At 52.4% G+C, this 68,038-nt stretch overlaps 18 protein-coding genes across 18 annotated transcripts; 10 read left to right on the top strand and 8 right to left on the bottom strand.

The window, feature by feature from the left end:
- Positions 1–4,104: 4,104 nt before the first annotated feature.
- On the bottom strand, positions 4,105–4,980 carry PHYSODRAFT_529890 (hypothetical protein; the record flags this gene model as incomplete). Its single annotated transcript, XM_009539294.1, has 1 exon — positions 4,105–4,980. A coding segment is annotated over one exon (876 nt), but the record flags the coding sequence as incomplete, so codon positions are not given.
- Positions 4,981–6,298: 1,318 nt separating this feature from the next.
- On the top strand, positions 6,299–7,186 carry PHYSODRAFT_530757 (hypothetical protein; the record flags this gene model as incomplete). The annotated part of the gene is made up of 1 exon (XM_009539293.1): positions 6,299–7,186. A coding segment is annotated over one exon (888 nt), but the record flags the coding sequence as incomplete, so codon positions are not given.
- A 9,499-nt stretch (positions 7,187–16,685) lies between these two features.
- Positions 16,686–18,371, bottom strand: PHYSODRAFT_530256 (hypothetical protein; the record flags this gene model as incomplete). The annotated part of the gene is made up of 1 exon (XM_009539292.1): positions 16,686–18,371. The coding sequence occupies one exon, from the start codon at positions 18,369–18,371 to the stop codon at positions 16,686–16,688; it is 1,686 nt and encodes a 561-aa protein (XP_009537587.1).
- A 1,265-nt stretch (positions 18,372–19,636) lies between these two features.
- Positions 19,637–20,782, bottom strand: PHYSODRAFT_258237 (hypothetical protein; the record flags this gene model as incomplete). Its single annotated transcript, XM_009539291.1, has 3 exons — positions 19,637–20,110; positions 20,170–20,668; positions 20,724–20,782. The coding sequence occupies 3 exons, from the start codon at positions 20,780–20,782 to the stop codon at positions 19,637–19,639; spliced, it is 1,032 nt and encodes a 343-aa protein (XP_009537586.1).
- A 1,000-nt stretch (positions 20,783–21,782) lies between these two features.
- Positions 21,783–22,502, bottom strand: PHYSODRAFT_530947 (hypothetical protein; the record flags this gene model as incomplete). Its single annotated transcript, XM_009539290.1, has 1 exon — positions 21,783–22,502. A coding segment is annotated over one exon (720 nt), but the record flags the coding sequence as incomplete, so codon positions are not given.
- Positions 22,503–22,686: 184 nt separating this feature from the next.
- On the bottom strand, positions 22,687–23,073 carry PHYSODRAFT_530522 (hypothetical protein; the record flags this gene model as incomplete). The annotated part of the gene is made up of 1 exon (XM_009539289.1): positions 22,687–23,073. One exon carries the CDS (start codon positions 23,071–23,073, stop codon positions 22,687–22,689), a length of 387 nt encoding a protein of 128 aa, XP_009537584.1.
- Positions 23,074–27,658: 4,585 nt separating this feature from the next.
- On the top strand, positions 27,659–29,968 carry PHYSODRAFT_341000 (hypothetical protein; the record flags this gene model as incomplete). Its single annotated transcript, XM_009539288.1, has 5 exons — positions 27,659–27,768; positions 28,487–28,682; positions 28,771–28,827; positions 28,904–29,588; positions 29,658–29,968. The coding sequence occupies 5 exons, from the start codon at positions 27,659–27,661 to the stop codon at positions 29,966–29,968; spliced, it is 1,359 nt and encodes a 452-aa protein (XP_009537583.1).
- A 529-nt stretch (positions 29,969–30,497) lies between these two features.
- On the top strand, positions 30,498–30,917 carry PHYSODRAFT_375161 (hypothetical protein; the record flags this gene model as incomplete). The annotated part of the gene is made up of 1 exon (XM_009539287.1): positions 30,498–30,917. A coding segment is annotated over one exon (420 nt), but the record flags the coding sequence as incomplete, so codon positions are not given.
- Positions 30,918–31,145: 228 nt separating this feature from the next.
- PHYSODRAFT_530333 (hypothetical protein) lies at positions 31,146–31,619 on the top strand (the record flags this gene model as incomplete). The annotated part of the gene is made up of 1 exon (XM_009539286.1): positions 31,146–31,619. The coding sequence occupies one exon, from the start codon at positions 31,146–31,148 to the stop codon at positions 31,617–31,619; it is 474 nt and encodes a 157-aa protein (XP_009537581.1).
- A 3,468-nt stretch (positions 31,620–35,087) lies between these two features.
- Positions 35,088–35,503, top strand: PHYSODRAFT_435890 (hypothetical protein; the record flags this gene model as incomplete). Its single annotated transcript, XM_009539285.1, has 2 exons — positions 35,088–35,277; positions 35,424–35,503. Coding segments are annotated over 2 exons (270 nt in total), but the record flags the coding sequence as incomplete, so codon positions are not given.
- Positions 35,504–35,965: 462 nt separating this feature from the next.
- Positions 35,966–36,949, top strand: PHYSODRAFT_529669 (hypothetical protein; the record flags this gene model as incomplete). Its single annotated transcript, XM_009539284.1, has 2 exons — positions 35,966–36,503; positions 36,768–36,949. 2 exons carry the CDS (start codon positions 35,966–35,968, stop codon positions 36,947–36,949), a joined length of 720 nt encoding a protein of 239 aa, XP_009537579.1.
- A 148-nt stretch (positions 36,950–37,097) lies between these two features.
- On the bottom strand, positions 37,098–39,534 carry PHYSODRAFT_319546 (hypothetical protein; the record flags this gene model as incomplete). Its single annotated transcript, XM_009539283.1, has 8 exons — positions 37,098–37,267; positions 37,298–37,559; positions 37,726–37,890; positions 37,911–38,229; positions 38,281–38,349; positions 38,389–38,615; positions 38,645–38,792; positions 39,467–39,534. 8 exons carry the CDS (start codon positions 39,532–39,534, stop codon positions 37,098–37,100), a joined length of 1,428 nt encoding a protein of 475 aa, XP_009537578.1.
- A 3,049-nt stretch (positions 39,535–42,583) lies between these two features.
- On the top strand, positions 42,584–42,973 carry PHYSODRAFT_529903 (hypothetical protein; the record flags this gene model as incomplete). The annotated part of the gene is made up of 2 exons (XM_009539282.1): positions 42,584–42,781; positions 42,857–42,973. 2 exons carry the CDS (start codon positions 42,584–42,586, stop codon positions 42,971–42,973), a joined length of 315 nt encoding a protein of 104 aa, XP_009537577.1.
- Positions 42,974–48,270: 5,297 nt separating this feature from the next.
- Positions 48,271–48,911, top strand: PHYSODRAFT_288987 (hypothetical protein). Its single transcript, XM_009539281.1, has one exon. It carries the CDS (start codon positions 48,497–48,499, stop codon positions 48,863–48,865), a length of 369 nt encoding a protein of 122 aa, XP_009537576.1. The 5' UTR covers positions 48,271–48,496; the 3' UTR covers positions 48,866–48,911.
- A 3,851-nt stretch (positions 48,912–52,762) lies between these two features.
- PHYSODRAFT_306954 (hypothetical protein) lies at positions 52,763–55,702 on the top strand (the record flags this gene model as incomplete). The annotated part of the gene is made up of 1 exon (XM_009539280.1): positions 52,763–55,702. One exon carries the CDS (start codon positions 52,763–52,765, stop codon positions 55,700–55,702), a length of 2,940 nt encoding a protein of 979 aa, XP_009537575.1.
- A 358-nt stretch (positions 55,703–56,060) lies between these two features.
- On the top strand, positions 56,061–58,934 carry PHYSODRAFT_529762 (hypothetical protein; the record flags this gene model as incomplete). Its single annotated transcript, XM_009539279.1, has 1 exon — positions 56,061–58,934. The coding sequence occupies one exon, from the start codon at positions 56,061–56,063 to the stop codon at positions 58,932–58,934; it is 2,874 nt and encodes a 957-aa protein (XP_009537574.1).
- A 172-nt stretch (positions 58,935–59,106) lies between these two features.
- Positions 59,107–60,934, bottom strand: PHYSODRAFT_529741 (hypothetical protein; the record flags this gene model as incomplete). Its single annotated transcript, XM_009539278.1, is given in 4 exon segments — positions 59,107–59,465; positions 60,309–60,403; positions 60,415–60,595; positions 60,631–60,934. 4 exon segments carry the CDS (start codon positions 60,932–60,934, stop codon positions 59,107–59,109), a joined length of 939 nt encoding a protein of 312 aa, XP_009537573.1.
- Positions 60,935–62,303: 1,369 nt separating this feature from the next.
- On the bottom strand, positions 62,304–62,711 carry PHYSODRAFT_288986 (hypothetical protein; the record flags this gene model as incomplete). The annotated part of the gene is made up of 1 exon (XM_009539277.1): positions 62,304–62,711. One exon carries the CDS (start codon positions 62,709–62,711, stop codon positions 62,304–62,306), a length of 408 nt encoding a protein of 135 aa, XP_009537572.1.
- Positions 62,712–68,038: the final 5,327 nt, after the last annotated feature.

Below are 68,038 nucleotides of genomic sequence, written 5' to 3'. Positions count from 1 at the left end.
ATCCATCGAGACAATTTGTAGCGGACGCTCGGCCAGAATGTTGCCTGGGGAGTACCCACGTAGCTGCGGGCGACTCTTGCTTCAGCTACAGTCTGGACACGAGCGTACGTGTTTCTCCACATCGGCGAATAAGCCAATCCAATAGTAGTCAGCCTTGACTCGGTGGTAGGTTCGGACGATACCTTGGTGACCGCCCTCCAACGAGTCGTGGCAGTTCTGTAGGATCTCCTGAACCATCGTTGTTGGCACGACTAGGCGTAGTGTCGTCTCCTCGGCCCGGTCGCGACCCCACCGACGATTCGCACCAAGGAAATACAGCAAGCCATCTTCGCTTAAGACGAACTTGTCAGCCATCTTCCAGGCTTCGCGTGCAGCTTTGTAGGTAAGCTTCGCTTCGTCTCCCTTTAGCAGCGTTATGAGGTTTGACCACCGGAACTCCTCATCCTGGGCTGTGCCAATGCGCCTGCGCCGTTCTTCCTGCACAACTAGCGGGTCGATGTCGTCAGCACTCGGTTCATGGACCACCGTTGCGTCAGGTCTCGGTTGGTCCGGAAGTTCGTTAGACTCTTCGTTGCTGGCGTCGTTAGCTTCGTCTCCTTCTGTTCTCTCTTCTGGTTCATCACCCGAAGTTTCATCGGCAAAGCGTACTTGTTTCGCACGCGCGCGGGCTTGTTGCCTCGTTACCGCGGCTACATGTCCAGTATCCCGTACAAAATCGAAAAATTCTTACTACGGTCACTGTCACGCGTATACATCACGCGTATCGAGTTCACGTGACACGTTGCAACTTCTCCAGAAGCTTCGGAGGCTTCGGCTGACGGTTCATAGAGCACTTCTCGGATCCGATTCAATTCCATCAACTCTCGTTTTCGGTCTTCGCTGTTCACCGTCGTCGACACCTTCTTCTCCAACGTTTCGCTCGCTAAAGAGTCTGCAGCTGCATTGAACTCTCGGATAGCATGTAGGTACTTCACGGACCGAAATCTCGCGGTCAGTTCCTTGTGCTTATTCAGTTGTGCCATCAGCGACTCCTTACGGCAAGCGATCACCCCTAGGGATGGCTGGATTGCGAGTCTCGAGTCCCCGACGATGACTAAGTCCTCGGCCCCATGTTCCAGGGCGGCAGAGACCCCGTTGTTCATTCCGGTGTACTCAGCGAGGTTTACAGTCGTGGTCTCGAGATACGCACTCGCAGCGACCACTACACTCCATTCAGGAAGTCGCCATAGTATCCAGGCGCAACTGCCGTATCCACCATGCTTCTCGGTCTTCGCCGAGCCATCAAACGAAATTTACGTAGCCACTGTATGTACGTGGCAACCGTGCATAAATCAAATGCCGATCCATCCGAACACTCGGCGATCCTTTGGCTCGAGGGGTCACTGGTGCCAACGAGGCTTCGAGGTCAACGAAGCTTGTGATCGTCGACTGTAAGAGCTGCGCGAAGGCGCAATCCTTTTCCTTGACTCGTTGCACCACTAGACTCCACGGAGACAGTAAGACGGCAAATTGCGTTGCGCGTCCGAAGAGTGTATTCGACTTGTGGACCCAGTCGAGCGTCGAGAACCGCGTGTAGCCATGTATGGTCCGACCGGTCAGCTGGGTGTAACACACCTTCAACAGCTGCAGCAAAGCCAGTACCTCCTTTTCCGCCGGGTGGGAGTTCATCTCGGCGTCCTTGAGCACTCGGCCGCAGAAACGCACCGGGTGCATCAGGCCATCGTGCTCCTAAATGAGCGTGGTGCTCACTGCCCATTTATTTGCAAACAGCGTCACATGGACCTCCCGGTCACGGTCGAAGTGTCGGAGGACAGGTGCCTCACCGACCTTTCGTTGCAATGCTGCGAAGCTTCGCTTGGCTGCAGAGAGGTCGCCCCCTGGTGCGAAGTCTTCGTCTCGCAGCTGGTCGAGCGCGGCACCATAGACAGCAGAGTCCTGTATGAAGCGACTGTAGTAGTTCAGAGCGCCAAGGAAAGCTTGCACTCCCTTCTTGGACCTGGCGAAGGACAGCTCGGTGATAGCCTTCAACTTCTTAGGGTCTGCTCTAATACCACTCCGGGACACTTCGTGAGACAGGAAGTCCACCTTGGGCTGCACGAAAATGCTCTTGGTGAAACCCACGCTGATCCGACATTCCTCGAACCGAGCGAGGAGTCGATCGAGCGTCGCTAGACATGCATCGAAAGACTCGCCGCCAAAGCAAATATCGTCAACAAATGAACGCCGTTCGAAAACCGGCACCAACGAAGACTCGTCGGGCTCTCCATTCGCAAACATGTCCGCAATAGGACTGTTGATTAATTCCGAGACCGAGCTTTCACTCGATCAGATACCAAGTCCCGCTTCAAACTTCGTAGGCGACTGGTCCGGGTCGGACGACTCTTCATGTGACTGTTCGGTCGAGGCGTCGGCGAGTTCACGGTCGCGTGCTTCAGCTTCTGTCATCAGACGCGCATAATGCTTCCAGCCACCCTTCGGCTGAACAAAGCCCCACAGAGCGTTGTCGAGCATTCGTTGGTAGATGATAGGTGCATTTTTAAGCCCAAAGGGCATTCTGAGCCACTCGAAATGACCCAGTGCACACACAAAAGCAGAGATCTGATGAGCCCTCTGTGTCATCATGATCGCCCAGAACCCACTCGCCGCATCAAGCGAGCTGTACCGCAGATACTTCTCCAGGTCCGTGAGCAGATCATCCACAAAGGGCATTGCATACTCCATGATAGCGGTGACTGCGTTCACAATCTCGTAATCAATGCATAGTCTGATATCTACGCCATTCTTCTTCAGCACAATCACGATCGGTGACGACCATGGGCTGTTGGAGAACGCGATCAGACCGGCCTTGAGCAAACCTCGCAAAAGCTCGTACAGCTTCTTGACGTGTCGGAGGGGAATCCTCCGTGCTCGTTGCTTGATAGGCGCATGGCCCTGTACATCGATGTCGCACACTACACCGTACGCAGGTGGTGGTAGAGCATTGCCACTAGAGATCATGATCTTCTCATGTTTCTTCAGAACCTTCACTAAGCGATCCTGCCGTCCTCTACTCAGTTACGGGTGCCGGCCATTCTCAGCCGAGTAGTCCAGTTCCGTGACCGAGGCTTCTGTAAGGTCGGGCAGGAAAGCTAGTTCATGAGCGTAATCTTCCAAGTTGATCTCATTGGGCAAGTGTTCGGCTCGGGCATTGCCTGCTTCGACGCCAGCTTCTCCATCTTCAACGTCGACAGCGGCGGCGGCCGACAGATAATTGCGTGTCAGCACTGCTACCGAGTCTTCATCTTGGACTGAGTCTTCGGAACCCGGTGACTGTTCACTGTCACCCCAGTTTGAACGGTCTTCCTTACGTCAGAGGGTTCGGCTGGCACTTGGCTCGCTATCACCCCTAGGTCCGAGGCGTCCTCATCGGTGCTGGCATCCGAAGCTCGTTCACTCTCAGACTCGAATGAACCTTCGGTACTAGTGTCATCGGCTTCCACGTGCACGGGAGGGAGCGCCACCGGATCATCACCCACTGGTGATCCGTCGGTGGCGAGTTGCTCCTGCTCCTCACGCTTAGCGATTTCACGTTCCCACTGCTCGGCACAACTCAGCTGGCGGCCGTGCGTCTGGGAGGCTTCGGGTGGCCGGGGTAACACTCCGGCCGGCACTGGATACTCCGGTCGCTCCACAGCCGAAGGCTGAGAGGCCAGCCAATCCGCATATGCATCACACTCACGCTTGAACACTGTTTCATCCCGACTTCGGTCACACGCCAACTTCTGCCAGTCCTCGTATCGTTCCGAACTGAGTCGAACATAACCTTCAGACTTCGGGAGACCTCCGATCGGTACCCACATTAGCATAGGTGAGTGAGCACGGCAAACCGTAAACCGTTTGGACACGTTCGTCAATCGCACTCTCTCGACCTTGCCTCGCCAAAATTTCGTTACCGTAGGCAACAGAGACTTCGTGCTACGTACCCACACCTCGTGTGTATCCCGAGGTGGTTGACGCCTCGGTACTCTGTACTCTGCGAACTCTCGGCTCTCAATGATTAGGTCCTCGGACGGACCACCGTTGACGTGCGGGCCTTCCCCTTGGTCATTCAGCATGTCCACCGTCTTAATGAGTGGAATACTCACCTCGTCCGGCAACCTCGCGGTCGCGTGGAACAAGTCCAAGCGCACTCCTGCAGGAATCATGAAGTCGGTACCGAGGACTACATCCACACCAGCACCATGATCCATAATCCACAATTCGAATTCGTACACTCTGCTCCAACCGAGGGTTACTTTCACGAGAGTTCGTCTCTCGGTTCATGGTTCCTTTCGTAAAAGCGACCAAATCTGACAGCGACGCTTCAGCTAGCGAAATGCGCGGAACATGGCGCGAGTCATCGCGGCGGCGAGAGTCTTCGCGGCGACGTTCGTAACCACGGTCGCGGTCGCGACGGTAACTGTCACGTGAAGCTTCGTGGCGACGGTCATCACGACGACGCGGTTGGTCTCGACTGCGCGAGTGGTGATACGACGTCTCACGCGACTGCCCACGCTCTTCAGACTTCAAGATGCCGTTGATCATGTCCTCGATCTCGTGAATGTCCTTCACCCGGACGTGGCAAAGCTGGCGTTCGAGGCTTCGGTCACCGCACGTCTCGAGGAACCGCTGCGCATGGTCCTTCGCATCGCGACCACCATTCTCGAACTGAAGGCCAGCATTACGAGCGTAACCATTCAGTCGGTTGAGGTAGTCACAAAGGTGTTCCGAGGACTCGCGCTTCGCAGAGTAGTAGCGAGCTTTCGCAGACTGGCTAAACTGCGAGCAGTAATACTTGATAAACGCATCGCTCAGTCGCTTCCACTGACGCTTAGTCCTCTTCGGGAGTTGACGGTACCAGTGAAGGGCACCGTCCCGAAGGCTCAGCTCGAAAGCCATGCACCACTCGTTTGGCGGAGTGTGCGTTCCTTTCATCTCATTGACGAAAGCTCGGAGCCACTGTGTGGTATAGCAGTACACACAAAATCGTCAGTTGTGGTAACTTGGCTACAAACACAACAATAGCCGAGCTGGTCGGCTTTGTTGGCCTACGCCGGGTTGCCCCCGAGCGGTTCGGCCCAACCGGGACAGCGGGTGTCTCGCCTTTCGTCGAGACCTGCCAACCAAGATCACCCCTCCGGAGAGCCGCCGAGTTCGACGGCCTCCGTTCACTTAACCCTGTGCCCTCCACCAAAGGATGGACGACGGCGCACGGAGCGCTTTTACAGGTCACCGAGAGCAAAGGCTTCTCGACTCAGCAATCAGTGCCCGGGACGTACGTGAACACCGGCTCGCAGCGGTGGCGAGACTTTTCCTTCGCGCTTGGCGAGACACGCACCCAACCCGGGCCGACCTTAATCTCTTGGCGCTGCCAGCCGAGTACCCTACAAGCTATGCCTCTCGGGTACCGGCAGCAGACATAATCCAGCCCCGTGCAGGGACTTACCGGAACGTGTACACGTGTTGTGGACCTAGAAAATTCTGCTCTGTTGTTTGTTATCTCTGTCGGGCACCCTGAAGGGGCACCTCCACTATTCCTAAGCTCCTATTCAAATACCAAATGAAAGTGGGCGGTTTTGGATCTCGGCCGACTCTTCGCTGAGCTCGGCGACGCTTGAGCTCGGCTGGTCCGGATGAGCTATCCGGATAATTCTTCGAACTCGGCTGAGCCGGATAAGGTGTCCGGATAAGCTGGTGAACTCGGCTGAGCTCGGCTACCGGTACAGTGTACCACTCCAGCCGAGTTGGTCGCGCGAAATATGGTGTTCTCTACACCACAACTGCCCCGGTCATGTTCCGAGCCGAGTTGGTGAGGGACCTGATCATCACTCCTTGAGTCGAGTCCAATCTCGGCCAAAACTCCAACGGCAGCGAACAAGTCTCCGCGCCATGTCGTCGTCCGGCGCTCCTGCCGCTCCTCCGTACGTTCCTCGCCTCCGACGGCTCCATCCATTCTGCTGCTGACCCTTCTTCTACTGATCTTCACAGACTTCAGTTGCGTCGTCTTTGCAGTCTTCACATCCTCCTGCGCGAGATGAGGGGAAGTTCGCTGAGTTGGTCGACTCGGCGTCCCGGGATCGCGGGGTCAGCGATGGGCAGGAGCACCCTGTCATCGATCTGACAACTTCCCGTGGGTTCGACCGGGAGTCTGAGCCGGCATCTCGCACTTCTCCTCGCCGCTCGCCGAGTCCGCGTGGCGACACCACTTCGGACGCCGCCGATCTTGGTCGGTCGGCCTCGGCTGCGCCGATGAGTCTCGACTCTCTCGCTGCGCTGATCCATGCGCAGTCCGAGCAACGCCGCATCGAGAACGCGGACTTGGTTCGGCTGTTGTCTAGGGTTCGTGATCACTCGTCCCGCACCGGCGGCTGATAGAGAGGTCCGCCCAGCTGCCCTCGAGGCGACGTCCGTCAGCGAACTCGTGAGCCTCCTTCGCGGTCAGCGCCAACCGTCAAGTCAAGCTAGTGACGTCGCTGCACTGAGGGTCGAGCTGGAGTCTGCTCGGTCTATTAACGCTGACTTGACTTGGCGGCTGGATTCACAGGCGGCTGGGAAGGCCGACCTCGAGGAACGGTTGAAGACTGTCGAGGAGGAGCGTGACCGATGGAAAGCCGAGTCGAAGAAGTCGTCCCCTCTCCTGACCAGCTTCGGGAAGGCGATGACCGAGTCTGAAGCTTCCTTGAAGTCGGCCCGCAAGTCTCAGGATGATAAAGTGAAGTCGGCTCTCGCTCACGCTAAGGATCTCGGCAGGCAGCTCAGGGAACGCGCCTCGGAGATTGAGCGTTTGACTCAGCTTCTTTCGGCTCGTGACGCCGAGTACGCTGTGCTCCAGGGGATCTCGACCAAGCACTTCGAGCAACTGCAGGAGTCGGCTCGGCTACTCATTTCTGGAGTCGCCCAGCCTCTCCGTGATCCCAAGGCTACCATCAAACACCAGCGTGAGGTCATCCTCCGACAGAAGCGTGTCATTTCTCGCATGGGTCTTTTACCCATGCATGATCCTCACATGGCTGCTGCAGCTGCAGCCGGGTTGGACGTGCCTGGGTCGAGCCCTGCTGACTTGCAGCTCAATGCTCCGTTATGCCGGATCTTGGCTCAACGTTTCCCGGAGGTGATGGACATCCCGGCTGGAGAGACTCGTCGAGTCGAGTTGACCATCCACCCGCGAGCGGACGGCGCTGCCACTACTCTGCCAGCGCCCGTGAGCTCGGCTGGTTCTTTCCTTGGACAATCAACCCGACTGACTGGGTCTGAGGCTCCGGCCCCTCCAAGCGAGTCTCCCGCATCATCTGCCGCCAATCCTGTGTCGGCTGGTGCGGTTTCTACGCCCGTGTCCACTTCTGCTTCGCGCCGTCACCGCAGCAAGTCGGTCGACCAGGTTCACCGAGCTCGGCTGGATACTCTGACACCCGCCGAAAAATTACTTCGCTACTCAAACCCGACGTCAGCGACGGCGGCTGGTTCTCAGCGCAAGCCCAACACGCCACTCGAGCAGCCGTGCGCGTGTCCACTTGCTGGTGAGGTCGGCCATGAGGACGCGTTGGCCCAGCTTGAAAAGGCTGCCCAAGAGACTGACGCCGCATGCGACCTATCGTTCCGGTCGAGCTTGAACTTTGCCGGGTTGATTGTCGACGATGTGAATGTGGTGGCCGGCGATGAGGTTCACTCGCTGGAAGAGGACCTCTCGTTCGAGTTCACCGAAGTGCCTGGTTCCGCCGAGCTTCCGAGGGGGCCCGCCGGCCCGACCGTGAGTTTGCCGCCCGTGCAACTCGTGCCTTACTCTTCCTCCCCGGTGCAGACGCCTTCAAGCGGAGTGGCTGTTGTATCGTTGCCTGGATCTGCTGACCATGCTGCAACTCCGTCCGCTTTTTCTCTTCCTGCCTCGGTTCCGTTCCCGACTCGTGTCCGATGGGTTCCTCCCTCGACCAGCGTGCCGAGCGCGGCTGTGGTGACATCGACTGTCGGCGCCGCAGGACAACCGGGTCCCTCTGCTCCCGATCCGGCGCTTGCTACAACGCATGCTGTGATTGCGCCGAGATCGACGGCTGGAGTCTCGGCTGCGGGTACAATTAACAGCTCCGCTGCGATTCCGCCTCGGGTTTCGCAGTCTTCTCCGGGTTCGGCCGCTCACCGGCTCTTGGCATGTACTCGTTCCCGGTTTGCCAATCAAGCCCAGAGTCATCGTGGCCCGTCAGGGGTGGCGTCGACTATAGTCACCCCAATGACGAGCACTCCGTCGGTGGCCTCGACCCGGCCAGCGGTTCCTCCTAGCTCAGCTGGGATGACTTCTCCATCGGGTCGCCCTTTACGCTCCACTGCGGCTACTGCCCGAGTGTTGAACGCTCACTGCTTGGATCTGTTAGAGACTCCTGACTATCTCGTCCTGCGGTCCGCTCGGCGTAGCTCTTCCTCTGGTTCGTCGGGCTCGGCTCTTGGATTGAATGCTCCTGGAACCTCAGCACATCCGTTGCCTGTGTACGAGAGCTCTGAATCTGAGGCTGACGACCCTGGATCTGCTGACGACCCTGGATCTGCTGACGAGCTCAGTTCGGCCGACCCTGACGCATCTCGCCGGGCTTCGTTAGCTTCTGCGCTCCCACCTCCGCACGGGAAGATTCAGAGCTACATGGCTGCTCGTCAATCGCCTCTCGTTCCGTCCAGCGAGTCAGGTGACTCAGACTCACAGCCGAGTTCCAAGAAGCAGAGCGGTAAGGGCAAGCGCAAGCGGAGGCGCAAGCACAAGCTCAATCACGAGCACAAGCACAAGCACAAGCACAAACACTAGTCGAAGTCGAAGTCGGCAGGGTCAAAGAAGTCGAAGAGGTCTGCGTCTCCGGACTCGGCTAAGGACCCCCGCCCGTCCAAGCGTCAGCGAGGTTCGACTGGGGACTCGGCCGTCGGTCCGGGTGAGATTTCTGCCGCTTCCAGCTCGACTAACAACTCGGCTGGGAGCTCTGGCATCCCATCGAGCTCGGCTGTTTCGCTGTCGCCTCTTTATGCTGGTCCAGCTTCAACCCTGTCGGTGCCTATCGTGACCGCTCATGACGCTGGCGCCCACGTTCTCCCTCAGTTGCCTGCAGCTTTACGCTATTCGCTCGCTCAGCTGCGCACTCGAGCTCGCCAGGCGGTCGGCCGAGATGCCCGGATCACTCCCCAGCTAGCTCAGCTGCGTGACATCCGCTTCGTTCATTACGGGTCTCGGCGGTGCTGGGAGGCTATCCTCAGCCATCAACGGCCAAGGTCACTGTGGATGACGCGTTGGGGAAGGGTAGTGTGCCGGTTACGCTCTGTTCCCTCGCTGGGATTAAAGCGTTCGCGGACGTCTACCATCCGGATCACCCGGCTCAGCGGCTCCTTCGTCTGCTTCCCAAGACTTTTATGTTCTTCTCCCCTCAAGTCCTCGACGATGCCAAGCGCCGGTTGACGAACTCGGTGAAGTCGGTGACCTTGATGGAGCGTCTCGCAGAAGTGTTCGTGAAAATCCGCGGAGAGGCTCCGGACTCGGTTTGTGACAAAGAGGGTCCTACCAAGTTCTTCGTAGCACTGTTCGAGCGGTGTCACTGGATGGTCGAGTCGAGTGTGCTGATGGGGCTACATCCGGCTTTTCACACGGGGCTCCCGTATCACGTGATAGCCGAGATGTATGACACGTGGGTGTTGTACAAGTTGGCTCGCAAGCGTCGAGGCGATGCCCACCGAATTCTCATGACTATCCTGCCGGACGACCTGTTCACTGCAGTGATGAAGCTTGTCGGCGGGCTTGCTGCCCCGGAAATCGACGCGGAGCTCTTCTTCGAGCCGTTGGTCCCGTTGTATCCGCTGGTCAATCTTGCTTGGATTCCTGCGGGCAGAGACTGGTGTGCTGAAGCCGAGTCTATAGACGACTCCGAGCCTTGGCGAGCTTGGTGGTTGACCGACCCAGCGACGCACCCGTACAACACCTGCTTCCGAACGCGTAACTTGGAATTCATGGTTTTCGCTCACGCTGTTGTGGATCCGCGCCTAGTCGGGGATGCTGTCGATGAAGATGTGGACCTCGACGAGCCTGCGCCTCCCCAGATTTCGTCAAGTGCTCCGACTCCGGTCAACCGTGCAGGAATCCACATCTTCCAAGGTTGTGAAGCTGGTGAGCTCGGCTGGGCCGCTGGCGATGCGGATCCGGCGTCTCCGTTGATCGGGTCGCCTAACGTGTGCGGCCCTTCTCCCACGGCTTCCCTCTTTGGTCCGGCGTCACCTGGGTCTCCAGCTGAGTCGAGCGCAGGATCGAGTGTCCCTCTGGCTAACAACTCGGTTCAAGCTCAGCGGACTCGGCTGTGCAGACTGCGGGAGTAGCGGATAGCTCGGCCGGCTCAGCTACGAACACTGGAGGTTCGATTGGTCTCCTCGCAGTGGCTGCTGCTACCGTCGTCTCCTCGGTCGCGCATTCACAGGGCCCTTCGTCTCCGTAACGTGCGGCTCAGCCGCCGAGCTCTTCTCCCTTTCCCATTATTCTTCGGTGTAATTCATGTAATGTATGTAATTTGACGCAGTAGCTTCCTTCGCCTCAACTCAGCCTGCTGTCTTCACTGAGTTGGCGGGTTCATCATTTTGGTGCAATAGCTTTATTCCTCGTCTGCAACTTGCACCATTTGCAGACGGTTTTCAAGCATCTTCTGCCGTAAGTAATCGAACAATAATCCCCCACACGACAAATTCGACAGCGGCTCCCAGGTTGGCTCATCATAGCCGACCCACTTGACCTTGAACTTCCGCTGAGTTCTGGAGGTGCTCGTAGAGAGCGGCAACTCGTCGTCCAGGATGGCTTCGACTTCTTATTCATTCATTGCTTCGTCGGGCTCCCAGCTATCTTCAGGAAGGAGTTCCTCGTCAACGTCGAGACGATCCGACTCGGCTAAGTCGGCTACTAGCCTAGTTGTCGGCCGCTCGCCGAGTCCCGTGACCGCTTTCAGACGTGACACATGTATCACAGGGTAGAAACGGTATCCGCTCTTGTCCGGGAGTTCGAGCTCGTAGGCAAAATCCTCCACCTTCTTCTTCACTCGGAATGGCCCATGCCATCGATGTGGTAACTTCTTGGTCAAGCCAGGTCTGACTCGTTCCATGAACAACCAAACTTGGTCACCTTCCTTGAATAGTGACTTCCTCGACTCGGCTAACTCGTCACCTTCCTCAGTCGACTCGACTGCTCTCTCGGGCGAGTTCGCTGGGGTATCCGTCCCTTCCTCCCCGGCTGGGACAGCTCCCTGCTCGACTCGGCTGAGTCCGTCATTGTGTTTCTTCGCTCTCCGTTTCTTCTCCTTCAACTGGAACTCGGCCGCAAGCTTCAAAGCCACCTCTCTCTGTCGGTTTGCTTCCCTGCGTCATTCGGCTGCCCCCGTTGAGTCACCTGAGTTGCCCCTGCCGAGCCTGACTGACTCGGTCATCGCCTTGAGTGTAGACCGAGCGTCCCATCCGTGTACCAGGTAGAACGGGGTCTCCCGCCGAGTCGAGTCTCTCGAATTGTTGATGGCATGGACGAGCTTCTCGGCTACATCATCCCAGTCGGCTTGGAGAGGGTCTTCCACGTACACACGCACAGTCTGGATCATGGTCTTCACTGAGCGTTCTTGCTGACCGTTGGCTTGTGGTCGGTAACTCAGCGTCGCTCTCGACTTGGACTGCATCATCTCCGAGAACTTCTGGAACACTTCACTCATGAACCGGGGATCTCTGTCGTGGCGTACCAGTGATGGAGCTCCAAACCTCCGGAACACCTTCTCTTCGAAGGCCTTCGCTTCCTCAAGTGCCCCAGTCTCACTCATTGCCTTAGCAATCACGAAACCGGTGAAGTGGTCTTGAAACAACAGCAGTGCAGTGTTGCCCCGCCGAGTCTTCGGCAGTGGTATGACAAAGTCCATCGATACCACGTGGAACGGTCGCTCAGACACTACGTTGCCAGGTGAATAGCCCTTCAGGTGTGGTTTGCTCTTACTGGTACTGCAGTCTTCGCACGCTTGGACATGTTTGACCACGTCTGCGTACAACCCAATCCAGTAGTAGTCGGCTCTGACCCTGTGGTATGTCCGCACAATCCCTTGGTGGCCTCCCTCGATGGAGTTGTGGCAGTTCTGCAGGACCTCGTCTATCATGGTCGTCGGAACCACCAGTCGAAGGGATAAGCCTAGTTCGCCGAGTTCGCCAGGTGGTCGGGCCTTGCCTTGTCGGTACAATAGCCCGAATTCGCTGAGGACAAACTCGTCGGTAACTTTCCCAGCGTTGTGAGCTCGGCGATGTGTGAGGTGCGCATAATCCCCTCTCAGGTAGGTGTTCAAGTCGGCCCATCGTTGTTCCTCGTCTTGAGCTCTTGGTATTCGCAGGCGGCGCTCAGCTTGGACCACTACCGGATCGATGTCCATGGCGTTGGGCTCCCGGGCTTCTCCGAGCTCGGCTACCAGCTCAGCTCGGTTAGCTCGTGGTGCTACGCTACCGAACTCGGCTTCTCCCGTCACCCGCTGTCTAGCAGGCGGAGGTCGGCTATCCCGTTCAAAGTCATTACGTTCGGCTTCCTCATCCGTAGCTGGGTCCGGGACTGGGTGTTCTGCCGCTTCGTCTTCGAAACAGACTCGGCGGACCTGACTCCTTGTCACGGCAGCCATCTCAACACCCTCGGCCGGGGCTGCAGCCGAGTCCGTGTCCACGTACAGGACCTCAGAGATCCTGTTTAGGGTCTTCAACTCGGCTTTCCGTCCGGCGCTTAGCACGACCTTTCCTGCTTTGGTTTCCAGTGCTTCGGTCGCTAAAGAGTCAGCAGCCGAGTTGTAGAGACGCACTACGTGGAGGTAGCGAACTGAATTCAGCTTGCTGACCAATTTCTTGTGGCGTGCTAACTCGACTTGCAATGCCTCCTTCTTACACGCGATCACCCCCATGGATTGCTGGATCGCAAGCCGAGAGTCGCCCACGATGATCAAATCCGTCACCCCGCGCTCAATGGCCGAGGTCACCCCATTGTTCATGCCGCTGTACTCGGCTATATTCACCGTGGTCGATGGGAGGTGCGCGCTCGCAGCGATCTCAATGTTCCAGTCTGGCAAACGCCACAGGATCCAAGAACAACTCCCGAACCCGCCGTGTTTAGCAGTCTTCGCCGATCCGTCAAACGATAGGACGTGTCCCTTGAAGTCTCGGGGCACATGCGCATACAGCAATTCTGGGTCCATGCGGACCACAGCCGAGTTGATGGAGTGACATGCGTTAGTAGCTCGTCCAATCCCACTGCCGGCGTGATGGACGCTTGGAGCAACTGGGCGAAATCCGTGTCCCGTTCGCGGACCCGCTTGACCTTTAGGTGGAACGGTGATAGCAGTACCGCAAAGCTGACTGCTCTGCCGTAGAGAGACTTCGACTGGAACACCCATTCGAGAGTCGAGTAGCGGGTGTAAACATGGATGGTCTTCCCGGCGAGCAACGTGTGGCACACCTTGATGAGCTGTAGAAAGGCGAGAACTTCTTTCTCGGCGGGATGGTAGCCGAGCTCATTATCCTTGAGGACTCGGCTGCAGAACCGCACTGGATGGAGCTTCCCGTCGTGGAGCTGCATCAGCGTGCTACTCAGAGCCCACTCATTGACGAATAGCATAACGTGGACGTCCTCAGCCGAGTTGAAGTGGCGGAGTATGGGTGCATCGACCACCTGCTGTTTTAACTCGGCGAACGCCGCTTTTGCGGCCGTCAGATCACCGCCAGGTCCGAAATCATCATCCTTCAGCTGATAGAGGACCGCCCCATATACAGCCAGGTTCTGGATGAACCGGCCGTAGTAGTTCAGCGCTCCTAAGAATGCTTACATCCCCTTCTTCGTCGTCGGGAACGGTAGCCCGGCTATCGCCAGCATCTTTTTCTGGTCGGCTTGGATTCCAGCCGAGGTAACCCCATGTGACAGGAAGTCGACTTTAGGTTGGACGAAGATGCTTTTCGGGAAGCTGATGCGGCATTCAGTGAAGCGTTGAAGCAATCGGTCAAGCGTCCCCAAGCAATCGTCGAACGTCCTCCCACCGAAGCCGATATCGTCCACAAACGATCGCCGGTCGAAAACCGGTGCAAGGCACGATTCATCAGGTTCACCCGTCCGGAACATGCCGGCTTCTCGGCTGTTCATGAATTCTTCCAATGGGTCAAACTCAGCTTGAGCTCGGCGGTCGGCCTCAAACTTGGTCTGGCCACTGGCTTCAAAGTCGATGTCGGCTGCGAGCCGTTTCCGCTGAGCTTCTGAGGCGGCTTCCGCTTGTTGGATGCGCTTGGCGAGCACCTTCCAGCCGCCCTTGGGTTGTACGCAACCCCACAGGGCGTTATCAATAAGGCGCTAGGGGCATTCTTTAATCCGAAGGGCATCCGCAGCCACTCGAAGTGGCCAAGCGCGCAAACAAAAGCCGAGATCCAACGCGCCCGTCGAGTCATTATGACCGCCCAGAAACCGCTAGCAGCATCCAAAGAGCAGAACCATAGGTACGCTTCCAACTCCGTGAGGAGATCGTCCACTAGCGGCATGGCACACTCCATGAGCACCGTAATCGCGTTTACCAGCTTGTAGTCGATACACAACCGAATGTCGACCCCATTCTTCTTTAGGACAATCACGATGGGTGATGCCCATGGGCTGTTCGAGAAGGCAATTAGCCGAGCCCGTAACAGCGCCTTGAGCAGCTCGTACAACTTGCCGAGATGCTTCAGCGGAACTCGGCGGGCTCGTTGGCGGATTGGCGGATGCCCTAGTACGTCGATGTCACACACTACGCCGTATGCTGGTGGAGGTAGGGCATTACCACTGGAGATCATGATCTTTTCATGGCTCTTCAATACTTCCACCAGCCGAGTAGACTGTGGCCGAGTGTGCGCCGAGCTCCGAACGTTTGGCGCTTCATAGTCGAGTGGCGTCGACACCGCTTCAGTCAGATCGGGCAGGAACGCCAACTCGCGAGCATAGTCTTCGAGCTCCAAGTTCGTTGCTTGGTGCTCGAACTCGGCTGAGTCACCCGCCGAGTCGCCTCGGCCATCTGTCTCTTCCTCGTACTTGGCTGCCAGAAGGTAACGTAAGCATAGGTCTTCCTCCGGGTCTGACGACATGGGCTCGTCGCTCACATCGACCTCATCTTCGAGCCTTGGACTCGGCGGCTTGGGCCCAGGGTCGTCGATGATCGTCCAGTCAGACAAATCGCTGGATTGCTCACTTTCACACTCATCTGCTGCACAGGCGTTTTTGCTGGGCGCTTCTTGACCAGCCGTCACTGTGATCTCTGCTCGACTAGGCGGGCCATTGACCAAGTCAGCAGTAGGCTCCGCGCTCAATGCTAATTCCTCAGGCGCTAGGGTAGCGGTAGCCGAGTTTACTGGCTCTGTCAGAGTCAAGGGTGGACTATCGACTTCTTCTGCCTCGTCTCGCTCCTCCGACTCGGCTAACTTCTCCCATTGCTGGGCGCAAGTCAGTGGTGAATCCCGCTGCTTGGTAGACGGCCACGTAGTCACCCCTTTCGGTTCAGGGGAGTTTCTACGGTCCACAGCTGACGGTTGTCGAGCCAGCCACTCGGCGTACAGCTGTTGTTCCTTTTGCAGCAGATCCTTATCCATAGCCGCTTCGTAGGCCATGACTTGCCAATCTTTGTACTTCGCCGAGTGCAGCCTGACGTAAGCATCGGGCGGTAACACCCCATGCGGCGCCCAGGGGACCACTGGGAAATGTGCTGGGCACCTCGTCCAAGTCGGCTTAAGGTTGGTCAGGCGAACTCGAGCCACTCGGTTACGCCGGTCGAATACCACGGTCGGTACCCAGTCCATAGTCCGGCGTACCCAGAAGTCATGTGTTTCATCACTCGGTTGATTCCTCATCAGCCTGAACTCGGCGGGAACTCGGCTCTCGAGATTCACCGGTTCGGTCGGGCCGTCTGTAATGTAGAGGCCGCCCTTCGGATCATCCGCTGAGTTCTGGGACCTCACGAGAGGTAGGCCAACATCATCTGGCAACTTCGCCACCGAGTTGTACAGATCCAGACGGATCCCAGCCGGAATCATGAAGTCCGTACCGAGAATCAACTCGACTCCCGCGTGGTGATCGAGGATCCATACTTCAAATTCATCGTGACCTCCCAGCCGAGCGTCACCTTCACCATCGCTCGTGACATCGTCGCCACTTTGCCTTTCCCAATACCTTGAACGCCAATCTGTTGGTCCTGGCGTGTGAACCGCTTCAACCGCAGCCTCTTCGCCAACCCTTCGCTTATTGCCGACACATTCGCACCGGTTTCGAGCAATATCTTTGTACGCTGGTCGTTCACTGCTCCCATAACGAGAGCTCTCATCCGAACTCGGCGGTCAAACTTTTGTGACGACCACCAGCCGAGCCGCTCCCCAGGGAGCAGCTTCATAACTCTGGTGGCTGTGGTCACATCCGTCGATCGCTGAGTCGCAACTGCACTGCACAATCTTGCTCGGTTTTCTTTTCCACTCTCGCCGAGCTCACCATCAAGTCCATCGCTTTCACAATCCAATACGTCGTCTTCTCCTCGGTCCTCGGGCCTTCCTGCCTCACCCACAAAGGCAAACACAAAGTTCGCCTCTACTGCTGAGTCAGCTGACTATGGCAGCCCGGTATCATCCAACCCAGTCAGTGTTGGCGGGCCTCCGAGTTTAAATCACTAGGTCCTGGAGGTCTTCAGGTAACTTGGACTTGTCGACATTGGACTTGACAAATGCGGCGAGCTTCTCATAGCGCTGGAACAGCTCGCATTGACCGACATCGTGCAATTGCTTGCAGAACTTGCAGCGACGGCGGCAGTAGTGAACGGAGTGGTTCGCACCAGCAGCGCTGTCGCTAGTCGGCGGTCTCGACCATCGTCGTGTCGGCTTCGCCGGTCATCCCGGCGGCCATCTCTGCGTCGTTCCCGGCGGTCGTCTCGGCGGTCATCTTGGCGCGGCTCACTCCGCCGAGCTTTCGTGTGCCTTGGCGAATCGGTGCGCTTGGCATCTCGGCTGCGGCTTCCGATGAGACGGTCGCGCTGTTTCTTCCGGCGCTCCCCCAGGATCTTCTGGTTGATGATCTTCTCGACCTTCTTGATGTCGGTGAGCTGTTGCAGATAGAGCAGATCCATGATGTCATCATCTCCGCAGTGCAACAGGAAGTGTTCCACATGGTCAGCAGCATCCGCTCCACCGGCCTCGTACTGGATATTCGCCGACTCCGCATATCCGTTGAGACGAACGAGAAAGTCACACACCAGCTCGTTGTCTTTGCGCTGAGCCGAGTAATAGCGAGCTCGTGCCGACTGGTCAAACTGCGAACAGTAGTAGTCGGCGAATGCCTCACTCAGCAGACTCCACTTCCGTTGCGTTTTCTTCGGGAGCTGGCGATACCAGCTCTTCGCGCCTCGCTCCAGCTTCAGCGAGAATGGCTCGTACCAGAGGTCTTGTGCCAGCCGAGTTCCTTTCATCTCGTAGATGAACCGCTTAAGCCACTGGAGAGAGTCATCCGATCGGTAACGTTTGCCTTCGAACATAGGGATCTTGTCGAGGGACGCATAGGTGCGAACCTCCAAGTATTGCGTCCGATCACTTTCAGCATCATCGAAGCTAAGGTGCTTGATGACGTCCTTCACCGACTCTTCAGCCGAGTTCAGGTACTCGCGCCCATCGTCGCTGTCGCTGAGCTCGGCTGCGTCTGCAGCGTCAAACAACTCAGCGTAGCGTCCACTTGGCTGCTTGCCATGCGTTGGTGTCTTCATATGCGAATCTTCGAAATACGAGGTACCCTCAGTAGAGCGGAACACTTCGGCTCTTTTGCATTCGGGAGTCTTCGGCAGGGGAATCCTGCTGGGGTCTTCGACGGTCTTCGGAGTATCAGCCACTCGTTTCGCAATAGTCTGCCGAGTTCCGATGGCCCCCCGCTCGAGACCAAACGAGACTCTCAACCGACGCTTCCACTTGAGGATTTCGCGTGAGGCTCGGCTGGGGTCCCAATCGCCGAGTAGCAGGCGGTTGGGTCGGCTCGTGCACCGGAACCCCATCGCCGTGAGTAGCAGCACCGTGTCTTCGACCAGTTGGTTGATGTCGGTGCTGTTCACCGGCTGAGTCAGCTCGGGCCCTAGCACCGGCCATCTCGCCTGAGCCATCGCCACTGGGGCAAACATCATCATCCACTCGCTCTGAGCTCGCATCTCCTCTCCGAGCCTGCCCAGAACCTTGTTCGCACTTGGCGTATCCGCATTCCTCGTCGCTCGCGGGATCAGGGGCGGACGTTCCCCTTGAGCGGCGGCTTGATCTTCGTCGTCCGTATCATTGCCGAGCTCGGCCGCCAGGTTGCGCACAACTGGACATGGGGTACCCATTCATCCGACTTGCAGCGACAACTCGTCGACTTCGCCGAGTAGCTCGGCTTTCTCCTCATACTCATGCTCAACATCTTCCTCACTTTCTTGGTCTTGGGCATCCTCCTCATCGAACTGGACGGTGCGCGCCTCGTCCCCCGTCGCGTCCGTGATCATCGCATTCGCCGAGCCTGCCGAGTTGGTCAGTCCAGCCGAGTTACTTCCAACCGTCGCTGGACTCGGCGCAACAGTTCTCTTGACCATCTTCACACTCTCTTCTCTTCTCTTCTTCTCAAACCTTGGTTAGCTGGTACCTACGAAACACAAGCACAGCCCTGTTCCCGGGTCGCGGCACCAGTTGTGGTATAGCAGTACACACAAAATCGTCAGTTGTGGTAACTTGGCTACAAACACAACAATAGCCGAGCTGGTCGGCTTTGTTGGCCTGCGCCGGGTTGCCCCCGAGCGGTTCGGCCCAACCGGGACAGCGGGTGTCTCGCCTTTCGTCGAGACCTGCCAACCAAGATCACCCCTCCGGAGAGCCGCCGAGTTCGACGGCCTCCGTTCACTTAACCCTGTGCCCTCCACCAAAGGATGGACGACGGCGCACGGAGCGCTTTTACAGGTCACCGAGAGCAAAGGCTTCTCGACTCAGCAATCAGTGCCCGGGACGTACGTGAACACCGGCTCGCAGCGGTGGCGAGACTTTTCCTTCGCGCTTGGCGAGACACGCACCCAACCCGGGCCGACCTTAATCTCTTGGCGCTGCCAGCCGAGTACCCTACAAGCTATGCCTCTCGGGTACCGGCAGCAGACATAATCCAGCCCCGTGCAGGGACTTACCGGAACGTGTACACGTGTTGTGGACCTAGAAAATTCTGCTCTGTTGTTTGTTATCTCTGTCGGGCACCCTGAAGGGGCACCTCCACTATTCCTAAGCTCCTATTCAAATACCAAATGAAAGTGGGCGGTTTTGGATCTCGGCCGACTCTTCGCTGAGCTCGGCGACGCTTGAGCTCGGCTGGTCCGGATGAGCTATCCGGATAATTCTTCGAACTCGGCTGAGCCGGATAAGGTGTCCGGATAAGCTGGTGAACTCGGCTGAGCTCGGCTGTACAGTGTACCACTCCAGCCGAGTTGGTCGCGCGAAATCTGGTGTTCTCTACACCACAAGTGCATAGAGTTTTCACTCTGATTGCGGGCTCCTGAGAAATACTTGATCTGCGCAAGCGGCCGGTGTGTGGCGTTCTCGAGCCGAGGAGTCGAACTCAGTCGCTCCATCTCACTCACTTCGCGCACTTGACGGGCCAACTCATCGCTCGGGCTGTCAAACCCATCTTCAAGTCGATGGTGTCATTGTCGTCCTTGTCGGACGAAGAGTCATCGCGCGGTGTAAACCGGCGGCTTGAGCGTCGCGTGGAGCTTCGTGGCGTGCTCCGCACGAGTCGCGAGCCTTCGGACTCACGCGCATTACGGTCGGCTCGACTCGCCGACCTAGGAGTCACCATGTACGAGTCTTCGAAGTACGGCGAACCTTCGGTCTTGGCGGAGAACACTCCGTCCGTCGCTTGGCTTTGGTTTGACCGCTCGCCGGACTTCTTGGGTGTCTGTGGCAGTGGGATCTTCGAAGGATCAGCTTGCTCCCTCGCGGGGCGAGCACTCGGGGGGCGTCCCAGAGTCAGGTCCGACTCCCCGAAGCTCAGGCGAAGCCTCCTCTTCCACTTATGCAGCTCCTTGCCGGCGAGACCCGGCGTCCAACTCTTGATCGAGACTTCGGACGGACGAGTCCTTGACTCGTAGCTCATCGCTCGTAGGACACCGAGTCCTCGGCCACCTGAGTAACCGAGGTCGAGTCAACGGGGTGTTGCAACTCCTCCTTCAGCTCAGCCCAAGTCGCTTGACGCGTCATCTCGGGATTGAACTGCCATATCCACTCGCTCGACTCCACCATCTGCTCGAGCATTCTGTCGAGCACCTTGTTCGCAGCTGGGGTGCTGCTGTTCATAGCGGGCCGACATCCGCGGGATTCTTGAGGACCCTTAGTAACCTGCTCCAGAGCCCTCGAAGCCGAGGTCTCGGTGCCATCCTCAAAGTCGTCATCCCCATGGTCGGGTTTCGCCACTTCATCAAATTCCGCGACGAGGTTCCGGGACAAGGAACGCGAGCCTCCGCTACGTCCCGCAGACAGCATCGCATCTTCTTCATCTTCGAACTCCTGCGGCGTCGCTGGAGTCTTCTCCTCCAGGTCATCATAGTCCATCATCATGTCATCCTTGGCGTCTGAATCTTCGTCGACCGACTCTTCGAAACTGACCGACCTTTCGGAGATCGTCGACAACCGAGAAGTTAAGTCACTCGCGATCGTTGACGAACCTTCGGCCGATCGTCGTCCCGACTTCACCGGCGTAGCTGGTACCGCTGACTTGGATCATTTCGCCATCTTGTTCTTGTTTCTTCTTCTCTTCTTCACTTCTTCTCTCCTCAATGCTCGTTAAACCTACACAGACCACAACACACAATCGGTCACACCAGTCCCGGGTCGCGGCACCAGTTGTCGTGTAGGAAAACACGAGTTTACGAGTCCTCGCCCTATCAACCGAAGTCTCTAGGGCGAGCCCTACCGACAACACACGCCGTCTCTGAAGCGTCGGCGATAGATTGTCGGGATAATAAACCTGAAGACCAGGTCCGATTCCTTATACGGGCTGGAATGTGCCTCCCTGTGTGTTGCGGGTCAGGTAGGTTTACCCTTCGTTAATATATAAGAGCACCCTTAGCCACGAGCCACGGCTAGGATGCAATGTGTAATACGTGTTTTCGCACTAAACCTCTGTGGTCCCTCAGAAAGGAAGGGTACCAGGCCAATCGAAGCCTCTTACAGGGGCGCCGGGGCGAAGCCTCGGCTAGAAGTCTAATACACTGGGGGGTCCTTGCCTCACACCCAGTCAAACGTACAACTGTACACAGAGGTCTCTAATACCTCCCAACACTCGGCCACCTACTCACTCTTGGCCTTACCAGGATGAACACTCGGTCAATGCACCTTATGCTCACCGGCAGACATACCCCGTGCAGCCGAGTGTATCCAGACCCTACGCTAAGCTTAGCGACTTACCGTAGACGGACTTGACCCTTGTGTGGCTTGGGGGGAAAATTCTGCTCTGTTTAATGATTAGAGGCTGTCAGGCCTCTCCTATAGCTAACCACTAAGGTCTATACAAATATCAAGTGTGGACCGAGCTTTCGAGCTGATCCTACAATCGGACGAAGCTTCGTCCTAAATCCGAACTCCTACTGGGCATAAAGTGTACCCACTATGAAACTTCGGAGGTCTCGGCAGGCGGTTTATTTTGACCCGCCGAGACCCTCCTGTCCCTCCGTAGTCTCTATCAATCTCCTGGGCACTAAAGCGCGGGGAATGTGACCGACCAATCAGAGCCCTCGGTCAGCTATCACTCGCAAGCTCAAGGCAGTTAGACCTCGGCCGGAACTCGCCCGGCCGCAGTCATTTCCCGATCTCACAGTAAGCTTCCTCAGCAAACGACTTGTGTCAAACATTTTGCGCATAACATGCCTTTTGACACTAGCGTTGACTGTTTCGCACGGGTTGTTGGTGGCAGCGTATCCAATAGGTGTGTGAAACGAGTTCCAACGCCAGTACTCACTATTGAGCCACTGCTTTTCAAAATAATCTGCGAAGGAGCGAAGCACAAAAACATTCCTCCACTGCGCCAAAATTGAATCGCGAATTCGGTAGTATTCCAAAAGGCTTCTCGCGTAGTGCATTGAGATTATACACCTGTACACCATTGCACCGGCAAAATTGTCGAGTTGCCGTGTGCGCTTTCTCACATGGTACAGCACGTGAAAAAAAAACATAAAAAATGTTGCATCTTGAAATTGAATGATACCACGTAACGCGTTGTACTGAGCTTTCTCAGCATCCCCAAGCACAGCGTCAATCCTAGGTTGCACGGAGAACAGTTTCGCATAGACTTGAAGTAGCGCAGATAAAACACCAGAGTACTCGCTCTGCGTATGTCGGCTGACGACAAACATTGCTGCCAAATGGTACGTTCGGGAAGCGTCACTGAAGCCACACGTGATCACCGGGTATCCTATCTCACTCAGATTAAAAGTAGCGTCGATATGAAATTAAGCAAACGTATCATCTTGCTGGAAATGCTTGACTTTTTCGAGAAGGCAAAGCGTCGTAACACCTAAACCCAACGAGTCGTGATCGTCTTCATTTCCAACACGCGGAAAACCTTCGTCATCAAGCGTCGGGCCAAAAATAAACGCTGTTTCTGCGTCAATCCCTGACGAGAGCGGAAACTCACGCACCAATTTTTTCAGCGAGCCCACTGAATTGCGCTCTCCATGTTTCGTTCGCAAATGCTTGTTTGTAGGACGGCACACCATTTAGCGGTGGAGCTGCGCTGTAGCGGCGCAGACCAGACCAAATGTGCCTGGGCGTGAGCCCCGTTTCATCCATATCGCCAATGTACTTCTTCATTGCGGGTGTAATAATCGCACGGTGTTTGCCTTCACAACACGCGTCCCCGCGCGCGTGAGGAACCACAGTCGCCATAATTTGCCAGGTATGAAACCGTGAGCATTGCCAAACTTTCCACACTTTGCTGCACTGCGGTTTCTTACGTCCGGTTGGCACCGACAGATTTAGACACGTAACACTAGAGCAACGCAAACGCCGCTCCTCCATTTCGTGGTCGCCTGGGCAAATGTGGCAAAGCTTCACGCGCTTGGCGTAAGCACCGGAACAGCACATAATTGAGAGCCGCGCCTTCGTGTAGGTCTCCGTGGTGGGCCCCTCCGCGATGATGGTCCATGATTGGTGAGGTTCTGGTGTCTAGTCGGCGGTGTCCATGGTGCGTTGAGGCGACGACGCGGGAGATTCAAACCAAGTGTCTTGTGGCTTGTGCGAAGCAGCAAATGAGCAATGCCGTCCTATCATTTTATTTGGTGTGCACACGCCTCTACTTCAGGACCACCGCCGAACTTAAGGTAAATCACCGTAATCCAGTATATCGGTCAGTTTATTGTGAAGTTCGGCGCTTAATAATCGGACTTGGTTAGGTTACGTATATATTGGATTCTGTATATCGCGGCCCTCATCGCACATAATTGCCTAATGTAGGACGGGGACTACAAATAAAGTGGACTACACTATTATGTAGCACCCTTGGATGTTTGGTTGTGCCCGATTTTTTGTTTGGTTTTGCCCTGAATCTGTTTGTTTCTGCTCTGCACAGGTGTTTGATTTTGGTTTTGTCTTACTGTGTTTGGTTGTGTCCCAAAAGTGTTTGCTCTTGTCCAAAAACATGTTTGGTTTGGACTGAGTCTCGACCGAGAACCAGCACCAGCCAGCGCGACCAGCCCCTTATAGAGTCTCGTTACTGCGCCTTTGACACAACGTCACGACAGCACCTTAGGGCACCTATAACTTATTGTGCTTTGCGCGAACTTTGGCATGCTCTAAACCAACGAGCAAATTCTTTCCGGTGATCATACCTCGCAGCGTAACTCTAAGTTAAAGTTAAGCTAATCAACCGCCGGTACCAAGCACAACGCAGAGCAAGAACGAAGCGGTTGTCACTGCAAGAATAAATCGATTGTCGCTGCAAGAAAACAAACTGATAAGGTCCCCGATAGAATGGGTGCCTGCCAAAAGTGGCATTCAATCGACATAAAGTGTTTCTCTAAATTCGTCTCTAAATATAAATTGTGCAGAGGTCGATATATGTGAAAGGTCAGTGTTTATGCCAGCAAGTTGCTACAAAAGGGTGGGGGTATTCAAGATAACATTTATGCAGTTGCACGATGAGGGGGCGAAGTGACCCTTCGTTTACTGAGGCGAAATCTACGCCTGACAAATATAAGTTTTCTTAAGTCGGCTTATGCGGAAAGTTACTAGAGAATGTAAAAGGATGGCCGAATTCGGTTTTAACCGGTTGCATTCGAATGAAATCCGAATGAAGCCGGTCAATAAAAATCCGGATTCTGATCCGGGTTTGGGACTTTTCTGTGTACACATTCGGATTTTATCCAATCATAATATCTCAAAAGATGTGTATCATTTATTACGCCGTGGTAGCCGATTGCTGATTTATTCGTATATAGAAGGAGACTCCATAATGTAATAAGCCAAACAATCCGAATGCATTCGAATATAACCGGATTTATTCGATTTTCAAACCGGTTGAACCGGATGAGACAGAAATGCCAATCCGAAATCCGAATGTCATCCGATTAAATTCTCGACTTTTGGCAGGCGTCCAATGGCGCCAACTCCTTGCATAATAGTAAGCACCGATTTCGGCGGGGACGTTTTCTTTCGCTCTCTTCGTCGTGGCCTTGCGCGTTCGAACTTCAGAGCACGGCATATATTCATAGTAGCAGTTGAAAATTTCTACTAGAAATGTTTGGTAGTGCACAGCTCCTCGATATAAAAACAGGTATGTTCTTTAATATTGTAGGCGTAGTTTAGAACGATAGATCGCCAACGCATGTCAATCATCGACTAGAAAGCAATCCGACAAAGCGAGCGAGTTAGAATTAGAATGTCAGGGCCGTAGTACTTAAGTATTGTCGGATTCACTCCAGCCATTCAACGAAAGTGAGCATAACTCAACGTTAACTCGTTGTCTTAGCAGCTATTCTATCTTAAATCGACGAGTTAGCCTCATAACTCAATGAAGGGCTAATCACCGTGATTTGCTAAAACAACGAATTACGTCGTTGTTTAGACAGAAAGCATGCAAGGCACAATAGCTACATCACTTTTAACTGCGATCATCGCTCAAGCGCCTTTAAGGCTACAGTGCATTTATCGAAGCCGGAGCTACTAAGCGTTATTAATAATTTGTTACGATCAATATCACGTGAAGTACGCTGTCATGATGGACATTTGCCTAAGTACGCCACATATCCGAATATATAACTACATATTGCACGCGCTGACTTTCGCTTGAATCTCCTCTTGTGCCCCGATAGTTTTGCATAGTATGTGAACCTGTCGGCAACTGCAGTTATCATTGTACCTTCGAACCAACGGCGACCTGGTTAACCTTGTTGCTCGATTGTGGGGTTCTCGATACGTACTAGTTCGCAAAAAGCTTTCGTCATTGCACTAAAGTTACTTTGTTTGCATCCAAACAATGGTGAAATATCCGGGCCACGCTGTTGCAGTGGCTGTAATATTGTTCGGTGATCCTGTGCCAGTTTCTCTAGAAGGGCTTGTAGAATCCATCCGCAAGTTAACTAAAAGCGCTAAACTTTGCGATACCAACAGCTAAATTACTGAGGAATAAGCGATACGACCAGGACATACATGTACAACTGATGGTGCTGTACACATCGAAGCATGTTAAAATATAAATGAAAGAGAAAGTGGTGAATAACAACATTGTAAAGAAAAAGTTGATTTTGTTTAGAATCTGTGTCGCGAGTCGGATCGGGTCGGGCACGGTCGCCGCCGTGTGTAGCGAGGCAGGAGGATTAGAAAGCAGCTAAGCACGGTTCAATATGCAAAGCGTTCTGACTTGTTAGACCCAAAGCAAATTCGCGACTGTCCTGACTAACCTGGCATGGAGCGCTCGCTCCGCTCTCTCTCGCTAAGCCCGCTGCCGGCACGCTTGCCGACTTCAACTGCTCCATCTCGCCCTTGGCTACACTTCACCCCTTCGTCCTTGGCTTGCATCGCGCGCTTGGCCCGAGCCACGCCGATCACCGTGACCTCCGTCCTGCTCTTCAAGTCGGCGCGCGTTCGGCGCATGCGTCACTGCGTCCATGGCGGCTGGGCACGCCGCGGGGCCACCAGTTAGCCCGCTCATGCCGAATGAGATCTGACACGGCGGCACCCAGTTGCGATGACTGCTCGTCTCGCCCCCGTTCGCCCAGTTGTTCTCTCCCATGAAGGTCGCATATGGGACGGGGCGCCGAGGTCAACGGTCCCAACCGTTCCCAACACGGTCGGCCACCGTTCCACCGTTCTCACTCGTGACATCTGCTACAGTAAAGCGAGGGTCCCTCAAGGTCACTAACTGTCGACTACCGAACCCGAACTCGAGTCTTGCTACTCAAACTTGGACGAATTCTCAAACTCTGGCGCGGTGCACTAGCTTTCCAGTAGTTTTCCTATCAGTGCACCCACGAGAGAGCAATGTTTTATTCGATTTGGTCGAGACGCTGCAAAATCTGAGCGTGTGTCTCGATACAGCTTGCAAAACGCTCTGGAGGAGGGTGATGTTCGGAGCAATCGTACGTAATGTACCACAGAATGCGCAAGCGAAGTAGTATCGTGAAGTCCGTGGCAGCCTCGAAATGTGTCCGAAGCCGTTTGTTCCATTAAGCACAGCGTGACCTTGATCAATGACTTAAACACCACAGCTTGATGCAGCTGACTGCTTCGGAGTTTTCAGCCAAACTTTCTTCACTAGCGGGAACGCAAGTGGACAGCGAACGGCCTCATGTGGCATACGCACAGCAGTGTTTCAACTTGCAATTTGCAAATTAAAATCGTCATGCCATTTGATAAAAAAAAGGCAGCATACCTTCCTCCCATTCTTGCTCGAGAATATTTTTGGCTCCGAACAAAGGATCATAAAAGTAAACGGTAACCTCAGAACCGAAGTTGACCTTCGCAATAATCAGCATCCAGTGCTGTTCGACGCATTCACCGGGAGAACGATAAATCTCGTTTTCGTAATTTCTTCGACTTGCCCCGTTATCATATCTAGCAGTGTCTGCGGCCATTCAACAATATTGACGAGAACATTGAGCAGCTTGACGCCATTGTGAGTATCACAGAGCCCCTGCAGGCACATCAGAATCACGGAGTCACTAAGCAGCCAGTCCCGAGCCACAAATCTGAGGCTAAACAACAGCGTTAATCAGCTAATTATAGACGACGGGTAATCACTCGTATATGGAAACACATTTTCCAGACCGTTCTTGAGACCTAGGCCACATGATCTACAAAGAAGCTTGAATGCGTAGTAGCAGAAAGATATAGCTCCAAGGTATGTGCAGGTAAACGCCTTTCATGCCCAATTTTAGGTCAGATGAATTAGCCTAACTACTAGGTTTTAGATACCAATTATTTGGTCAAAAAGTTAACCCTAACATTTAGAACGTACATTGACGTTCGCTTAGGACAGGAGCGATACGGTACATCAGACAGCACTCCATCATATCCGGTCCAAATGATACTTATGTAGTATGGCGCCCTGTCACTTGGCTGCAGGACGCGATCATGCTGGGGGTCACGTCACGATCGACTTGACGCAATGAGTGGTGTGGCACACAGCGTGGGGACGGTGGCGCAGCTGTACGGCTTGGGGGTGATGGTGGCCCGGGCGAGCAAGCAGGCTACGGTCACCAGCAGCAGCAAGAGCAGGTTGCAGTTGAAGACAGAAGATCGCTAGGAGGGGCGACCCGGAGAACAACGACGGACAGTAATTATGAGCGCAGGAGGGGCGACCCGGGCTCCCACACGCCGAGAAACCACGAGAGCGGAGATGGGAGACGAAGAGGGAGAGGTCCAAGTAGGAGTAGGAAGGCGCCGTGTGATAGAGTTGGAAGGTAAGATAAGCGGGGACAACGAGCGGAGGTTGAGCCGCTCGACTCTCAGTTTCGGTTTATCACTGGCTAGTGGTGAATCAAGACTAAATACACACAAGTTGCGCCGAAGCGAAGGTTCCTACGCTAGCTGATTCTGCAGCTGGAGGGTAGTCGGCCAGGAGCACGAGGAGTAACAACGAAGGTAGGCAAAAGTGGCGGACAGTGCATATAAGGACGACGCACCAAGTAGGGTGGCGGGATCCGTGGGGAGAGACCACGGGGGCGCAGAGTACAGTGCAGTCAGTACTCTGGCCGAGAGGGACGACATCTCTGAGCGTCGGGTTCGTTCGATGGGAGTAACGGACGTTGTCGCGCCCATTTGTATGTCCGGCGGGAGCCGCCTGGGGCTTGCCGGAGCCCAAGGTGTCCATGTAGCTCCCTCCCAGCCGTCCCTCTTCCCGACACCCGCCGTACCGTCGACGGGTCAGTCGGCGGCTGTCTGATCGTCGTAAGCCTCGCACTTGTCTGTAGTCAGCGCTGAACCGTTGACCTAGGTGTGTGCGCAAGGCACCGAGCAATCTCCGTCCTGCTAAGCGACCAATGAAGTCGACGGAGTCTGCTCCGAAGTCTAGTCGCTCAGCTGCCAAGGCGCCGAAGAAGAAGACGAAGAAGCAGCTGAACGAGGAAGCCATGCAGCGGCGCCGAGAGCTCGCCGCCTTCGATAAAGTATGGGCCACCACAACAGCACCGGTATGTCGTTTGCTCTATTGATGTTTGGGTTACCCTTCTAACCTTGCCTATAATGAATGGGATACAGACACCGACGGAAAAGCGGTAGAGCCGCCATCGACAACGCCAACGCCTCAGCATGCTGCTTCAGGTGCCGCTTCAGAAGGTATACCGTTTGATGGTATGCTGTTGTTTACTCTGATCTTATACTGACTCGAAATGCGTATCTTTTGTATATTAAGCTGACCAAACCACCAGCAACACAAACATGGATGAACTATAATGCCGACACGGACGCCACAGCCCATACTATTGCTGACGCGAACGCTACAACCGTGGCCGCGAATGCTGACAAGGAAGCTAGCCCCGCTTCTAATGCTGACGCGAATGGTACAACCGTGGCCGCGAATGCTGACATGAAAGTTGGTTCTATTCCATCGACAGCGACAAACGCAGACGCGGAGGGGCTGCATGACGAAAGTGCCGGCAACCTTAGCGACGCCAGCGAGGGAGAGGTGACGGCAGATCCTCAGGACGAAGCCTACGATCCCGACGAAGACGATGACGATGACGCCGGTAATTCTGCCAGCCGTGCAAGTGATGGAGAAACAAAGGATGCCGACGCGCACGTCGTTTGTGACGATACCACGCGGCGTGTTCTGCGAGATCAAAGCGGGACGGCTCCGCTACGCTTTGACTACACTGATGTCTTGGACCCCAACTTGGTCGAGCCCAGTGGCGACAACGCGCTCGACTCGGACGGAGAGGGTGATGAAGACTCCGCCGAGGCTTCCAGTGATGTTAGCGATGTGGCGTCTGGTGACACAAGTGATCCATGCAAAACAGACTGTTTGCAACGCGAAGTGAGTCGTCTGAAGGCGCTAATGAGTAGTGAAGAACTCGAGCGTTTGCACATGACCATTCAAGGTGAAATTATATTGTCAGTTTTGCTTACGCTGACTCGATCGCCAACTAATTATTCTATGAAGCTGACAGAGTCATCCGAAGTCTACAACGACGCTCAACTCGACGCAATGAAGCTTTCCGCCTGGGAGGCATTGGAAGACAACATAATTCCTGATATTACAGACGATCCCATCGTCGACAAGATGTACGACGGCTACTGCGGACCATCCCGCAACATCACGGAGGCGTCGAAGTCGCCACTCAAGCTCTTCTACTACTTGCTACCGAAAACCTTGTGGAGGAAGGTTGCAGCGCAGACGAACCTGTACTGGAGGCAAACATTTGAGGCACGGCTGCGGAAGGCGGAAGAGAAGGAGCAATTGGTGACGAATCGGCGCTAGCGTAGTAGTGCGAAGTTACGAAGCAACCTTGAGAAATTTCAGAAGGTTTCCCCACACGAAGTTGTACAATGGGTTGGTTTGATGCTCGCTCATACGCTGAGCCCGTGTAAGCAGATGGACCAGTACTGGAGTACGAGATAACTTGGCGTCCTTCCTGTTGGCACGTTTAGGAGAGTCATGTCAAGGGACCGATTCCGCGAAATCTCTCGGCTCATCCACTTTACGGATAACACCAAGCCCGTAGCAGCCACGGATAGAGCCTGGAAGATCCGGTCGATGCTAGCGACACTGGAGAAGACATTCAAAGAGGGTTATTATCACGTATTTCGATTGATGAAGGCGTGTTGCCCTCCCACAATCGGCGCAATACGACAAGGACAATCATGAAGGACAAACGCCACCGCTGGGGCTCGAAGTGCGTGATGACATGCTGTGCCGAGACTGGATACTGCAAGAGGTGCGTATGCTGACATGTTGTGCATTATTATACACTGATATCCTGACCTGAGATGTTTATGGCACTTCAATTAGAGTCGAGCTGGACGTTGGCAGATCTGGTGACACGGAAGGCTCTCAGCCGATGGACACCAAGAACGGTCCTGCAGCTGTCATTCGTAACATTGCATGTGTGTTTCGAGGACTTCCCTACGAAGGGCGCCGGCTTGTCATCGCCGACAGCTACTACACGTCGATCCCGCTGGCACAACAGCTCCGGACCATGGGGTTCAACTACGTGGGAACAATTCAAACCGTCCGGAAAGGTTGGTGTGAAGCTCTAAACTACCCCAAAAAGAAGCGCCAGGCAAGGAATCCTCGTGGCTCGTTCAAGATGGCAGTGGCGAAGTCGAACCCAGGGCTCGTAGCGACAATGTGGGTCGACAACACGATCGTGTACTTCCTATCGTCACAAGTAGTGGCAGAATCAACAACGGTTCGGCGGGGAGAACGATCCGGAACTCCCAGCAATGTGCCGTGTCCTGGCCTCGTCGCCGTGTATCAGCGCTACGTGGGGGGTGTTGATCGACACGATCAACTGCGTATCCAAGCATACTCGATGCAGAGGTCTATCAGGTATTACTGATAAGCTGACATGATGTGTATATTTTTACTAACTTATGATGTTCCATTCAACAGGTTTAACAAGTACTACAAGAGGCTCTTTCTCGGCCTGCTCGACATGGCGTTGGTCAACGCCTACATTATTCACCGTCACGTGTGGGAGAAAAAGCCAAAGCAGAACTCCCACTTCGAGTTCCTTGCGCAACTTCACAAGGAGTTGGTAGAGGAGACGGAAGACAGCTTCACGCAAGCGCGAGCATCATCCACAGACCAAGGCGCAGTTGAGCAGCCTACGGCAATGCAAGTCGAGCACACTCTCACGCAGACAACGGATGCGCGTTTGAACAACGGCGTCCAGCGCCTTCGACAAAGGCAATGCAAGGTATGCTCGATCTACAAGGCACAAGGAAAAAAGAGAGGGGGCACATCAACGTACTACTGCGCAAAGTATTCAGAGGGTAAGAGAGGGCTCGTTACATTGTTCAACAAGGTACGAGGCCACCCACAGAACGAAGGGTTCACGTGCTCGCAGATCTGGCACATTGTTCGGGAGAATGGTGAGTTTGCGCCAGCATCAGAGACAGAGGTTTAGTGGCCGAGTAGTGAGCTGAGTAAACCAGATAATACACTTGGATTCATTTCAGTTAGTCCCTTCATGACATTTGCGAACACAGAGGTGCTCGCCTCCTGCCGCCGGCGCATTGTCGCTCTTGACTTTGCCTGACTGCGTACAGAACGCAATATGGCGAGCAACACGCTCTATGCTTTCCTGCCCCCCGAATTCACAAATATCAGGATGTAGAAGTTGATGTGATTGGCTTAACCCTTCTAGCCCCAGATCTTATTATGTATCCTACAGAAGAAGCATTAGACTTGATTAAAGTATACTTCAAAACCTGTCAAAGATTTGCTGTTGGAAGCCTTTTCGCATCGTGCGGTCAAGCGCTGGGTACATTGTGCACAGAACAGCTACGAAAGTGAACAAAACATGCTCAATGTATCCACCATATGCGAATGGCGAGCTTCTATTGGTAGTGGCGAGCGTAGAGCACGCTCAAAACCTGCTACATGGTAGTACCTTGCAAGGCTGCTAAGGCAGCATAGCCACCCATCTTCGACACGTCGCGATAAACGCGGAGGAAGAAATCGCCCTGTTCCAAACTGACGTAGTGAGGAGGAACTGGGCGAATTCCTCCTTGTGCTTGACATTAGCGCATCATTAGATTTCTTTAGCCCACCTAACAAGCTTGTTACGATTGTCTCTCTAACAACACCAGGAAGCTTGCATGCTCAATAGCCCGTAATGACACGCACTACACACGGTTCCTCTTATACGAAACAGGACAATATATGATATTCATGCCAACGTCTACTTCTTCCTTTACATGCGCACGCTCTTCAATGTTCGCGCCAGCCGTGGGTCATCTCCGCCATTTTGGCAGCCTCCGCTTTGCTCTGTAGCCTCCGGCATGCCGCTCCATTCCTGCCGCTTTCATCGGTAGCCTCTGGCGTAGCCTCTGTCCCTTCTTTTGTAATCTCCGGTGTAACCTCATCACGCGGAGAGCTTCTTCTGTAGCATCCGTCGTAGCATCTACCGCTTCTTCTGTAGTCTCCGGTGTAGCCACACCATGAGGAGCGCTTCTTCTGTAGCCTCTTGAGTAGCCACTGCATCAGCTACAATATAGCCGTAGACCCGGCTGTAGCCGGCTTCGTAGGAACCGATGAGGTTGTGCGCTGACTCCGCAATCGACCTGCCAATCGGGCCACACGCGAGAGCTCATAGCGTCGTCTGGGTCGGATCACCAGGTCTGGTAATCAACATCGCAACGTAGAATCAATATACCACTAGTACAATGTTACAGAGCAAAGTACACGCTCTCGCTTACCTGTAGATCACAATGGCGCTCATCATGATCGTCTTCGGCCATGGTCCTTGGCCACTTGGGCGCGCTCAACGGGCCCCAACAAAGCTTGCATTGCGACGTCTTGAACAGCGCAGTTTCGGAATGAAGGAAAGTACGAGTGGCTGACACGCGGCGGTTTTAGGCTTCCACCCGAATTTTCAAACCTGTTGGTGGTTTATACTCGTCCGTCTATTACCGCGGAATAAACCCCGTTTATCTTCCCATCGCTAATCTAACAGGAAGATGTGCACAATACCGGCTATACAAACATCCATATGCGAAGTTCGAAAGAGAAGACAAGTTTGCTGGATATTATGTCCTGTGACAATGCTTATTCTGCAGGATACAGAATACGGGGTTAGAGGGGTTAAACGAGCGTGTCTCAGTGCGAATCATCTTTGCGGGAATTATTACCGAGGAGTTTAGCTACAACTCGCGCGCAAAAAGGGCAAAGCTTGACAAGAATAAACTACGCCATTGCACGGTGTCATTCTCATAACGCGCACTCAAATTCAAAATACCTTCTATAATGTATACCCTTATAGTAATTCAGGCATCTGAAATATGATAATATGATTTGCTACGGTGCATATGCTAGTCTATATCACAAAAAATAACGGAATACATATGGAACCTATGCTATGATACAGGCTTATGTAAATGTGGGGATAATTTTCTTCATCCCCAAAACGTACCCAAAGTCCCCTAAAATCCCCCAAAACGTTTTGGGGACTTTCAATAAAAACTGTTTGTTACTCCCCAAAATCTCAATTAAACGTCCCCCAAACTGTCCCCAAAAAAAAATAAATCTTAGTATTGGGGTAAATAAATATTAGGCTAATTTTATTCCAGAGGCGTGATAGCGCCCGACCAACGGAGGTGAGCGGTTGCGAGGAACGTAGCCGCAGCAAACCCGCGCGGGGTGCCCGCGAAGCAGGGCCGCGCGGTATTTGCGGAGGCGGGCCCAGCGACGAGCATTCCAGCGAGCCGAACACTGCACTCGCCAGGTGAGAATCTTTTTATCGCGAGCGCAGCGAACAGCGGGGGCGCCGAAGGGGCGCCCAGCCAAGCGCAGCGCGGCTGGTTACTCTAAGCTAGATATATAATGGGTCTTAGTAAAAGTTAGGTTCATGGTTCCTAAATATGAGGTTTTACGTTTGGGGATTTTCGGGGTTTTGGGGTGTGTTTTGGGGATGAAGAAATGGACGCCTAAATGTAAGTGCACACTTTGTGAATTTGAGTGCGCGTTATGAGAATAACGCCGTGCAATGGTGTACATCAAACTTTATCGTATATTATTCCTTATGCTGTTCAGAACAGCATAAGGCGTTTTCGTATCACGTCCTTGTCACCCCTCCGCGTTCAAGTGGTTAAGCACCATAACGTATTGTGTGGTGTACATTATTAAAACGTTATTTTGTAAAATAACGGTAAAGTATCTATGGTGACTGGCTGAGGCAGCTGCCTTAGTCGACAAAACCGCATCAAGCTGCCTCGTCGTCGTACCCAGCATGCGGCGTAAGGCGCCACCTCAACGAGTCGATGCTCCTGAAAGGCCTGCTGAAAGTAATCCTACCTCGGCAAGCATCTGCTCAAGGCATAATGACGGTAGCGAGGATCACTGCAGAGTTCCAGACGAAATCATAAGTCTGTCAAGTTGCTCCGAAACGGAAGAAGTTTCTGAGACGACTACAAACGCTCCTGATCAAAACAACGCAGGTCTCGAGTGCGAAGATACTCGTGGACCAGAGAATCAAATAGGTTTGACACTACGACGTATTTTATTTTTTATTACGTTGCATGTACTAGGGTTACGCTTATCGCTTTCATCGGCTTAACAGGTGGCAAACGGCAGAGATCCCTATCTCGCACACCTCTCAAAAAGCGCTGACGTGCTGATAAAGTCGAGAGGTGTAATGCCACGAAACTCCGCCACCCAGTTGGTGCATGATGCGATCGCTTCGAAGCGGAAGTCAGCCGCACCGTTTCTGTCTCCAACAAAACGTTCTAAGAAGGTGACGCCTGCTCTAGAAGAGATGGCAACACAATGGCTCGTGGACTGGATCAGTAATAATTTGCGGCCGTTGGGTATCATCGAGGACAAGGAGCTGCAGTCTTTGACTATACTCATACAAGTTATCAACGGCATCTACGAGATGCCATCCCGCCGCACGATTACGGAGCGCTTGGAGACTCACGCTCAGAAGAAACGAGCAGATATGGAAGTCGCCATCGTAGCAAGCGCCATCTTTTACTGCCTCACTACCGATATCTGGACTTCTCACACAACAGAAAGTTTTCTAGCTCTGACAATTCATTACGTGACCGCTGCCTTCCAAATGAAAAGTCATACGCTGGAGATTATTAGCTTCCTTGAAAACACACTGGGGTTCTGATCGCAGATACGATAAGGAGCCTGATGCTCAAGTGGAGGCTAGATCCGCTCCGACTCACTAAGATTGTTCGTGACAACGGATCAAATGTTGTTAAAGCTTGTGATGAACTGGGCGTCGACCACTTGAGTTGCGTGGCTCATTCATTGCATCTTGTTGTGTCGGGAGCTCTATCAAAAACACGGGATGAAGTTGATGAAACGACGGTAGTACAAGCGCAAGGGGTAAATTTTGAGGACATGGCAGAACCAGAACCAGGAGAAGAGCGGTGGGTTGAAGATCCAGTTGTTGAAGTGCAGACGATCGAACAACTAGAACAGGAACTTGAACAACTGGCGCTGCGAAGTAGTCCAACGTCTGATGTGCCATCCAACGACGAAAGTGTCGATCTGTTGACTGATGACTCCCTTGATGAAGGGTTACTGGATAGCTGCCTTAGTGCCCGAGCTGTTACTCAGATCATGAACGCAATGAAGAAGGCAATGAATGAAACGCGGAAACACGTTACAAGTTTTCGCAAGATTGTCACTTTTTTCAACAAAAGTGCTAAAGGGAAATCCAGATTGAAGGCTCTTCAAAAGGTTTCTCAGCCGCTTACGGTAATTGCCGACGTGGCTACTCGCTGGAACAGCACCCATCATATGCTAAGGAGACTGCTAGAACTTCGTCCGGCGCTACAAAATTTTCTGGAGTACATACAAACCTCAGTTGGGAAGGAAGAATTCAGTGATGTCAAGATAGCGCGACCTACTGGGGAGATGTGGTTCCACATTCAGTGTCTTGATAAACTCCTTGTGAGTTTCGATGGAATGACGACGCTGCTCTCCGGTGAAACGTATGCCACCATGCCTCTTATATTACCTAGCCTTCGGTTACTCGAAACGCGCTTGCAGAACAAGAAGGTATTTGCAAAAGTTGCTAAAGGCGAGTTATACTCTGGCCCCACACTCAGGCGAATGCATTTGGTTCCTCGGTTGTTCCTTTTGCTGCTTCGAAAGCGCTTCAGCAAACTACCGGATGACGTGAAGTCGTGTTGCTTGCAACATCCCCATTTCGCCCATGGCAAGTTTTTACAAGATGATGAAAAGATTGCTGCAGCATTGTTTTTAGAGAACGAGGCCATGCGCCTGACAGGCGCTGATGGGGTCGATTTCGATCCTAATACGAGTGTGGACGTAAGTAGTGACGAGGAAGATGACTTTACAAGCGAGCTTCTTGGCTTGACTCGCAAGCCACCTACTCGGGAGCTTGCATCGCCAGAGGAACTGTCATTGCGGGACACAGTGAAGGCTGAACTAAAGCTATACTTTGACAAGTGCGAACTCCTCAAAAAGACAAAGAACCAGACCAGAGCGCGTGAAAAGGTAAAGCAAACGAAGATGGAGAACCCTCTGAAGTGGTGGCACGTCAACGCTGGTGACTTTCCGTTGTTGGCGCCCGTAGTCAGGAAATATTTTGGTGGTGTTGCCACCTCTGTCCCATCGGAACGCTGTTTTTCGGCTGCTGGGAACGCGGTCACCAATCGTCGAAACAAGCTTACTGGCGACAATGTGAGGGACATCATTTTTCTTCACAGTAATCAAGATCCAGGGGCGGATGCTGACGAGAGCAACGGTTCCAGCTGAAGAATTCGCACCACGTAGTATTTGCTTTTACTAATTGGGTCACTGAACAATACATGTTATGCACTTTAAACATCATCCTTTGCGGCTTTTGATGCCTTCAACTCTCAGCCCTAGACGCGCTGCAGCAGCATATGCAGCAGTTCTCCGGTTACGGGCTGTCATCTGCAGGAACAACCACTACCACGGCAATCACACAATAATACGAATGCTTAGGTAAATAAATACATGCTGCCTCTAGCCCCAAGAAGCCTCCCTTCTGCGTCATAAGTCCAGGTACCGTGGCAACAACAAAACGACAATTATTAAGTGAGAAGATAGCTTCAAGTCGTCATACATGATAACGCTTACTTTTCAAGTCGCACTCTTTTCGCTTCTCCATGACAAGGAGCCAGACGTTCTCCTTCCGGAACGGACTCTTTGGAATCCATGGGGTCGTAGAAGTAGCAGTCAACGGCACCGTCCTCCCGGCTTCCAGGTCCTCGCGCTGCAACGTGGTCTGCAGATTGAGCCAGTCTACAGGCTGGTTGGTGGGCTCGTTGAGCACAGCGAGCGTCGTTCCGGCCAAGTACAGCTTCCGAAGCTGTCCACCCACTTCCGCAATACGCTTGTTCTGGTCACAAAGCAGTGCTGATATCAGGAAGCATTTGTCTAAGAATCACCCCGACGTGCTGATAAAGTCGAGAGGTGTAATGCCACGAAACTCCGCCACCCAGTTGGTGCATGATGCGATCGCTTCGAAGCGGAAGTCAGCCGCACCGTTTCTGTCTCCAACAAACCAGGGCGCTTCGTGACTCCTCGTCCGGCACGAAGCTGCATTCAGCAATGATAGACAGCAGCGGCATCCCGAGCATCAGAGGGGTGGCCGGGTACGCGCGCTTCACCAACTGCCCAGTCGCCATCGTCGCGAAGATGTACACCAAGAACGGCAGCTCCAGCAACAACTTCCGGAACCGCTACCCACAACTGGCGCGGAGACACCGCGCACCTTGTCCCGACGCAGGTACTGGTACAGCGCCAGCATGGTTTCCCGAACCACAGGATCCGGGTGCTTGTGGATGCGCGATATGACTTCAGTCGGTAGCGCTTTGGCCGCCTCCATCTTCGTGACCAGCTTGTCACGGGTCTTCGCGCATAGCCCCGCCTCGTTCTTGATCTCGTCCAGGATGCCCGCAGCCGATCCCACCATTTCGTCACATGAGAGCAGCAGCTCCACAACATCGCACACGCTCATCTTCCCCGCCAGGTCCCCCCCTGAAGCTTTGGCGTATCTTCCTTGGCACCTGCGTGCGGTCGCGACGCCCCGCAGTCATCTGCAGCCATAATCCAAGTACGCAAACCCCGCGTAGTTCGCGCCGAAATATAGCAGCGCAAAGACCGAGTCAGTGCTGCTGCCCGTGCCGCTGAACACGGACACGAAGGCGATGTTCATGAGCATAGACTACGGGCCGTCCGGGTGGTAATTATCCGTGCAGTGAGTGTCCGGGAGCGCCTCGTACGCCTTTTTCACGCGCATGAACTGCGCTGCAGCCCGCAGGTTGTGCAGATTCTTGTCGGGGTGCAGCTGGCGATACAGCGCTCTGAAGGCCTTCTTGATCCGGCGCGAGAATGTAGCGTCACTGACGCGTAGGGTCTCGTACGGGTCGAACACGCCCGACGTGTCCACGCTCTGCAGCGCCATAGGTGGGGGCCGGCGACGGCCAGCAGCGCCAGGTGCAGCGCCAATTCGTGGGGGCGCAGCTTCTGGCGCCTGTGCATGACGCGATAAGCCGTGAAGAGCGTGGCGGGCACCACGTATTGGACCAGGATCACGCCAGCGAACGAGTTCGAAGGAGCGCGGGGAAGCCTCAGTGACTCGAACAGTAGCGGTGGCTTGTAATGTAACTCGAACTCGGGCACGGGTAGCGACTCCGACCAGAACTCAGACAGCAGAGACGCCTTGAACGCAGACACGGGCGGTGGCGGTGGCGGTGGCGCGGGCTTGGGCTGGGGCTCGAACTCGGACACGGGCAGCGACTCCGACCAATATGCAGACAGCAGCGGCGTCTTAAACGCAGACACGGGCGGTGGCGGTGTGAGGCCAGACTTGGGAACGGACAGCCAACTTACGGGCTCGGTAAAACTTATAAGAAACTTTTATAACTAATTAAGTACGAAACGGGAATTGACGCATAAAATGACGGCAACGGGAACCAGTCGAAGGGAACGGGAACAACGCTAACTTACGTAAACGGGGTTTACGTCCCCATCACTACCGAACGGTACTCGCCTCAGACGCTGTCATTGCTGTCATTGTCCACCATCGCTTCCTTCTTCGCGGGGAAGCTGCAGTTCCCACCGTGTCTTCTTGCGCTTGCCTGCGTTCTTGCCGGGTGTGCGCTACACGGCGCGCTTCCCCAGGTCTAGCCGGTCACCCTGAGCTGCCGCCAAAAGTGTCTAAAGTCATCTTCGTGTGCTGGGTGTAGGTCCTTCATTTATCCTTCACTGAAGGATATCTGTCTGGTCCAACTCTGGACGTACTGCCCGGACTCTGGACCAAACTGTCCAGGCTCTGGATCGAACTGGAATCTTTCACCACCTGAACCCATCCTCTGACCCGGTTCTGTGAACTTGTCGCAGAGACCTCTCGCACCTTATAGGTTGCGGTTGCTTGAAACAAACTTGATTAAAGTATGACAAAATCGTGTCTATACGTTTTTCTAGTATAACGCGCTCAATGTCGTAACTTACGACGTTCGGAGACAAGGTGTTAAGACAAAACCAAAATCAAACATCTGTGCAGAGCAGAAACAATCAGATTCAGGGCAAAACCAAACAAAAAATCGGGCACAACCAAACATCCTACATTAGGTTAGCTGGCTGTAAAATATTAGTGTAGCTTACCTTACGTTAGGCACACCAGTCAGCACAGAACACTGGCGCTTACCATAATGCACTTATTACACGTACCATAGTTAGCTTGTGAGCACTGCTCACACTAACCTGACCCTGGTCAGCTTATTCTGTGCGCTAGTTCACAATAATATGATCAATGGTCAGATTATTCTGCGCACTTGTTCACAATAATCTGACCATGGTCAGTTTATTGTGCGCACTTGTTCTCAATAATCTGAAAATGGTCAGTTTTTTGTGAACAAGTGCGCAGAATAATCTGACCATTGATCATATTATTGTGCATCGCCGTTACCGTTTTGTCTGCACCGTTCATGCACCGTAGACTCGGGTGCTAGATACTACTTAAAAGGCTTCATGTGCACCTTGCTCTCCGGTCAGCTCAGCATTTTCACTGTTGTCAGCTTCATTTGTCGTTGTATTCTATGAGATGCAGACCTGCTTCGTTGCATGTTCCTGCTACTCTACTAGACAAATTACAATTCCGATTCTTGTTGGCGACCCCGCCGTTCTCGTCTTTTAGAAGCAATATAGTCTTGACCGCTCATGTTCGGGCGGGTTCCAGCCTTTTCGAACTACAGGAATACGTGAAAAAGTGACTTTCACAGCACCTCATTATACGAATTTCAAATACTATTAGCTACAATTTATCTCGATACAGATAGAATATCTTGTCTATTATGTACATCGTTTTTGTATTTACTGTTGCTAGGTCGATTGCAGCAGGTTGCTCTCACTAATATTTTACATGACATCCCTACTGAGTTATACGATGTTTCATCTTTTCCACCTACTTAGTCGTGATAACATCTCTATGCCTACTACTTGACATTGAATATATATGATGTATAGCGAAATACCCGAAATGCCCACTTAAAGCACGTCGCTTGCTTTTACTGCTCATACAAATCAAACAAGATATTAAATTACAATCCATTTTCAGACAAATACCAAGTACGTACTTGTTGTAGGTAATCGTTCTGCTGGAATCTCTAGCACGATAATAAGCATGATGCTGGGCCTCGTAGAGCAAGTTCGCCCAAGATAATGTCCCACTGGTTAGCCTCACGCACAGGGAAATTCGGCAGCAAGTCAATCTCCGTTGTAGCGCTATCAGCTATACTAGCGCGCTCATTCCAAGTACTGCTCCACCTCTCGCGAGGCACTCGGTCCGGGACGACCGTAGAGAGCCTCCCTAATCTAGACGGTGCTACAAACATACAAACATTCCAATAAAGGTCAGACGGTACAAACACACACAATTTCTCAGTGTTCACTATTGCCGTACCTGCTGCCGAAGTTGGATTAGACTTTAGGGGTGATTCTTAGACAAATGCTTCCTGATATCAGCACTGCTTCCCGACTTGAATGGGAACGTTACCTTGCACTCCGTGCAATTTGCGGAAGTTGCGTCAGACGATACCCACTTCGATTTCCCAGGCGGTAACTGCATACTAGGAGCTACGAGTTTAACGAAAGCCCAATACTCCTCCTTATGAACGCGCGGCATGCTGAAAAGAGGCAACCCTCCTGTTGAAGGCTGCTCTGCGTTGCCCGACATTGTAATCTCCTTCCAGCTTCTGAACGCGAATGGCTAGCCCAAATTTCACCAACCAGCCTCAGCAAGTTGTTCGCCACAGAAACTAATCCCTCTCCACAACTCCACAATATCAGTCCGTCTCCACTTCTCATCAAACATTTAGTAGTTATGCGACACAGCTTGCCACTTGGGCACGGGTAGCGAGTCAGACCAGAACACAAGTAACTGCACCACCTCGAACTCAGACTCGAGCAGTAGCTGGGGCTTAAGGTGCAAATCGAACTCGGAACACAGGCTGCAATCCGAGATCAGGCTCGAGCTTGAGGTAGGCTCGAACTCGGACACGGGCAGCGACTCCACCAATACGCAGACAGCAGCGGCGCCTTGAACGCAGACACGGGCGGTGGCGGTGGCGTGATCTGGGGCTCGAACTCGCACGGGCAGCGACTCCGACCAGGACACAGACAGCTGCAACTAGACGCGGGCGGTGACTGGGGCGCGTAGGCAGAGCGAAGCGCGGGGACACTGGTAGTAAGTAGCTCAGGGAGGAGTGGCTAGTGTTCGAGCCATCAGCATATAACATATGTGATTGGATAAAATCGGGGAGAGGTTAACGTAAATTCACGTTAACTTTACGTAAAAAACATGCGCCTTTTTATCCTTACGGGAAGTTCCCGTCGTTTACGTCCCCATCACTACCGTTCGGAGACAAGGTATAGATAAATGGAATTCGTCGTGCAAAGTGAACGAAACAAAAACTAGAAATATTTCTATGCTATTTCGATACAGTTTCTATCGGCAAGAGTCGCAGTTTAAGTAACGATGGAAGCTCTCGATGCTCGCGTTGAGCAAGTGCTGGGAAGTATCACCTCTGACAACACCAAGTACGTCTATCTATGAACTTTATCTCGCTTCATAGAGTGGCTCTACGAGAATACGGAGGCGGATCGACGGCAAGTCCTGTTTACTAGTACGTTTCGTGAGCTGGGTGCAATTAATGGGGAGAGTATCGCGCAGTGGTTCTCTATCGTCCCTTTACGAAGCCCTGTCAATCTAAGTGTATTAAGTACTATGGAGTGTATGCGCTACTTGACCTCGATGGAGCAGCGTGGTGTCACCGGAAAGTCGACTTTTGGAAATGTTCGCTCTGCGATAGTGTACCTTCACACTCAGACAGAATGTCCTCGGTGAATGCTACGGCAACGATGCACACCGAGCTTAACACATGGGGTGGGGGCTTTCATCGAGTGCCAAGAGAGTTTGTGCTACCCCCAAGAACCGTTCGCGTTGTGTGGCAGCAATGGTGTGCTGGGCAACCGCCACTAAAGCAGCTATCAAAGCACAATATGGCTTCAAGACTACAAAAGATCCGGCTTGCAGAGCTTCAGCGGCTGATGCGCTTCGTTGAAGCACTTCTGACGAGTGATGAGGTCCTGCGAGCGCACAGCTCTCTCGATTCGGCTGGCCTTCTTTTTGAGCAAGTAAAGAATCGTTTACCGTTCTCATCGACGTCGAGTAAAGGAAGAGCGCGTAGACTTGACCAAATATCGTGGAGAACACTCGCCCGTGAGCAGGCAAGGCACAGCTCCAGCTAGACTAGCTACCATTACGTAGGTAAGTAGCGGTAAGCTTACACAATATACATTTACTTCGAAGTAGTAGTGTTTCTACTTTCACACTGTGTACCAAATGTGCGGCACAATATGCTTCGTGCAAACTGCACGATGAATTCCACTACATCTTGAATTATGGACATTTTCATTTGATTTTTGTATAGCTGGCATTTTTGCATTCGTGGAATTCGCCGGTCAATTTGCACCCCGAATTCTATACGAGGTGGCAGATTCGCACGGCGATTTCCGTAGAAGTGTTGATGTGTTTGGTCGTGTCCCAAAAGTGTTTGCTCTTGTCCAAAAACGTGTTTGGTTTGGACCGAGTCTCTATTGAAACCACAATTACGTCTCGCCAGACGGTCGGTGAGGATATGCCGGTCTATCAACTCTCGAAAGCCTTGACATATAGGGCGATAAGGCGGCGTCCACTGAGTGTCTGCCAAAAGGGTCATAAGGACCTAACATAGTTACCGCAGATATACGGGTGGATATGTCGACATATAGCCTAGTTGCACCCGCCACAACATGCTTATCGACAACAACTCCGCCCGATTACAAATGCCCAAGTACCACCTCTATTCGCCCTACAGCGTCACTTTGCTCCGGACATTTCTATGGCTAGATCTTTCTGCAGTTTATCTCAGCATGCTCATTTACGATTCAGCGCTCTTCTGCACACGCTGCCGTGGTGATGGAGCTCCAGAATGACACGTGCGACGCTCTGTGTGTGCTGTGCGAGGTCTACGTGATCTACAACAAGGACCTGGGCGCTGTTCGACGCGCGATTCACAAGCGGCTGGTGGAAGAAGATATATGACAGCCTGTCATTGACAGGCAATCTTCACAAGAATGATGGTCGACATATTCAATACAAAGTCGTAGTACAGACAACGACGGATAAATCCGGCACCAGTGAATGGCATCCTTCATAGTAAATGTGCCAGAATTCTCTGTCAGGAACGATAGAGATTGTACAAGGCAATGACATAAAATACACGTAACGGAGCATAAGTGCACACAAATTTAGAGAAAGTACTTAAAAACATACGGAATACAAATGTCAAGTGTAAATATCGAAGTTGATTGGCTATCTGAATTACTTATTGTAAAAAGTACAACATATGTGTGCCGGGTTTTGCGTTGTCGTATTTATCCGTCGTTGTCTGTAAGTCGTTAAGATGCGTACACGGCATAACCGCCAGTTTATCGAGACGATTTTCCGGTCTCACGAGGCTTATGCCGAGCATATCTGCTGCATTTACTCCGGGTCCTTATGACCGTTTTGGCAGGCACCCACTGGGCGCGGCATTCCTGTTGTTGACTTTCTCGCTTCAAACGAGAAGTTTCACACTACTGTACTCAGGCCATATTCGAGTTTTTTAACCCCTCTAACCCCGTATTCTGTATCCTACAGAATAAGCATTGTCACAGGACATAATATCCAGCAAACTTGTCCTCTCTTTCGAACTTCGGGTATGGATGTTTGTATAGCCGGTATTGTGCACATCTTCCTGTTAGATTAGCGATGGGAAGATAAACGGGGTTTATTCCGCGGTAATAGACGGACGAGTATAAACCACCAACAGGTTTGAAAATTCGGGTGGAAGCCTAAAACCGCCGCGTGTCAGCCACTCGTACTTTCCTTCATTCCGAAACTGCGCTGTTCAAGACGTCGCAATGCAAGCTTTGTTGGGGCCCGTCGAGCGCGCCCAAGTGGCCAAGGACCATGGCCGAAGACGATCATGATGAGCGCCATTGCGATCTACAGGTAAGTGAGAGCGTGTACTTTGCTCTGTAACATTGTACTAGTGGTATATTGATTCTACGTTGCGATGTTGATTACCAGACTTGGTGATCCGACCCAGACGACGCTATGAGCTCTCGCGTGTGGCCCGATTGGCAGGTCGATTGCGGAGTCAGCGCACAACCTCATCGGTTCCTACGAAGCCGGCTACAGCCGGGTCTACGGCTATATTGTAGCTGATGCAGTGGCTACTCAAGAGGCTACAGAAGAAGCGCTCCTCATGGTGTGGCTACACCGGAGACTACAGAAGAAGCGGTAGATGCTACGACGGATGCTACAGAAGAAGCTCTCCGCGTGATGAGGTTACACCGGAGATTACAGAAGAAGGGACAGAGGCTACGCCAGAGGCTACCGATGAAAGCGGCAGGAATGGAGCGGCATGCCGGAGGCTACAGAGCAAAGCGGAGGCTGCCAAAATGGCGGAGATGACCCACGGCTGGCGCGAACATTGAAGAGCGTGCGCATGTAAAGGAAGAAGTAGACGTTGGCATGAATATCATATATTGTCCTGTTTCGTATAAGAGGAACCGTGTGTAGTGCGTGTCATTACGGGCTATTGAGCATGCAAGCTTCCTGGTGTTGTTAGAGAGACAATCGTAACAAGCTTGTTAGGTGGGCTAAAGAAATCTAATGATGCGCTAATGTCAAGCACAAGGAGGAATTCGCCCAGTTCCTCCTCACTACGTCAGTTTGGAACAGGGCGATTTCTTCCTCCGCGTTTATCGCGACGTGTCGAAGATGGGTGGCTGGAGGCGAAGTATGCTGCCTTAGCAGCCTTGCAAGGTACTACCATGTAGCAGGTTTTGAGCGTGCTCTACGCTCGCCACTACCAATAGAAGCTCGCCATTCGCATATGGTGGATACATTGAGCATGTTTTGTTCACTTTCGTAGCTGTTCTGTGCACAATGTACCCAGCGCTTGACCGCAAGATGCGAAAAGGCTTCCAACAGCAAATCTTTGACAGGTTTTGAAGTATACTTTAATCAAGTCTAATGCTTCTTCTGTAGGATACATAATAAGATCTGGGGCTAGAAGGGTTAAAGGCAAGAATCCGCGGTGGCCAAGCGTACAGTCATTTGTGATTGATAAGGACATTGTATAGTGGGCTGTCATCGAAGCCTGCTTTCCGGACGCCAAGGTACTGTTATGCCAGTTTCACGCCATTACGTATTGGCGGAAGATAATTTCGCAGCGCTCACATAATCTCAAGCTCGCCCAGCGTGATGCCCTCGAGGCGCTGTTCATTGGCATGCTGAAATGGTAAGCAGCTTTTCCGAAAGTATTTGCAGCATGCTTGTTAAATCTGTATGTAACTTCGCATTTTCTGTTATGGCTGGCAGCTACACGAAGTCAATGTTTGAAGAGCGCTATGCACACTTTTCACACTTATGTCGCGATGAAGCTCCTGCTTTGCTGAAATACTTTGACGAAAACTGGAAGACGTGCGTCGATATGTGGGTCAACTATAGTCGGGGTCGGTTCTTTTCCGCGGGTAATACGATGACGAACAGGATCGAGTCCAATTGGCGCCAGGTAAAGGAGTATCGGCGACCGACCTCGTATCGACAAGTGTTTCGGTGGTCTACCAGCGCATCAGCTTGCCGTTACCCGGCAATTTGCATCTGCGCTCGATTGGCACGCGTCGCATTCACGGCAGAATAGCGCCGTACCGAAGTTTTTAAGGTCTACATCTGCCCGCCTGAGTGATTACACTTATGCTCTGGTCCGGAAAGAGCTCGATATTCTCCACAACGACATGCCAAATGCTACTTGTGAAAATATTGGTGATCACACGTGGCAAGTAAACACAAGGTACCGCGCGTACAAGTGTGATAGCAACTTGTGGAAATATTCGTGTCTATTCTTTTCCAGTATTCGGCTCCCTTGTCGCCACCTAGTCCGAGATGGATTACACAAGCTGTATTTGCCTGATGAAGCTGTGGATAATCGGTGGTGTATGACGGCTGCGCGAAGTTTGAGTACTGGATTTAATGCAAGTTGTATTGCGCTGACTTCCGAAGTGGGCTTGATCAAGTTACGCCCGCCGGTTTTAACCTCTTCTTGCCCCGGAGCCCCACGATCAATTCAGTCTCTTGTGGGAGACTTAGAAAGTGACAACACCAGAAGGCCAGAAAAAGTTAGCGATGTGCGTCTGCGTAGTGGAGAGCAAGGGGACATGGTGGTTCTATCTGAGATCGCTACGCGCGAGCGGCGACGGAGGACATGCTAGATACAATGTCACGACTGTCAACGCAAGAGTTCTACAAGCGGCTTGCGGAGTTGAAGAATCTTGCATCATGGTTGTCACATGTGCGCCTTCGAAATAGTGCTGACAGTAGTATTACAAGCAATGGAGTCGAGGATACGGCTAACTGTGAGACAGACGACTGCCAGTTGATCGGTCAATTTGCTGTTGCTCAAGAGATCCAAGAGAATGACGAACCCAGAGACGCAGTCGGTTCGGGTCCATACAAACGGCAGGATACAATTACCAGTGTGGACGGACAACCCAACCGCCGCCTGCCTCGCGGTCTACCCAATATTCAAGGAGCGGAAAGTTCAATCTCTTCGACGGTAGCAGAAGAAGAATCACGACCTGAAATCCCAGGCGTTGAGAGATCGGGGCATTCCAGTAGCAGTGACATCGCTGTTTTACAGCTACAGCTCTCGGAAGAAGGTGAAACAAACTCGCCAAAAAAGACCGTTTTGCGATTCAGACCTGGCCGTCTACACCCGTCACAGTAGCGGAATTAATTCGGTGGAGCCAATGCGCTCAAGATATTAAGCTTGTACAACGAGCTTTCGATTCGTACCAGGTGAAAATGACGGACAAATTCTTGGAAGGACGTGAGCCGCAGTATAGCAGAGGCCTACCCGATTAGCTGATTTCGATTACAACTTTGTGGTGCCTCTAACGCTTGCCAAAACATTGGAGCGTGTGCTCGATGTTCAGCGCAAGCACGAAGAGAGATTGGCGGCGCGGCAGCAGCAGGCTAATCGCCTCGGCACGACGTCGCAAAACGCACACAACAACTCGCGCGTTGGCGAGCAAGATTTTGTTCTCAGCTACCCCGGAGATCTACCACGTTTTTCAAGGTTTGTGCCATAACTTTCCAACTGTTATCCGTAAACTCACGTTTTGTTGATTGATGTACTGGTTGTTGTTTATGCGACGCACAACCGTGCCATCTTCCGCGTGAGGCACTTCTACATGCTGAGACAGTCAGGGAGAAAAATATGCTGTGGTTGCAACGAGCTTGGCAGACCAGAGCGGAAGTGGGGCTTTTTCTCTCGAGGTTGGAAATGATGACACCGTCGAGGACCGTAACAAAGTTTGTGAACCATATTCCATGCCATGACGGTGCCGACAGCGGCCGACAGTGACCTACAGCGTCGTGATTGGTAGAAATAAGCATTTAGTTGAGCGGTTAATCTATTGGTCATATCATTTGACTCAAATGTCAATTCCAAGATGCAGGTCAGGCCGCAAGGACGGCGGGTGGGTCATCAAGGAGGGCGGCGAGCCGAAGGACGTCGGCGAAAGGGGGGCTGCATAGTTCCGCCTGCCAAGACGTGGGTGGTGTCTGGGAGGACGGCGGTAGTCTGCACGACGGCGGGCGAGTAGTCCACGGTGGAGGCTAGGAAGATGGCGCGCAGCACGACGATGACGGTTACCTAAAGCAGGGCGGTGGGCACCAGGATGGCGGCGCAGGACAAGACGGCCGCGCCGTGGAGGATAGACGGCGGGAAGGAGGAGGAGGAGAACCGGAGCGAACGGCAAGAGGCGGCGGACCGGAGGTGGGGCGATGGGGAGGGTAGCCGCCAAGGCGAGGGCGGTAAGGGCATCGAGCGCAAGGGCGCAGCGACCTGCTGGGAGGCGACGAGCATAGGGAAGCGTGCAGCAGGAGGAGGGCGTGGCTGCTGTGGCTTGCTGCGGCTTGCGTGCTGGTGTTGGCACCAACAACACGACGCTGGTGGGGTGCTGCTGCTGCTGTGTGGACTGGCACTGTTGGTGGGGTATCGCTGCAGGTGGAATGCTCCGCAGTCACACACCACCGCTAGCGTCTAGTACTCTTGAGTAGGAATAAGTTATTGATATTAAATGGAATAAATTAATGGTTTTCTTGTATATTCTGCATTGGATCCTAGCGCTTCGCTCGTGCGGTATGCAGCAAGCTCCGCCTGAGCGACACTCCTGAATGAGCAGCTCTCACTGAGTGATGCTTGTTCATGTTATGGGTAGGTCGATAGGCGTGCCCAGGAAACTCGTTTGAGTTCGTGATAATGGTTGAAACGCTATTGCAAACGGCTCAAATCAGCTCGTCAAAGGCAATACAAAAGCTAAGTAACTTATCGGCAGCAGAACAGATATGTATATTATATCCTTATTACTTAGATTTCCTATAGGATGAATACATATTTCGGCCGCGTTGCCGGCATTATACATCGGCATAGTGTCGGCAGCAAATATACCTACCCCTAATCATGTTGATTGGCCTAAATAGGGATCTACCGGATGCTTATTCGCTGAAAAAACGTATTGGACATCTGATTGGGCCATGGCCGCCATACAGTGGCCAAGTCAAGTTCTTGCATGTCGGCACCGTCACGATATTCATCCATAAATCATGCTCTCTCATTGGTCAAAATAGAAATTCGCTTAGGAGAAAACTTCGCTTAGGACAGGAGCGATACGGTAGTGTGAATGTTGTTCGATGACATCCGCTGGGGGGAGAAGCAACGGATGTAGTCGTTCGATGACATCCAAAAACCTTCCCCAATCGGCAGTTCTTCGAACTGCGAATAAAATAAAATAAAATAAAGAAACATAAATAAAATTCTATTCAACGCGATCCTTCTATAAAGGTGGTTGTCGTCAACGATTCTGGAGTGGGTCTCGGAAACAGCGAGGTTACTGGGCTTAACCCGCCGCTAGGCCCGGGGCCCGCCGCCACCCGAAGGGTGGCCGGTGGGCCGCCGCTTTTTTTATTGGGAACAGTCGTTATTTGTTTTCACATGGGCAAGAAGGCGTCCGCAGCACTCGTTGCTGTGCGGGACGCCATCGCCCTGAGGAAGTTCCCTCCTGAATTGCAGCTTCCCGAGAAGAAAAAGGACTCACTTTTCTCCTCATGGCACGGCCACCCTACGCTCGCCTGGGCCCCGGAGTGCCTTCGCACTAGCCGCGTTCCAAAATGCGTTGTTGAGGGGTGTCTGTGTGAGCCAAAAGTGAAGGAGTATTTGCAGCGGTACGTACACGACGTCGGTCACAAGACTGTTTTGTATTATGCAAGGTATCGCTGTACAGGGCCTCACGCAACACGCACATTTTCAACTATCGACGATGAATATCTAGCATCATCACCAGAACTCTTGCTAGCATTCCCTTACCTTCTAACCTATCAAACGGGTGTATCACCGAGCTGTTTAACCTTGTTTATGATAGCATGCTAACGACAAGAGGCATATCTGGGGCAAGCAGCAGCGTCACCCGTTGTCGTCAGAGACGCTATTATGCTCTCTTATCGGTTGCAGGTGTCGAGGTGGAGAAGCGAAGGCAAGAAGAAGCAAACTATTCGCCTCCTATGCTAGTGTCATTGGAGCAATACATGGGAGCGAATGCATGTCTTGATGATGAGGCTCTTCAAAAGATATGGCTGACCCAGACTGAAATATGCTCTCGTTTGCTTGAAGCCCACATGACACAGTGCAAAATCAAGCGAGTGATTCGTCTAGATCATTCGCAAAAGTTTTGCAGCAAACTCAAAGTATTTGGTGCTCAAGGTAAGAAAGATCAATCAAGCGAGGTACGTATGCTACTACTTGCCCAAAATGAAATAGGTCAAATTGTTGCTCGTGGCCTGACGTACTCAGAAAATCACGCTTAAACTGCGGCAATTCTAAAACCTGTGGCCGCGCAATTAGCGTCAAAACCACTTGAATCTCGCTTCTGTATAACCGACCACGCCAACGGCACACGAAGCCTCATTGACAAGGTCTTCAACGGTGCATTGGTAGTCAAACAAGACCCTTTCCACGTCATCCAAAGGTTCACAGAGAAGGTAAAGGATCACGTCATGCGGGGATGGCTAGCGACTGAGCTGTCCTCTGCTATTTACACGGCCGACCACAAAATACGAGGGCCCGAAGAAATGGCTACACTGTTTTCAACCGCTCTGGGCAAGATTCCAGCTTCAAGCCTCAATGTCAAAGAGCCTGAGTGGCAAGGATGCATAGCTAGCAACCTGATACATCGAGAATGGCGGCAGGGTACGAGTACTTTCGACTAGTCAGCTCGAAGCAGTTCATTCCAAACTCCGAAAGCTCTTAGATCGTATTGTATCGTACGAAACGGGCCTTCGTATACTTGACATCTTCCTCTTGCAGGTAATTGCATGCAAATCATATTCTACTATATGCGTATCTAATGCTGTGGTGTCTAGCACAATTTGAAAGTAGGGGCCAAGTTCGGAAGAAATCCTGAATTTTTTGAGTTTGACTTCTTGACGATGTGCCTTGCTGCCGTTTTGGGTCGCGAGCAATTTCCTGCCTCTCCTCAGCTGGAGTTCATGTACGAGCTAATTACGCGCCAAGGTTCCAGTTTGTGTAATCCGTCGTATCGTGCTGGAGCACCTGCGAAGTTATGCGGATTCGTTTGAAAAAAATACACCTGGAAAATGGAGGATGATCTTCGAGGAATTTCAGCGTATCAAACCTGGGTCGGCACTGTCCATCAATGCTCTCCGCTGTCGCCTTGAAAATCGGTCCAAAGAGCGGAAGGTGTCACCAGCAGCTCAGTCCGATGCAGCTGCTCCCAATTACTCCGAAGAACCCTCTCCGCGCAAGAAGATGACAATCCAGACACAGCCAAACGCACCAAAAGACTCCCGCAGCAGTGATCAGCACAGGGGCGACGTCCCTGCGAAGCACTCAAAACAGTCAGCGTGTAAGAGCTGCTACGAGTTGAGACGAAGATGCGGTCCATCAGGCAACAACAAGTACTGTAAGTACAAAGCTCAGAGTGGGAAATCAATCAGTGCATATTTTACGTCAGCTTAGGAAGGCTCTACATGACCAACAACACAGAACAAATGAATACAACTGATCAATTAGTCCGCTTAGAACTATTAGACTACGGTAGTAAATATCACAGTACCTTAAGTGCAGCGAGCAAACCTCGACGTCAGGGCGTCAGGAGCCGAGCGCGCACGTCTGGAGCTGCTTGGTGTACGTGTTGAAGTCCTCGTCTGAGTCGAGGTACAACACGGGACAGTGCTTGCGATTCAGCATTAGCCGCAGCTAGCGACGGCACTCACAGTCGCCGTCGTTAGGCTGGAGGCGCCCTGTAGCGATACTTCCAACCAGGTTTTGCTATCCATCGTTATCTTGGCCATGCGCCTACATCATATAATAGTACAGTAACACACGTCATGATGCCGCAGAATAAAGCGATGCAACAGTGAGCTTCTCACCTTCAAAGACTTGCTACCCTCGGCCCGCCTTTTTCCTCGTCGCGACAAGCGTCTTCTCCTTAGCTTACATGCGTACGCACGCGTTCTGTGGCTTAGTAGCGCGCCGCCTCTCGTATTGTGGGGCATGCCGACGAGTCCGCCACTTCAGATATGCGGATAGATGTCATGAACCTCCCCGTGTGGGTTCATTTAGTTAAACTATTAATAGAGGGTGTGTCACTTTAGGACACGTCGGGACCCACGGGACATTATGAAGGACAGCTGGTAGATGGTCGCCGATGCTGGCATTTGGTGACGATTGGTCGCGGGACAATCCCGAGAATAGCGGTCAAGCCCCCCCCCCCCGGTTACTGCTATGCGGAAGTACTAAAACTGAAATAGCGGGCGAAAATAGCCCACGATTGACTTTTCCCATTCCCAAGTGCGAATTACGCCCTACTTAAGTATGTCCTCAGTGCAGAACTCCAACCGACCGAGTGGCGAGTTGGCGGCGGACGATGTCCTCGCCCGAATCAGCTGAGCCCAGTCCCAATAGAAACCCACCACGAGCCAGCACCACAACTCCTCCGCGGCTAGACCCTGGACCCCGACTACTCCTGCTAATTAACCGGCAGATCTCGTACCAAGCCTGCGTCGTTGTCTTCCTATTCCTCGGCACTGTGGCCTTCCTCACCCCGTTCAAAGAGTACTACCTGGGCAGCTACGTCACGGACCCATTCGATGAAGTCCGAGACGATTTAGTTGCGCGAAAACTCAACCAAATGGGCGTCGTCATCAGCGGCGTCCACTACTTCGACACGTTCGATCGCAAGGCGATCCCGCTCATCGACTTTGACACCAAAAAGAAGCTTTCCCACGACACGGCAGCTCAGCTAACATTGACGGACTTCCTCGTTCGGGCTAATGTCCGTCGAGCTGACCTGTTAACTGCGCTACCACCAGCTACGTTAGCCCACACGGTGAACCTAATGGTGGACGTGCTTGCACCGTTATGTGGACCGGCAACAGACTCGGCCAATCCGTGGGAGACGCCAGCGCAACTTCTCTTTGGCAACTATTTCCCGGTGATTCGGCACGAATTCTGTCGCGATTTCCACGATAAATTCCCTCGAGATCGATTCTTCAACAAGACATTGGCGCCATTAGATGCGAATTTGGCGACAATTGGCCACGTATCGCTCGGTCTCATCGCTGTTGTCAATATGTCCGAGGTGTACCTACGGCAGTTTAGAAACGCACAAGTGATACGGAAGATCATGAAGAACGTACAGGATGGGTTTATGGGCTTTGATCTCTCCGATTACACAGACAGCGTTGCGGATGCCATTGTGGATCGGTATGGTGAAGGGATGACGGTGGCTGAGGTGATCGCGCTACTCCCAGCCTCTATTGACGTGAATCACGTCGCTTTGGTCGATGTCCTGGGCGTCAGTGCGCTACTTGAGTATTACTTGGGGGCCCAAGAGCTCACGATGGGGAAAAATGTGAATGGAGAGGCTGCGATCTCGGCCGAAGTGACTCACGCGACTGCATCCTTCTTCACGTCGGATTTCTTGACTACTACAGTCGGAATGCACTACGTCTCGACGACTTACATGGCGTTATTCTGGCAATGTTCGATCATGCACACAACGATGGCCAAAGACATTACCGTGGATGATGTGGACGCCTCTGTGATGAAGGAGTGCGGGAGCAACCTGACGAGCAGCCTCCCTTCCTTTATTGCGAATTTGATGTTCCTGTTCCAGTCGAAGATAAGGGACTACACGACGCTGGACAACACGACGACGTACGCTCTAGGACGTCGACGCGAGTCTGATACCGACTACAAAGCTCTACAAGTTCCTGAGCATATCGACGAGTCTACTATATTATCCATCGACGGGTCCAGTTGGTCCAAGAAGAATACAAACACGACATCAACTACCACTTTGGCTAAAACCCCGTACGGCTATCTGTATACTCCAGACTGCGTCCGACTTGTGACAGCAGCGCTTCGACAGTCCGGCCGTAATGTACAGAAGTACCAAGCCTACCTGGGGGATGGACTGGGTAATTGTGCCTTTAGAGACTCCCAGGAGACGGAATTGCAGACGCTTTGCCGCTTATTCATGACTTCGGATGAAGTTTTGTTCCGAGACCTCGAAGGAAACCTCGTCCAAATCCCCGCGTGCTCCTCGCTCGTGACTTCGTCTGCAAGTGAAGAGGATCAGAATCTGGAACAACAAAATCTGCGTCAGATCGAGTGGTTTATGATCGACACGACCACTTTAACGCGACGAATCCGCATCACGGACAACACAAGTCGACAGATCCGGACTTTTCTACTGCTATTGAACTTGATCGGAGCGTCTCACTACGCTCTGCAGTACATCTACATCCTTAAGAGTATCTGGACTTTCGTCAGCAACAGCGTGCTCCAGCCCGTCGCAGAGGAACGCTCTCGTCTTGCGAGCTCGGATCATTTCAATATCAAGCCGACCCCATTGGTACGGCTTGGCATTCTCGAGCTTTTGATGTGCGATCCAGCGGATGGCGCTCTTGAACATCCTCTCACTATGGTGCTGATGTATCTCGGAGCAATTGGGTCTCTCAGCAATATCTTCCGATTGGGCTGCACAGCGGACCTCTCGACTACCGGAGCGGGCATCGTGATCTACTGCAAGCCTGCGATCCCAGTGAACAGCTTCAACCTCGTACTGACGACTCTAAGCAGCAGCTACTGGGTCATCCGCGTGACGCTGCAGACACGATCATTGGCAACGCGACTTGACCACGTAGTTCGGGACAACTTTATCCGTTTCTGGTTCATCAACGCGTGCGCTGTTCTGGTCATCTACTTCACGTGCAAAGGCGTCGCCGATCTGGTCTTCCAGAATCTGGAGTTCTACTCAGATCCCCATATCTTCGCAATCATTGCAGGTCTCGCGTTGGCGTTGGTGATCTCGGCAGGATTTGTCCTCGTTCATGTTGCCTCTACCGACGTTGACCGTTTGAAGGTACTTTTCCGACAAGATTCATCACGATCATTGTGGAAAGCTGCGAAAGCGAGGGCTACGAGTTATCGAGCGTTTGTGGGCAAGTGGAGCAGCTCCAACGATATTGATTCGGTGCTGTATCACTGCGCGTCTCCGCAAATTGCTCGACAATTGCAGATTTCCAGCTTGACAGAGCAGCCGGAGCACCGAAATTGGAAACTCGGCAGTAGATCGGGGGATCCCATGAAAATCGGCCTGCAGTCATCGTCCATTCCAATCAACGACTTCGTCGCTGCGCACTGCGCTACTGGGGCACATTTGCATCTACGCAGCGTCAAATGGTATCTCTACCCGGACGGACGAGGAGGCGTCATGGCCATGGAGCCCATACCAACTAAACCCAAGATTTACGCCGTAGCGGAGAGTACACCAAGTCCTACTAAGAACGTTCCAAACTAGAAACTTGCACTCAACATTTTATTATTTTTTTTGGAGCGGGTCGCAATCGTATGATGCGAACACGAGAATAGTTCTTCACCCTCACTGGAATTTTCGTCTTCGCTTCTGGGTTCTTCGTTCCCTAAAATACCTGTGACGCTAGCGCTGGTGTTTTGGTGGAGAAAACTATGCGAAGATAGCTCAATCAGACCCACGCGAGCTATATAACCCAAAATTAGTGCTGGCGCGTCCTTGTCGCTCTTCGCACAGGTACATTAGAGCGATGGCGGCTATCGACGGGAACGTCAACAGCAATGGAGGGGGTCAAGTCACTGTACACCGACTGTCTATCGATGGTGGCCCGCGGTTCTCACTAGAGATGCAAGACCAGCCAAAAGGAGTTGCCAAGCCATCTACCAGCCAGCCAATCCAGCTGAAAGACTATGAGATCTCGTACCAAACGTGCCTCGCGATATTCTTCGGCGTGCTTCTCGGAGTGAGCATGATCCCTCTGAAGGAATACTACCTCGGCAGCTACGTCACTAAGCCATTCGACGAAGTCCGCGACGAAATAGCAGCGAGAAAACTCAACCAAATGGGCGTCGTCATGAGTGGGGTGCACTACTTCGACACGTTCGAGCGGTCTCTGCTCCCTCTGATCGACTTGGAGACCAAGAAAGAGTTCTCCCGTTCTACCGCCGCCAACATTTCACTCACGGATTTCCTCGTCCGAGCCAACCTGCGTCGTGACGATTTACTAGCAGGTCTTCCGGCAGATTTATTGGCGACTCCCGTAGATCTCATGGTCGATGTATTGGCGCCGCTGTGTGGACCTGTGACTAGTTCTGTGAAGGCCTGGGAGACGGAGGCCCAGCTCCTGTTCGGCAACTGGTTCCCCGTCATTCAGCACGAATTCTGCCGCGACTTCCACGACCGGTTCCCACTCGACCGCTATTTCAACCACGCGGTCACAGCTCCGACGGACGCGAACCTGTCTGAAGTGGGGGATGTCACTCTGGGCCTAATCGCTGTAGTGAACATGTCAGAAGTGTACTTGCGCCACTTCAACGACGCGCTGGTGGTGCGTAAGATCATGAAGAACGTACAGGAAGGGTACATGGACTTGGTTCTTCCCGACTACACCAACGACGTGGCAGAAGCCATCGTGGGTCGATACAGCAAAGGCATTTCATTAGCTGACGTGATCGCATTGCTTCCAGGCTCGTACGATATCCACCACGTGGCGCTTGTCGATGTGCTGGGCGTCAGCGCTCTTCTATCGTACTATCTGGAAACTCAGCAGCTCACGATGGGGGTGAACGTCAATGGAGAGGCTGCGATTCTGGCTGAGGTGACGCATACTGCCGCTACGTTCTTCACCTCCGACTTCCTCATCAACACGATTGGGATGCACTTGGCGTCCACGATGCACTTGGCTCCATTCTGGAACTGCGCCATCAAGCACACGACCATGGACAAGGCCATCACAGTCGAAGACGTAGACGCTGCAGCGATCAAGCAGTGCGGACAAGAGTTGTCCCTCATCGTCCCAACATTCGCAGTGAACCTCATGTTCCTCTTCCAGAAGGACGAACGAGACTACACCAAGCTGGACAACACCACAGTCTACACCTTAGGCCGTCGGCGTGAGACTACGGCGGGGTACGTGGCTTTAACTCTTCCGGAAACTCTGACGGAGTCGCCGCTACTTGCGATCGACGGGACCGCGTGGACGAAGTCTCGCTCCAATGACACTCAATCTCAGCCGCTGACTACCCCCTACGGATACCTCCACACGCCCGATTGTCGTGGTACAGTGGACGATGTAATGAAGCAAAGCGGACGCAACGTTCAGAAGTACCAAGCGTATATGGGGGACGGCCTGGGTAATTGTGCATTCCGAGACTCCCAGGAGACTGAGCTCCAGACTCTTTGTCGGTTGTTTATGACGACGAATGAAGTTTTATTCCGTGATCTGAACGGCAACTTGATCGAGCTGCCGTCGTGCGCGTCGTTGATGTCCGCTGGGGCTTCTGAAGAGCAGCAGTTGGCCGAGCAGGAAAACTTGCGGCAGATCGAGTGGTTCATGATCGATACGACGCTCATCAACCGGCGCATTCGTATCCAAGACAACACCAGTCGACAGATCCGAACTTTCCTGCTCATTCTCAACTTGATCGGCGCCTCGTACTACGCGTTGGAGTACATCTACATCCTCAAGAGCGTCTGGATCTTTATCCGCAACAGCGTCTACCGCCCCGCGAAGGAAATTCAGTCGCGTCTTGGGACTCTGGACTCGTTCAACAACGACGCCATCTCGCTGGTTCGCATCGGATTGTTCGAGTTACTGCAATGTGATCCAGCGGACGGGGCGCTGGAACATCCGGGTACTATGGTGCTGCTCTACCTCGGCGCGATTGGTGCTTTGAGCAACATTTTCTCTCTCAGTTGCACTGCTCAACTGTCGACGGCTGAAGGAAGCATCGTCATCTACTGCACACCTGCGATCCCAGTACGAAGCCTCACGCTCGTGTTCACCACACTCAGTAGCAGCTACTGGGTCATTCGAGTGACGCTGCAGACGCGGTCGCTGGCCATGCGTCTGGACCACGCCGCTCGAAACGATTTCATGCGCTTCTGGACGCTCAACGCTGCGGCCGTTCTGGTCATTCACTTTTCCTGCAAAGTTGGGGCGGATTTGCTGCTCCGAAACGCGGAGCTGCACTCGGATCCGCACTTGTACGCGATCTTCGGTGGCTTGGCGGTGGCGCTGATCATCTCGACGGGGTTTATGCTGCTGCATTTGGCCTCTACTGATTCAAAGAAGTTGCTCGCTTTGGTGAGGAAGCCCTCGTCTAGAACTTTGTGGAGGGAAGTGTCTGCCAGGGAGTCGAGTGACCGAGCTTTCGTGGCCAAGTGGAGCACTCGAGGCCTCGACTCGGTGCTGTATCACTGTGCAACCCCTCAAATCGCCCGCCAACTGGAGCTGTTCGGTAATCGCCAACAAGACGACACGGGGCTGACCAAAAAGCTGAAGAAGTTCATGGTTGATCAGCCGAGTGGCATCAAGATGCACCAGTTCGTCGCAGTCCATTGTGCTGCCGGATCTCACGCTCACTTGAAAACGGTCAAGTGGTACCTCGAGCAGAACGGAACTGGAGGGGTCATGAGCGTGAACCCTGTACCGAAGGCGACGTCCCGAGTGGTATGCGCCACGGAGGAGACTATGAACACCGAACAGGATAAACCATAATCTGAAATACATTTTTTTGTTTAGGTTTTTGTCTATAGGTTTCTATGTACAATAAACAATATTATACAGCGTGAATGAATACTATTCCCCTCTATCGTGCTCGCTACACCTTGCGTTGACTGGTTTCGAGTTATCATCATTAATTGGGCCGACGTTGCCAATCAGGTAGACTTTAGTGGTACATCCTGGGTGTGAACACGCGTTGTGAACAGCCTTGGTGAGAACAGTCTGTCGCTTCAATGTGATAATTGTACTTCCCTTCCCACACAGCGTACCGGATGCAGCCTTCGCGAGAACACTGGGGACACGAGCCATGATCATTACACTTGCCCTTGATCTGGGCAACTTTGATACAACCAGGGTCGGAGCAGCGTGAACCACCTCCGTGAGTGCAGCATTTGCCTCTGGACACAGCTCGGTGTCTGCAGTCTGGGTGCGAACTTGGTCGAGTTCCGCAGTGGGCGATGCACTTGCCACCGACTTTGGCCAGCTTGTTGCAGTCCGAATGGGAACAGCGCTTACCCCTCCATGCTTGATGCACTTGCCCCCATACAGAGCGATCTGGGGGCAGTCGGGAACAGCGCAGCACTTCTTACCGCTAGCCGTCCGCCTCACAGTAGTAGCACCCCTCGTCTTCTTCACGGCCACGCTATGCAGCTCTTGAGCTTGAGCTTCCTTTGGATTGCTGGACTTCAATACTTCCGGTACTTCATTCAGCACAATAGTCGCCATTGAGTCGCTTGGTTTAATCGGCAGAGATTCGTGACCGTCAGCAGTTCGCCTCACAGTTGTGTTCGTCTTCGCCACGGCCACACTCGCTTCTGCTTCCTTCAGATCGCTTGTATCCATTGCTGTCGGTTCATCGTCCAGCACAATAGGTGCCGCTGAGGTGCCTGGCCCAGCCTTGTGATAGTTTGCAGCCGGCATCAGAATTTCTGTGGATGCCAAACACGAGCGCATTCGCATCCCGCATGGCGATAAACAAACACTCAGCGATATGCGGGTGGACTCCGACTGCACCATGAGGCGACGCAAAGCTTCCCGCTTGCTGTTTGCGCGCGCGCGCAATGTCCTTACATCCGCCAGGTACAGTACCATACCATGAAATATCCACCAAATTTTCCCCAGGACCTTGAAACATCACAAAGATGGCGGATTTGGACAGATCTCGTTGAGCCGAAGCCAATCATGGTCTTAGATTCCTGAAATATTAAATATTGACGTTACTAGAACATTTTGAAATTTCATCTTTTCCCCTCAAAACTCGTACACCACTTTTAGTCAGTTGCGCTGTGTCTCACGAAAAACTACGGACTATTTGCGAACTACGACTAAATAGCGTGAACGGTGTAAGTTAAGAAGTGCTGCTTCCACTAACGTTATGAGTAAAGCTCACACCCTTGCTGAGGGCACGCTTCGACCCTCCTTGCTCCGAGCATAGCTGTCCACCTCGGTGCTTGTTACAAAAGCTTGACTATACCGAAGCTCGTTCATGTACACTTCATGCCCACAGCAAACTCGGTGACGAGAGCACAAACCCATTGTATGAGCTCGTTTCGGACAGTCTGGATAGGAGCATTGCGCCCTCCCGCCATGCTTGTTGCACTTTCCTTTCGCAGATGTGTACCGGGTGCAGAGCACCGCGGACGCACACCATGAACCTTACACTTGCCCTTGAACTACGACCGTTGATCACAGCCTGGCTCGGAGCGTCGCGGGCCTTCTCCGTGTGCACCGCATTTGCCGGTGGAGAGAGCTTGGTAGGGGCAAACCGGGTGTGCACACTTCCGTGCTCCGCCATGAGTGGCGCACCTGTGGTTATGTAGAGGATACTTGTAGCAGCCCGGATGCGCACACCGTTTCCCTCCGCCGTGTTTGTCGCACTTGCCTCCTTGCTTGCTTCGAGTCGGACATCCAGCAACAGAACACCTTCTATGGCCTCTTTTCTTCGAGTCATGTACCTTATTTGCTGGTGCACTTGGAGGGCTTCGGGCTGCCATGATCTCCAGACCATCGTTCAGCAAAAGAGCCGCCGTTTGCTGATACTCTTGGGCCGAATCAATCGGCATCATGACTTCTGTTGATGCTGGCTCATCGCCAAACACGAACGCATTCGAATCCCCCGCTGTATCCAGCCTCCTCGAGACGTCGTTGAAGGGTCTCCATAACTTCACTTGTTCCGCAGCCACTCCACGCCTTATTCTAACAGTCGAGCGCAACACGCCGCCCGCTTCTCTTTGGCGCACAGACCTGTCGACGATTTTAGAGCACGGCGTAGATATAGCTCTACTTCTAACTGGGGTTAACCCCATTTGCTGGGGCAAACGCGAAAAATGGTCCAGTCGAAGCAATGACAAACTGGTAGAAATCCCTTTATACTGAGATAGCATGTGTACCGTAAGGTATGCTGCTACGCAGCCGGCACAGGATTAAATCGGTGTCGCATGAAGCCGTGCGTGTATCGCACCTGTTTAAGTATCCATCATATATTAAAATTTTATGAAAGTAAACTTAATAGGTCATCTAAATAATTATCTAGTCGGTCTCTATCGGTGAGGAAGCATCAATCGCATCATCAAGTTTCATTCGTACCATTTCCCATTCTCACGCCCGACCCGAAGACGCAACACCAGGACGAAGTTACAGCACGTGGCAGGGCGCTGTTGCAGCTAATAGCTTGCTTGTATTTGATTATTAACAGCGCGGAGGTAAGAAAGTAAATTGATATTATCGCAAGTGGGTTATTGCGCTAAGAAGCTGCTTATCTGGTATTTCCTTATCATCATACCAAAGCACGTTGTGGGGGACAAGCAGTTCGTTCTTGGGTTAATGAAGGCGAGCCTCAGAGAGATCCGTGAAGTGGATCGAGGCGAGGCAGCCCTAGGGAGTGGTTGAGGTGGGTTTTTCAAGAGCTGATGAGCGCCGCCAGCGTGGTCTGGTTGCTGCTGATCGTTCTTGTTCCGGCGGCGCCGACTCTTGAATGGCCAAGACGAACTGCTGCGACTACACTACAGCCAGGTTCGGCCGGGGACAAAACGCGTACCAGTTTCCTGGTACCCGAAAACCGTCAGCTTGAATGGCTCCTATCCTACTCGCGTGGCCGACCGGGTCTTGTACTTGGCATCGCTGAACAACGCGCTTTGTCCTGCTCGAGGAAAACTTACAGGAAATACTGCGCTGTGCGTATATCTGTCCTGTTTTATTTTCGCTTTCTCAGCCCCCGCGAAGCCCTAGTTCAACTCTACCCCTTGTTTAGATAGATCCTCATTTAAGATATTCCCTAAACCTTCGTATGAAATGTTCACCCGTCCGCTCGTGTATCTCTCGCCACACCTTAGGGCATTAGGTGCTTTAGGACAAAGACTGCGATCACCGAGCCTGATACTGCGAGTGAAGCCACTGCCAAGTACATTCGAATCTTGAGCCACTAAGGCTGGGCATCTTCTTTTGCAGATATGCCGTCAGCTTGCTCATCAGGGCATTGCCAGATCTTTCTTCTTCTTCTTCTTCTTTAACGCTGGAGTGTTGGCTGGGTGTGACTGAGCTGGAACTTCTCAGCTTTCGGACTTCGGGGTTGGACACTCCGACGTGTATCTTGGTATCAGAGGGGTCAGTGGATTCGACGTTTTGCTTCAGAGGTTCAAGTCTACGGCTTGAGCTCATTATCTCGTCGGTTGGCGACTTGTCCTTACGAAGCTGGGCCTTAGCGCTGGCGAGATCGACGAAGTTCAAACTGAAGGCGAGCATAGCGAAAAGCAGGAGGTTCACCAGGCGCATGGTTGGAAACTCTTGGATAATAGTTGTTGCCTCAGCGGGATGCACGGTTGGAAAGTGAGACATTGAGAGCGTGGAATCAGCAGAGGATTCAACTTATATCCTGCGATAGGACTTCACGGTCAAACATAATCAATTGGACTGCAAACCTTGGTCGGCTGCGCTCACAGATCGGACTGGTTCTGTAGGAGCCTGTGCTGTTCGCCACCACCGCAGGACGGACGGATTTCACCCGCGATGGCCACGTCGTGGAAGAAGGCCCCCACGGCGACCTCGTTCAGATCGAGCACGGTTTGTACCGGAAGTTATACGAAATCCAGGAGACGAAAGCGCGAGAAGCAGCAGAAGCAGCAGCCCTCGCACTGAAAGAAGCAGAAGCTGAAGGAAGGAAATTACGTTGATTAACTAGTTGTCGATAACCGGTCTGCTAGCTACAAAATAACTGAAGTTAAAATAAAACTGAATCCGTGGAATCCAAATCCGACAAGGAGGAGGTAAAATCTCCGCGGTGGGTTTTTCAAACCCCAGACGTTGAAGTACCAATCCCACTAACTCTGCGTCGATGTTCAATTCTTCGGAGTGACGATAAATGAACTGGCAATGCCTTTGAAAGGAAGCGATCAAACTTGGTTGCTGGGCTTCCGTTTCATGGAAGTAGATATCATTGCGAATTCGCCAAGTAGTATGGAGCACAATAGCGGTATGTACCCTCCAAAGCAGTAGCAGTACTTTATTGTGCCATCTTCAGTCATTTTGTATGTCAGACAATTTCGGAAAAAGCAACAGTCGCCATTCCAGATCAATCTTAAAAGCCTGCCTCCATGGTGCCCAAAGGCCTCTCCACATCTCCGCCAGTCTAGGGCACGCGAAAAAACAATGTTCGACCGTTTCAATCGCTACGCACTCGGATCGAACACAGACTCCTGTACAGTCGGGTTTAGCAACCTCAGAAAATACAGTCGTGAGCCCACGATAAGGTCCCCCAAAAACAGTCTGAGCATCACATCATGAATAACAGGGATCAGACACCGTCGCAGCGATATCATTTCCGTTAGCGTTGAATGAACGAACGCCGGTGGGCATCCAAGCCTCACCAATGGGTGAATCGGTGCTTCCTTCTTTGGCATCAGCAGTAAGTTCCAATCTTGTAATCGAAGAGTCGGAAAAAATCGTGTCCCACTGGCAGCTACTACTCCGTACGATGGAGGGGCAGCTCCACGAACCACCACACTCATCCCGCCAGCATCAGGGTCAGGTAGCACGCGATGAAAAATTTGTGACAGCTGATGATACAACTTCAGAATATCTCTTAACTCCACTTGCGTTCCGAGCAACGATTGCAACTTGGAGCACATAATGTCAAAGAACTCGTGCACAGTGGGCCAACGATGAGAACTATTCAGAAAATCGTTAAGACACCACATCTTTTGTCATGCAACTACACGACAAAGGCAACGGAACTTGATTGTTCCTGTTCCCAGTGGTTCGCGATCACCATCCCGAGGATGCCATACTTGAAAAGCTGTTGATGTATTCCACCAAATCGGATTGAAAAGTGCATACTGAAGTTTCTTTGCCCTGGTGTACCGTAGTTGGTACCGGTTCGGCCATTTCTGTCGTCGCCGGTCTTGCAACAATTTTCTCCACCAGAGCGGGAGCATTGTTGCCTTTTATCTTGACGGTTTAGGGGGATCTTGAAACAGGAAGTCTCCAGACCAATTACGCGAGAAAGCTCCATACCGAAGTCTTAGTAATTCAGCAATAGGTCGATACCAAATCAATACGCTTTCAGTCGTATGAGTGTCTACACCTTTGCCCAGCCTTAGTTGTCTAATCCCCATCCAAAGTCGTCAGCTTTTATTTTGGGTGGGAGCGAGGTACCCGAATTAAGGGGTACCACTCTCCTTAGTGCAAGCGAAGTCGTCTAATCCGCAATCAAAGTTGTCAAAATTGACGAGAGCCTAACGTGAAGTTCCCGCTCGAAAGCGTTCGCATCCTCCGCTGTCTGCAAGCCTCGCCATGCGTCGTCGGCACGTCCTGGCGTCTCGAACGAGGCCTTGCTTCGCATTCCTCCTCGGTCGCAACCAGGGATTCGTAGTAATAACAAAATATTAATACATATATAGTAATATATCGATATTAATATCCCGGTTGTTGGTATAATAATACTAGTAATATAATACCGAAAGATTTGTATCGATATTAATGCGATATTAATAAAATGACCAAAACAATATACCCACTACCAGCTACCACCACTACGGGGACAAGGATGGAGACCGGACCTGCGAAGGAAAACGTATTCAAGAAGTAGAGCGCTGCGGATTTCAAGCTGAAGTGGTGGTAATAGCGCGCAGATAGAGTACTTCCGAGCGCTTGATGAAGACATGCGCGATGCAGAAATCTCAGGGTCTGCTTGTGGACAGAATCTGTTATCACTGATAACAGATTCTGTCTGATAGGGCGGGTTAGTGGGCAAGTTAGTTTGGTGCTACGCTAGCAAGTGGTTGGAAACCGGTCGCTACTACTTTAATGCACTTCAAAGTTGTGTTGAGCTGACTTTTATCAAGCGTTATAATGATCTTAACAACCTGTGAAGTAAGATATCGTGTTGGCCTTAGTCGCAGTACGAACGTAACTTTCTATCCAGTAGCACAGGTATTAGTGTTCTCCATATACACTAACTGTAGAGTTAGCTGTACGTAACAGTTAGTTAGCGTGTGTTCCCCAGTTCCGCTGTTTCTTTCCGTCGGATTGAACGATCCGCCAATCGAGAAGCATTCAGCAGATTCCTCTACCCGCTAAACTGGTTGAGGAACACGTTCGCCGCCATCCACTACGTCCGCGAAATTGCACTCTGAAATTTTAATATAATTCACCATAACATGGCTTCATTTTTTAGATAAAGCCACCTATGTTATGGTGGAGGGTGTGTATGCAATTAGGGGTTCACCTGATTGCATTTTCCTACGTCAAGCCCTGGGGCTCATGCTACATGGACTCGCGCACTTAAATCGTTGTCGGACTAGTTATCATACTTATCGTCGGCGACATCATATCCACAGCAAGTTGCGTGCTGTTTATCAGGGACTCTATAACAATTTGACAGCCGGCGGCTGGGCCGTTGTGTCCCGGTTGCACGAGCCGCAAGTGAGTGTCGCGTCCGTGACCGCGTTAATCCAAGAGCTTCTTGGGCGCCATCTACAGGCTGAACCCGAAGGCCGTCGCGTAGACGGCCGTGTTGTGTACCGGTGAGCCCCATAAAGTGGTCCTGAACGTGGAATCCGACGCCGATAAACTGCATGTTGTCTGCTCGACGACAAACAGCCACGGCTGCATGACGACGCTGGGCGTGATGCTCCTGTCCTAGCGACCGCAGCCGGTATATTGGTGCGTTTACACACACGAAGGCCTTGAGACAGCTGCAACCAGGTTCACCATGGACGAGGTCATCTTGGCGCGTGCACGAGCGCTTCCATCTCTCTCCTCTTCAGCTTCCGTGGTGGGATACTTTGCCTGTGCCGGCCCGGCGAGTGGGCAAAGTAAAATCGTACTTAATGCATCAAAATTATTAATACTTATTAATATATTAATATTTATATGAGACTAAATCATGTAATATATTAGCAATAATATATTATAGTCCGATGCTGAATATTACTATAATATAATAGACCAAAATCTGCGTTTATACGAACCCCTCCCTTTTGCTTGCCAAGAGTTTGCTATTAAGCTACATTCGCGTCACATGCAGCTATTGCAACATTCAGACGACATTCAAACATGAATTCGTAGTCTAAGGTGTGCATTATTATAGTAACATGCTCCACAGAAATAGACAGGGTGTGTAGTAATATAGTACTACAGTAGTAGATACAGCAGCACTTCCAAAGATTTACTAGGATAAACTATAGTATCCACATAAGTGCGATTCACAGCAAGTACGAAGTGAGAACTGACCGGATACGATTGATCTCGGAATCAATTCGGCGGAGTTGGAAGTAGATGGGTGTCGCTTTGTAGTTTGCTGTTATACTGTTGCGTAGTCTACTGTAGAGTCGTGTGCATTTCGTAGAGAACTTAAATAATAATGAATGAAAGTATAGGATGGAGCGCGTTTCGGTGGTTCGATATCTTCTCGGTCATCCATGCCACGGGAGCCCAGATCGACAGCAGGAGTCCTATTCAAGCCCATTGCAAGCTAAAGTGTTGGGATTCAATGCCAGTTGCGGGCACTCTACGTACTGGTAGACATGGCCCCGTCTGTATTACGACCGTAATAATACAAACTACAACTATAGTGATGCAGCTAATACATAAGCCAGATAGTGGTGCGCCCAGTAGCAATACAGTAGGCATGGGGTGCTGTATTAATACCGTATTGAGTATTACCACTTAATGCGAAGCCCTGTCTATGGGTCATGGCTCGGTAAATTCCAATATCCGTAAGAAAAAATTGCAGTAACTTACGGGAATAACTTACTGATACCCCGTCATCAATTTCGTGCAATAAGAAATAGGAAGTCTGGCACAGAACCCTACACAATTTATGCTTAGTACTAGAATAGCAGCATCCTCACGGCGAATTTTCGCCCCGGTTGCTAGAGGGGCATTGCTTCGGAAAATGTTGTATCTTAGCTTCTCAGTACCGCCCCCAAGTATCCTATACACACTCATACTTTTTACCAAATTGGTTTCAAAAATATATGCACGAAGTGCCGGGTTTGCATCAGATTTTATTAAAATTACCGGGCTTGGAGTTTAACATGGAAAACGGTATAGGCAGCACGGGGATCGATGCCACGAGCAAGCGGAGCGAGCACTGGTAGACAGCGCGCGTGTTCCCGACGTTGCACACATGCTGATCAACTATACTTGCATGTCCGAGTCATCTGTCGCCGCCATAAATGAAGACAGGAAAGAGGCTTGACGTAACAGCAAGGGATCTCGTGCCGCATCTGGTAGTGCCGTCGTAGCTTTCGACGTCTTTCAACCGTAAATCAATGTATAGTCTTTTGCTTAGTCCTGGCTTCCATGCTACAGTAGTAAATATACACTTTCCGAATCATTATAAGTGGCTTTGGCGTCGCCACCGTTGGCCGCTGAATGGATTGCAACAAATTTCCGGTTGGACATCGTTAAATATCCCCCACAGTACCAGGCTAAATCGTGCTCGAGCATTCAGCAAGCCAATATATCAGTAAAATTGTAACTCATGGCGAAAAATTCAGTCACATTACATTCAACAACCACCGGTATGCACATTTGCTCTTACATTACATTAATTTAAAGCTCATTGCAACAGCGAGACCAGCAGTGTGCCCCCCAAC

The sequence above is a fragment of the Phytophthora sojae genome (genome assembly GCF_000149755.1).
Source record: "Phytophthora sojae unplaced genomic scaffold PHYSOscaffold_13, whole genome shotgun sequence".
NCBI classification, from domain to species: Eukaryota; Oomycota; class Peronosporomycetes; order Peronosporales; family Peronosporaceae; genus Phytophthora; species Phytophthora sojae.
This window is presented reverse-complemented; position numbering and strand designations above follow the sequence as displayed.

Bases quoted from the DNA above. Each gene is read 5' to 3' on its own strand.
- PHYSODRAFT_288987 (XM_009539281.1), top strand. From the start codon at position 48,497: ATGGCGGCGCAGGACAAGACGGCCGCGCCGTGGAGGATAGACGGCGGG.